Source organism: Papilio polytes, unplaced genomic scaffold (assembly GCF_000836215.1).
Source record: "Papilio polytes unplaced genomic scaffold, Ppol_1.0 DF824303.1, whole genome shotgun sequence".
Lineage (NCBI taxonomy): Eukaryota > Metazoa > Arthropoda > Insecta > Lepidoptera > Papilionidae > Papilio > Papilio polytes.
Window position 1 is genome coordinate 2239592 of NW_013524901.1, and position 72089 is coordinate 2311680.

The window sequence follows — 72089 nt, forward strand, 5'->3', positions numbered from 1 at the left end:
GGAAATGTTCTCTTTATGTGCGTCTCCTCCTCCATCAATTAAGGGTAGGCAACGCATCTGCAATTGCGGATGTATGGGCAGCGGTCGATTTCCATTTCGGTGGATTCAGGTGGCCGCTTGTTCGTTTGCCACCTTATATTATAAAAAAAAAAAACATTTTAGTGATTATAGTTTTGTATTTTGCCAGCACTAGAAGACATTAGTTTACAAAGCTTCAATATAGTTTATTACAAAAAACATGCTTCAAGCATGTAGTTTTTATTTTAAGCGGAACATATATCATCTACTTTGTTACATTCTAATACAATGCTATTCAAACTTTAGGGCGTCTTGTAATTTGGCACGAGACGACGACGTGCAACTAAAGAGTGGTTTTGCCAGAGAATGGAATGCATAGGTAGGGTAAAATTTCTCGTTCCGTGCATCCCCTCCTCTGTTAAAAATCATCTGTAAAAGCGGATGCTATAGCAGTCTCTTCGCTATTTTGGCGAATTCTGGTGGCCGCTTGTTCGTGTCACCTTATAATATACAGAAGGCCTTAAAGTTTGAATTTAATAATACCACTTTTGTTGTTTATATAAATTATTGCTATTTTTTTATATGAAAGCAACTACTAAGTCATCTTAAGTATATTTTAGGGAAATACATTTGGGAATGGACTTTGAATGAAATTTTGTATTTAAGATAGACTTGTAAATAGAATATCTCAAAAATGTTAATTCTAAAACTAGTTTTCTATTTCTTCAACAAGACATTCACTGAAGCATATAAAAATTGGAATTTTTAATTCTAGCAACATTAATAAAATTATTTTTACATCTAAAATAAGTCTTCATTTACTATTACAAGTCCATATTCTATGTCTCTATGATTTCTTTTTCTTTTGTACCAATCTCATACAAAATATTTGCATAAAATGATTTGCAATGCTAAGCCCATTCCCAAACTAACAATAATAAAAAAATTGAAAATCAACAGACAAAATGTACTTAAAATAAACAATAAAATAATTATATTTAATTCGAAACAATAACATTTAACTTAATTTAATTTAATTTTTATTTATTTATTTAACTCCGATTGTAATAAACTTCTGTACATTGAATCATCAAAAACTCATTAGTAATATGTAGATTTTGCATATGACTTAATATTTCACCACAGTATAAAATAGACATTATTAAAAAAGTAAAAAAAAAACACCACAGATATATGCCACATGATCTAATATGAATCCTTTATTATATGCACTTTTTTGTTAACAGTTTGTTCGTATGTATAGTTTTCAAACCACTGCACAGGTACACTTTTATGCACACACACCTCAGAACATTTCATTAAAAAAAATGTATACTACATTTAAAAAAATAGTTTAAAAAATTCGAATTCAATCGATATGTTTGTGTAAAAACATAGCTACACTATTATTATTCTTATTATTTATTAACCGTAGTTTAAATTCTCACTCTTAAATATTTACAGCCTTAATAAACGCGGTAAAGTTACACTTAGTAATAAACTGAGTATAAGCAAAATTTGTACTAATATTTGCTTATACTCAGTCTATTCCTAAGTTTATCTTTATAACGCGTTTATTTGTAAGGCTTTTAAAATTCAAACAACCTGGTAATTATTCTTAAACAACAATTAAATCACAATATCTACACTAAGGAAATCCTTTAGTGTTTTTAAAGGACTCTGAGTTTGTTTTGTAATGATATTGGTGTGATCTGAGGACATGATGGAATGTTAAACACATCCGACGAAAAGAGTTTAGTCTCCTATTCTTACATATTGTAATTATTTTAGGGTGAAATCTCTTGAAATATGTAACACTTTAGAGTCAAATCTCTAGAAATATGTCACTTCTTGGAGTTCCATCTCCTAAAATAGGTAAGTTTTAGAGCTACATACCTTGAAATATGTAACTTTAAGCGTTACATCTTTTAAAATATGTAACTCTGTAGTTACATCTCTTGATATATGTAACTTTCTGTGTTGCATATCTTGAAATATGTATGTTTAAGAGTAACATCTCCCGAAATATGTAACTCTTCAGAGTTCCATCTTTTAAAATATGTCACTTTAAGAGTTACATATCTTAAAATATGTAACTAAGAGTTACATCTCTTGAAATATGTAACTAAGAATTACATCTCTTAAAATATGTAACCCTGTAGTTACATCTCTAGATATATGTAACTTTTTCCGTCGGATGTTTGTGTGCGCATTAAAAACGGTGTAACCTTTGAGCGATGCGTTTCTTCCAATGCTAGGGGGGCAGCGCGTGCGGCCTGCGGTGCATCAACGGCTAATACCGGTGACGGTTGGGATATATATTGGGGTTCTGCACGTTAGGGTTGGCCTGCTGTACGGGGTAGCCTTGTGTTATGCTGCCAGGCTTCGCTGTCTGCAATATTAAATTAGTTTTTGTGTTTGTTCTATCAGATAGAAAGCTAATATGAGAAACTATTGTATTACATAGTAACAATCTCATTTCAGTAACAAGTATAAATTGTTTCGTCACACGAAATAACGAAGGAAAAACTATATCCTAAACATATATTTTGTAAGTTTTTTCAAGATGTGAAGTTGAATTCAATGTTTAGACTCCTATATATTTAAGAAAACAGCTGAAAAATTGTGCATGTATCAAATTGCATGAATAAAAATTACTATGTGACACTGTACAGAAATAAATAAAAAAATAGCTTATTTCAATGTACCTGCATGTTGTTGTGTTGCGGAGGCGGATGTATGGCGATGTGTCGGCTAACAGGCGGCGGCTGTGCGTACACCACGCCGCTGCTCACAGATGGATGGTGCGGCTCGCTCAGACCGATCAGCACCTGAGGCTACTCAACACAATCTCTTACAACTCATATCGTAGAATCATAGTAAAAACTGGTACAATATTGAAGAAATATAAAAAAAAAAAATTTTTTTGGTATATTGTGTAAATTGTCATCTTTTAATGTTTATGTAAAAATTAGCTTCAGCTCGCGATACTATCTGCGTGAATTAAAAAAACAATAGTAAGTAGCTTGTGTTCATCCAGGCTACTTTTTACATTTGTGCTAAATTTAATCGAGGTTCGTATAACCCTTCCGGCGATACCATCTTAAAACATCCATCCATCTAAACTTCCGCATTTATAAAATTAGTTCTCATATTTTTTTTTATAAATATACGTAAGATACGGTAATATCTCACACGATAAATTAAAGAATTACAAAGCAATTCTTACTAATCTAATAAATGTTAGTTTGGATGGATGTTTGTTAGAGTTTGTAGCCTAAACGGGTGAAGGTATCTCGCTGAAATTTGGCTTAGACGTAGAGGATAGCCTAGAACACATAGGTTACTTTTGTTTTTTAACTTCAAACAGACAGAGTAAAAAAAGCTAACTAGCTTTGTAAATTTATAAAATGTACAAACCTGTGGATCCTTTTTGGGTTCCTGATGTTGCTGTCCTTCTCTATTCTTCAATATATCTATGTACAGTTGCGGTTGCGGCGCGGGCGCGTACATCAAATTGGTGTGGTGGGGGGTGTGCGGGGTGTGTGGCGTGTGCGGGGTGTGGGGCGCGTGTCCGTGGTGCGGGTACAGCAGCGCGGGCGGCCGCTCGCCCACCACTACCCCGGATGTAGGCATCGCGTAATACCCGGATGATACCGACGAGTTGACATTCGACGCGTATTGTGATGGCTCTAGATATAACTGAATATTTTGAATACTATCATACTAATATTATAAATGCGAAATAGTGGATGGGTGTTTGTTAGTGTTTGTAGCCTAAACGGCTTAATGGATTTTGATGAAATTTGGTATAGTTGTAGAGGGTAGTCTGGAAGAACACATAGGCTACTCACTTTTTTATTTCACGTGGACGGGAGCGCAAGCTAGTTAGATAATAGTATTTTATTAGTGATTAATTTATTAGTATACGAAAAATGTATTAGCGTGATTTTTTTAGTTTGTTTTTAATTCACAAAAATAAAAAAACGAGAAAAATTATCTCCGACTTAAAGTCGTGATTCTTTCAGTAATTTTCATTTTATTTTTAACATATAATCTCTCGATATAAAAATAAAAAGATGTCAAACCAAACTACTTTCCACATTATTTTTTTATCAGAGTATTTTAAATTTTAACAGTCATCTAACAATTCAACACTACTATCTACTAAACTCCACTGGAAAGATACGAAAGCTAAAACATAAAGCTAATGGAAGAAAAAAATCATAAAAAATAATGAAGACAAGATGAAATGAAAGATGAAAAGACGACACAAGGGATATTAAATAGAAAATAAAAGAAATGGATGGGTTATACGAGAAAAATTAACCCTTAAATGCGTGATTTTTCCGAATTTTTCGGACAAATTACATTTAATGCAAGATCGGTATTATAAAAAAGAAAAAAAAAATTTCTAAAAAATGTGATTGTTTACATACTTTTTTTCTTTAAATATTTCTTTATGACCATTGATAAAAAAGTATATCGATATCGTTCAGAAACACAAATCATTATTAAAAAAAATTAAAAAATCATAAGATTTTTTAAAAAAATCTATGGTCTATGGAATGTTATATCTATACAAAAGTGCGCATTTAAGGGTTAAAGGTAGCGTGAGAGCAAGCGACAGTGACGATGTCTATAAACTCACTATTCCAAAGCACTGCGCGAGCCATCTGACGGCCCATGCGGCCATCTTCTACTTCTGCAAAAATTTCATGTTTATTTGTAATGCCTTACATAACTTGGTATATTACCTAAATCAATCAGAATTATTTCAGACTACATAACAACTAAAGAACATAAACAAAAGTTCAATTAGACAAATTCTCCCATATTGGATATTTTTTAATCATAAATCTCTTATATACTCCCTAATTCTTCCGACACTTCAATAATTCATTTTTTTATTACTTCAAAATAGTTTACAAGTACTCTTTGCTGGGACATCTTAAGTAACAAACTTGTGTCACTTTTCTAAGTACAGTCAGCCTTCTAAATTCTTTACAGATCTTTATTTCGATATTTTACATTCCATTTGTTTTGTAACATTAGATTTAACAAGAAAATTAACTCACTATGATCAGAATAAACCTGTTGATGCTTCATAGGCGGCGGGTGCATTCTTTGTGCATACAATGCGTATGTAGGAGACGGACTGCGTTGTCGTTTAACACCGGACTGCATCGGACCACGCACTATAGTCTGCTGTTGCGGGAACAGCATGTAGTTTGAATGTTTATTCTAAAATAAAAAAGATAAATGTACATTAGAGACATGTGCATAAGTAATAGCATACATTTTCTTATTAAATCTTGATTTAGCATAGTTTTTTTGTAGTCATACTTTTAGATATCTTATACTAATATTATAAAGAAGATAGATTTGTATTTTAGTATGAATTGAAATTACTAAAAAACTGTTGATTTCAAAATTCTTTCCCCATTAAAAAGCTACATTATCAAAGAGTCACATATTTTATTATTTTCAATTGCACGCGGGCGAAGTCGCAAGCAATAGCTAGTGAAATATGATTGTGATGATATGAATAAAATAGACTTTTAAAGTAGTTGTTTGTCACAGTGAACATTATCAAATTAAGTGTTAACAACAACAAAAAATTACAGACTATTAAATGAACAAATGGGTAAGTGGCCACCAGGGTTCGCCAACATTGTGTTACAATTGCTGCCCATAGACATTTGCATTTGCAGTCTACCTTTGATCATCACAGTAGTATATCCCTTCTTCTCATCCTTTCCACATAACAAAAATGTTAGAATGTAAAAGGGACCAAAACAATTCCTTTGGCATGCAACATTTTGGCACAATAAATGTGCTAAATGGCTAAAAATGTACTTTAATATTAGAAAAATATACCTTATTAAGTATATGTGATGACATGGCCTGCGGTCTGCCTTGTGGAAGGGGAGGTTCACCTTGGCCAGTAGACGATGACATTGGGAACATCGGTATTTGTATATTGCCCATTGGCATCTTCATAGGTTGCATTTCACTGTTAACAAATGACATTTACTTAGATATCGTTTTAAAAGGTACCTTAAGCTTAAGGTGAAGAAAAACTTATTAACATACTTATTAACAAACAATACTATGAAATATTGCAATTATATTACTAACTTTGATTCTTTCTGTTGTTGTCGTTTTCTAACCTCATCTTCGTTCAATACTTTTTTTAACTGCATGAACAATTGTTGCTTCTCTTTCTCTAATTGCTTTAATTTTTGTTCTAATTGTTCAATTTGTTCTTTTGTTTCTTCTGAAATATATAAAATTGCCAGGAGTTTGTTATTCATTCAGTATTATGTACTATTTACTTTATATATTAGTATTACGCACATCATATAAAGTTTGTTTACATAGATCTACATACCTAGCGTCATAACATCCTGCCTCTCTCTAGCCTCACGTTCCTTTCTTAGTCTCTCTTCTTCTACCTCTGCTTCATATTCTACAGGGAATATAGTTAATATAGGACTAAAAGATTGAGTAAAAAAAACTATGAGAGCAAATAAACCATTACAAGAATGTACCTTCTTTCTTTCTTTGCCTTTCACGTATAATATATCGTTTAAGAGCATTCCACATTTTCTGTTCACCGTCATTCTGTTCATCATCAGACGGTGATGTTACGGCAGGCATTTTCAATATGTCAAGGAGTTTATAAATTACAACACAGATTAACGACAAGAATAGAATTTTAAGTATTGCTTTACGTTTAAATTTAATTGATCATTATCACCGAGATCACTATATTTCCATAGGTTTATATTTAAAAAATGAAATATGTTTCGGTAAATAATTACAACACAATTTGACACATTCAAGATTTATGACAGAAAGCATAGATTTTGTTTTTACGAACAACAGACAACAGCGTTAAGTTCACCGGGCCCATTAATCTTTTTCTGATTACGTGAGACAATTAAGATAATATTGTAAGAAATCAAAAGAAATTACGGAACAATACAACGATTCGTTTATTTTTACTATTTTTGTAAACGAATCTGCAAACAAACTATCAATTTACATACCTAAATACCGTCGAAAGCAAGAAGGGGTCTGTGCAATCTGTGAGAATCATTCTTTTTGGTCAAAAGTCAAAATCTATCAATGTCAAATGTCATATGTCAAGCAAGTCATAATTTTGTCCAATTTTGTCAAAATTATATCAAGTGATAAGTGATAATAAATCGGAAGACTCTGAAACTGCTTATCTAAGTGAATACTAAGTTAGAGTTATCTATAATTATTTATGAATGAGATTTAAGTTTGAAATCATAAGATAATATATTTCCGTCAATCGTATAACTGCATTATTGTTTGCATTAAAAGGAAAACTAGGTCGATTAGTCCGTTGTCTGAATTTCTTTTTGAAATGGATGGCCCGTCAAGACCCAAGAAAAAACTTAAAGCAGTAAGTATGGTTCGCTGTTATAAAGTACCGAAAATATCATTGCTGAAGGTTAATTTCGAATAGTAATATCTATTAAGTAGAAATAATTGTAATTGTGGAGATAAGCTTGTATTATCTGAAGCAAAATAAAAAAAATATTGATATACATATTGATTGAACAACACGACTTGACTTGAAATTTTTTTATTACTACAGTATTTTTAATAACATTATTAGTCTATCGCCTGCTAAGACTGCACCTATACAGTATGCCAGTTCTGTTGAGCAATTCTGACAGTACTTGATAACAAACCATTATTCATCCAGATTATAATTATCAACATAATATAATATAAACCAATATAATTCTTTCATGATGTCATGCAAAAGATTTTTGATAGTATATTAAAATGTAAAGTGAAAGAACTATTTTAAAAAGAATAAAAGAGATGTTACCAATGTAATGGTAAAGTCCAGTATTTTTAAACTTTTAAATATATAAAACCTTATTCTTATTCTCATTTTCTATATTCACTTTTGATTTTATTGCATTTATGTTCTAACCAAAATTGATAATATACCCTTTAACATACATCTATCTTGTAATGTTCCATACAATATACCTCCACATTTGAGTCTACATGCAAATCCCAAATATTCTTTTGACCTATTTTGTTTTATTCTCTACCTCATTATGGTACCTATGCTAATATGATTAAGAGTAAACATTTGTGTTTTTGTATGTATTGAAATAACGTAAAAACTACTGGGCCAATTTCAAATATTCCGACACCATTAGCCTGTTACGGCTATTTTTTTTCCTATTTATTAATACCACATACACACAGTCGCAAGTAACAACTAGTATTTTATTGGTATGAAAAGAAAGTTTACTTACACACTTTTACCTTTTTTATAAATGTTTTGTTTGGATTTTTGATTGTGTAAAAAGGATTTCTCCACTTTAAGTTTCTGTTGAGAATCATAAATACCTAAAGTATGTCAAATTCCTTATACATCCGTTATTCAAATATTGATTTTATCTTCCAATGATTAATTCAATATTGTAACCATGTTATTTTGCAAATCATCTGATGTTGACATAAATTCAACTAATCAATACTAATAAAGTATTGAACACTAATAATTACATGTTGTTTCAATTTTTTTTTTAATTGTTTTAAGTCTGAACATAATAATGAGATTTCTATATTTTGTTTAGTTTGTAAAGATCTTTTATCTCCTATCTTTATTAAACTTACTTCTTACTAATATTATAAATGTGAAAGTTTACATGGATGGATGTTTTTTAGAGTTCGTTGCCTAAACCATTAAATGGATCTCAATGAAATTTGGCATTGATGTAGTGCAGTCTGGTAGAACACATAGGATACTTACTATTGTTTTTTTAAAATCTCACAGACATATTCATGGGCAAAAGCTAGTTGGTTACATTTAAGTTAACTTTGTAAGTAACGAAGACTCATGCTATGTGTCTTTAAATCTATATCTATACTAATATTTGCAAAGATTGAATTATTCTATGTATTGAAATAACTTAAAATTACTGGGTTGATTTAAAAAAATATTTCACCATTAAAAAGACTTCGTTTTTTATTATGTTTTAATTTCAAACGGACGATGTCGCGAGCAACAGCTAGTCTATTATTATGTTTAAATCTTAATTACTTAAGAGTAATTAAGATTAAGCCTAGTTAAGACTAGGCCTTTCAAAAACCATAAAAAGCGAATAAAATGTTTATTAGTAAATCGTTGCAAAAAGTCTAATCGTATTTTTTAAGGCAGTCATGCGCGATTGCAATTTAAGTACTTATTTTTTAGGTGTAGATATAATTGACAAAAAAATTAATCAATTTTATTGTAAACATTTCAATGTCATTGGCAATGGAAATGCGCTCGATGTAAATAAATGTAGTCGTGGTGAATATTGGTGTCAGTGGTTTGTAAGGCAGCGCGCGTGTCGCCGCTTCGCACAAACCGGTCGCGTATCCGAACGGTGCTGTTGGCGGGAAAGTATCCCTTTTGACTTTATCTTTTTTTTCGTTTTTAAACATGAGTTTAGAAGAAAGGAACAGGAAGGTTGCGGAAACCTTTGAGAAATTCAAAATTGATGAATGGGGCAAAGACAAAGATGTTAAGGTTTGTTTTTTTTAATTGTTTATTTTTGCACAGTGTATTTTTTTAATCAGTGATGTTAGAATATTTCGCGCGTTACAGAAGACTGCTTCACTTTTACTTGGTCGTATTTAATACCTACGATACGTTCTACTGGTTTCTTGATATGGACGATAACTTTCTTTTTTGCATTTTATATAAATAATTACATTTAAGAATTCGCTTTGATTATTGGAGAAAGTTAATAAAATAAAGTATAAATGTAATTATGTATCTATACTTCTATACTAATATTATAGAGAGGAAAGATTTGTTTTTTTGTATGTATTGAAATTACTCAAAAACTACTGGACCGATTTTAAAAATTCTTCCACCATCGGAAAGGTAATTTATCTGTGAGTAACATAGGCTATGTTTTATTGTTATTAAATACTAGCTGTTCCCATGAGGCTTCATCCGCATGAAATTATAAAATTTTATTTTGCAATTGACAATTTGACAATTGTCGAAATACAAATTATCGTACCATAACAATCTTACTTCCTTGATGTTGGTAGCAACTTATGGTCTCTTTCCCACATTAGGGTTTTTGTCCAAAATATTTTCTAAAATCTCGTACAAAACATTTTACAGTAGCTCTTGCTCGCGACTTCTTTTCGGTGACATTAAAAAAAAAAAAAAAGATAGCCTATGTTACTAACTGATGCCATAGCTTTTAATGTAATAGGCCCAGTAGTTTCTGAGTTATATCAATACTTACACAAATACAAATCTTTCCTGTTTGTAATGTTAGTATAGATTGTATATTATTTTTATTTGCGTTTTTCCTGTGAATATAAAATTCTGTTTGGTAAAGGTGATATTCGATAACAGTAGTGAGTGGAATAAAGAAAAAAATTACAACAAAGAAGTTCACATTTTTAACAAAACATACGAGCGAAAGAATACAAGTTTGCCCTAATTTCCAACAATAGACCGTATAAAGTGCATCTTGGAAGATGCATTTTGATTAGTAAGGCCTACTCTATATTTTACTATTTAAGTATAGTATATGTACTGCCGAAACGAGTACATAGATCTATGTATATCTTACTAATATTATAAATGCGAAAGTTTAGCTGGACGGATGGATAGATGTTTGTTAGAGTTTGTAGCCTAAACAACTGAACGGATCTCGATGAAATTTGGCATAGATGTAGAGGATAGTCTGGAAGGACACATAGCCTATTTACTTTTGTATTTCTAAACTCCACGCAGACGGTGTCGCGGGCAAAAGCTAGTTTTACTATATATCGTAACTTGCTAATGGTTTCTTTTTCTCTAAAATGTCGATTTAAAAAGCGTGGGAATATGTTAAGCGATTGTAGTTTTTTGTTAAGAACAAATTTTATACCGTAAGCCATGATACCATAAACCATGCAATGCAGTTACTAATATAATTATTGCAGATTAGAAAAGTAACTGTTGCGATAGTTTATGCGTGTAGTAAAATTGTGCAATAGAAAACATAACGATTACATAGCCTCTCGTTTCATACCAATCAACTTATTTCCGTTAAAGTGTTTTCTAATATCAAAATCAAACTCTCACTATTATAAGATGTAACTTCTCCGTTAGTAGAGATTTCTAATGGGGATTTTATAACACCTTTATTTTTGAGGTAAAGAGGGTTGTGTGAGAATATTATTACTCTTGGTGACCATCTTTAAACGACTGCGAGGGTTCCGTGATCTTCAATGGAAGGCACTAAGATACATCCTTTTGCCTTGACTGAAAGAACTAAAGTTCATAAAAAACAATCTTTTCCATTTCTTATGGCAATAAGAAAGGAAGGTTGGATCGGCGGCGGAGACAGGAAAAGGAAATATGCTTTTCTAATCTGTCCTCCTTGTCTATGTTAAACACGCATCTGTAGGAATGTTATTGCAAATCTGCTGAAGACAATGTAACTTATCATAAGTAAAATGGTTTGTTTTTGAAGTTTTCCTTGTTTTAAGTAAATAATCTTTATCATATTTATCAAATAGATTTAACTGAATTTATTTATTACTTTCCGACAATATTTCTTTATTGGTATCAGAGATATGAGTATCTTAAACGATATGATCCAACGTGTTTTGTTCTATTGCATCATTGAATGAGTTTTCACTTTTTTAAACTTAAGATATAAAGATTAATGTATCGGATGATATCGATATTTACTACTTTATGTGCACCGGATATCGAAAAATTGACAATATAAGCTTACTCAAGAAAATATCAGTTTATTTACAACGTCGGAGCGTTATTTACGACGTTTGGAGCGTCGGTGGCTCAGTGGTTAGAACACTTGACTTGTAATCTACAGGTCTTGGGTTCGAATTCCGCCATGTACCAATGTGATTTTTCGATTTCTCATATGTACATAATTTACCCGACGTTCTTACGGTGAAGGAAAACATCGTGACGCAACTTGCACCTATCGGCGAAGAAATTCAAAGATATGCGTGAAGTCAACCAACCCGCACTTGGCCAGCGTGGTTGACTATGGCCTAGTCACCCCGTATTAGGGTAGGCTCCGAGCCCCTCGGTGGGGACGTATAGTGAGCTGGTGATGATGATGATGATGATGATTTTTTAATTTATGTTACAAGTTAAACATTAGTGGTAAAACACAAGAAACTTTTTATGTTATTCCACAGAGATAACGAAATAATGCAAACCATAACGAAGACTGACACTAAACTTAGGTAACTAAGAAACTAATAATTTATCAGTGATTAGTAAAGCGTATTAGTAAATGCAATTACCCTGTTATATTCAAATTAATTGGACAACGTCCTTGAGTTAAATTGAACGCACCTTAGAAACATTGTAACTTGTTTATAAAGTTTATTAATGCAAACAAATCCTGCACAAATACTTTATGACTGGAATTTTTTTATTAGATGTTATAGAAATTATAACACAGATTTTTTTACTATCGTGAGGTGGAAAACGGTCATGCGGCCATCTGAATACGCCAAAATAGTGAAGAGACCGCTGCCCATAGACATTTGCAATAGCGGATGCGTTGCCTACCTTTAAACGACGGGGAAGAAGACGCACATAAAGAGGATAATTCCCGTTCCTTTGCGTCTCCTCCAGTGTCAAATCTACGTTCCCTTATCTTATTCTTATGAGAAAAAGGGTGGGAAGAAAAAGAGACTAAAGTTGGGCCTCCGGTACCACACTCATCAGACGAAACGCGGAATTGCTTCCACTTCACATCTGCTTTCTGTATGGTCGTGTCGTTAAAGCGGGCTCTACCACTTTTAAAGTCTGGTTTAAACTCTCTGTTTATTACTAATCTATGACCTATATCACAGACCGTATTGTCCATAGATTCAACTCTAGTTCTCTGCATGAGTCGTGGTTTCCTGACGCATTCCAAACGTCTTTGCGAAATAATATCGTGATGATAGTAAATATGGAAACATGAATATGGTATTAAATGTACAATTTAGAGTATCCCAAGGTCAAATGGGCAGTTTTAATTAATTACTGACTTAAATAACTCGTGAAAGGAACAGGAAGAATTTATTTTTATTGTATTTCGGTTTCATTTCATCTGACCTTAACTATTCTCATTCTAATCATTAACGGTATTACACGGCTACTAGTTTACGTTTTTTGTACTACTTTTTATCTGTGGAATAAGGACACTAGGTAAATTGCATGAGTCATTTTAGACCGAATATGGAATATTTACAGATAATCTACGTTCGATGGAAATAACATTCAATTCAACTGTAGTTAGACTTAATTTTCTAGTTTACTAACTTAAGAGAGCAACTTCTCTAGTACATAAATTGATAGACAATCCTTCATTATTTTTAAACTGGCTATTTTCCATATTATTTATCTCCTAAATTGAATAACGTATATAGCCTATTGCGTGCCGTTACTGTATAGCATTTAACTAAGAAAAGATTTTTCAAAAACATGCTGTGATTGCTGAGATCCTAAATAACTAAGAAGTGTGTGTTCGCGCTTTATTATAGTCTCCAAAAACAATGCGAATCTAAAGACGTCGTAACTCTCAATTTTTATAATCGCGTCATTATTACAACTTCAATGTAATTTTACAATTTATTACGGGAATGTTTTTCTTGCAGTGTGTCCAAGTGGCGACCAATGTTGTAGAGCAGAAGCATCAAGTGTCACGGGCGAAGCGCAGCAAGGCTCTCGGTAGCCGTGCCTTTCGCGGCAGCACTGTGTGGTTCACGGGTCTCAGCGGCGCCGGGAAGACCAGCATTGCGTTCGCGCTAGAAGCATACCTCGTCTCAAAAGGTAATACGCCGGTTTTATAAATGCCCACTTCGACCCAATTGCCGAAACAAGTTATTATTAAGAGATGTCGAGGTCCAGCTAAATCCAACTCCAAGTTTGATATCGCGAAAGATAGTTCTTCTTAGAGAACAACACCCACAAGCCACTAAGGGTCACGACACTATTATAGTTAAAATATTTGACGAATTAATTGCTTTAAAGATTTCTATAGGAAAGTATGGGAATTAAGAGAAAAAATGAAAGAATGGACAGAGGAAAATAATAAGTAGTGACACCTTTAATGTTTCTTATCATACTAACGCTTTTGTTTTATTTTTTAGTAGTTAATTTCTAGAAAGATAGAATTTCGTAATGATTATGTACTCTACTTACTGAGTACTTTGATCTTTCATTTTCTTATTAAACACTAGCTTTCTCCCACGACTCGGTCAGCGTGGAATTAAAAAAAAAAAACAAAAGCAAGTAGCCGATGTGTTCTTCCAGTCTATCCTCTACATCTGTGCCAAATTTCATCGAGAAACCGTTCAGCCGTTTAGGCTACAAACTCCATCTATACTTTCGTATTTATAATATTAGTGTTATATATGTTTTGTCTTTATCCTGTTATGAATTTTAATATAAAATATGCATAAATGTAACTTGATACCGCAACACGGTTACCTCGTACACACGTGTACGCCTAATTACTATTTGCTCTATTTATGATATTTACAATGTAACGAGAATCTATAGTTTTTTTATATTCTTATGCAATTCACCATCTCGTTAAGGATACCAAAATTTTAATTGTGATGTCTATTTTCATGGAAGGGGAAAATCTGACGTCAGGAAATGGTATTTCTATTTGTTACTTCCTATGTCTTAACGATTACTCGTAAAATTCATCTAAAATAAACATTTTAAATGGTTTGATATAAACCGATGGAAAATTGATGTATTTGTTTGTTACCTCGACCTTTACATGTTCATTACGCTGAAGGCCATTGTTAGAATCATAGTCAATAATCGATGTAATTTCCATTGATGCTAGCGTACAAAGGGATCCAATATTCTAAATGTTTTGTGTGCCTCTTTCCTATAAAGATGGTGATATGTCTGCAAATATTTAACGAAAGATGACTTTGGCAGAGGAAGGTATAAAGTGCAAGGGAAATATTATCTTTCTGTACGTCATTGTCTACGTAAGCATGTGCAATGCAGATGTCTATGGCATCGGTAACTTCGCTATTAAGCGAATAAGTATGCCGATTGCTAGGTGTTAACTTTTTTTTTTTAATGTAGTAGAGGTTAGTTAGTTGAGAAATATTAGATTTTCGTCATTTGTTTTGTGCAAATTATTCAATTAATAATACTTTAATTACCTTTTTTATCGACATACATGTTTATCTTAATCCCTATGCGGGTGTTACGACTACGCTAGGTAATATAATACAATCAGTAATAATTGATAAAACTAATTTATTATCGAAATAATAATTTGGTCACACCCACACATAGTGAACATAAGAAATATCTATATATGTAGTATGTCACTCCTAACTCGAAGTATTAAGGCACAGCAGACATAGATGTAAAAAATATATGAACTAGAAATCAAGCAATTAATTATTCATTTCACCTCTTATTTAAGGTGCTTTAGACTATATTTTCCTTCTAGTTTTTTCCAAATCTTTAATACAGTCAATGGCCTAAGCTCATATCATCTTCTTTCGTCTTCCAAATAACTCTATCATACGTCATCTCAGTCATCACTCTCTTTTTGGTAATATCATCTTTCACGCAATCCAGCCATCTCTTTCTAGGTTTAACTCTACCGGTGTACCCAGTCGGTAAAAGCTTATCTGTAGCTATGCGTTTGATTATCCAAATGTTTATGTTTTCTCTCAGGTATCCCAGCGTATGGTCTTGATGGAGATAACATCCGAACTGGTCTGAATAAGAACCTTGGCTTCAGTAAAGAAGATCGAGAAGAGAATATCCGACGTGTGGCAGAGGTCGCCAAACTCTTCGCGGATAGTGGAGTCGTCTGTCTGTGCAGTTTTGTATCACCTTTTGCTGAGGTATGTAATACTCGAGTCTGACTGTATAAATATGTAAAACTAGCTGTTCCCGTGTAACTTCATCCGCATTGAATTATAAAAATTTCATTTTATTGTTTACATGTGTCAAATTATCAATTGCAAATGTCAAAATGACATGACATGATGACAACCTTCCTTTCGTCTCTGTCCACATTAGGGTTTTTATCCAAAACATTTACCCCCTAAGTTTAATGGCGTTAAAATATTTAGGCTAAAGCGTGGCGCAATTGTAGGGCTTTTTATTTAAAAAAGAATTACTCAACAATATGTTGTGATTGCTGACATCTTAGGCAATAAAGAAGTGTGTGTTTACGCTTTATTATGATAGTATAGATAGATGCGAAATGCCTTAATTATTTTTTAAAAGGGAAGACAGGCTTTGTTTTAGAATTCACGATTCCTATTGGACTGTTTTCATTTGTTCCTTAAAGTTTTTTTTTTTGTTAAGGGTACTTGCATTCAGCCTTTAATTATTTCCTCTAATTTCACGGTCGATTTATTTCAGTCTAATTTAACCTTTAACGTCACATAGTTTTATTTGCGGTTTTTGTAATTTACTGTACTTTTAACTTCCGTATTTAGAGCTGTTATATTTAAATGAATGTTATTGTCCATTTATGAATAGAGTTTAAACTAGTAAAACGGAATATTGCATACTTTATATGCCTTACAATCGGGCCTTTAGTCCTTGCGTTATATACCTATTCAAAGAAGTAATTCAACATTAGAAAGACCATTTTCATAACTCTCTCCTTATTTGTATATCTATTAAATTAGACAATAATAAGGGTAGAATATCTAGTTTAAAATTTTAATATAAAAATAATATAATTTCATCTTTGCTATTGTTATCATTCCGTCTCTATCTAGACTACTACATAAGTAAGAGTCGACAAGAGTAATATTTACTACAAGTGTGTTTATGTAAGTGATTACTAACGTTATCGAGTTTTTTTTTACAGTACAATGAACTTGTAGCATAGTTTGCGCAGTGTAAAGATCACAACAGATGAATGACCTGATTGCAACCGGTTTTCGATTTAAAATAAGGGTATTTTAAAATGATTTACATCATACTGGAATTATACAAAGGGTTACGCTTAGTAGTCAATTAAAATATAGCAGAATTTTTACTACTAGTTTTCGTCCGCGACTCGGTCCGCGCGAAGTTAAAAAAAAACAAATGCAAGTAGCTTATGTGTTCTTCCAGACTATCCTCTACATCTATGCCAAATTTCATCAAAATCCGTTTAGGCTACAAACTCTAACAAACATCCATCCATCTAAACTTTCGCATTTATAACATTAGTATGAATTATGATAACCATGTATGCAACTTCAAAATAACTGTCGAGTCATTTGCGATATCGACTGCGGTAAATTGCAAATTAACTCTCATTAAAGGTATGTTTTAAAATCGCATTCTAATTTGAACTCTAGTGTTCTTTAAATAAGGTTCTTTATGTTTAGGACCGTGAGGTGGCTCGCCGCATCCACACAGATTCCCAGCTGCCATTCTTCGAGGTGTTTATAGACACGCCTCTCGATGTGTGCGAGCAGAGGGACACTAAGGGCCTGTACAAGAAAGCCAGGGAAGGACAAATCAAGGTAAAGACAAAATCAAGTAATTAATAATAATCCTTTAAACTATTTAATAAAGTCTTGAATTAGAATTTTTTTAACGAAAATTTCTTTGTAACGATTTTATTAAATAATAAATAACAAAGAAAACAGTCGATTAAGTTATCACATGTTAAAGTTTGCAATTTTATCATTCTCTATTTTAAATATGGCAACATCCGGTTATACCGGAAATTGTCTACTAATTACTAAATAGACATATATGATTATTGAAATCTGGAAAGAAAAACAGGAAGCACATATATAGAGTAGGCTAGAAGTCTTACATACATTTATATAGAGATTATTTAAACAAAGAGTCGTATCGCGGTATGTCCAACTAAGTTTAAATACTCTATGGAATAATTTATTTATGGTCTTTAAGTTTACGTAACATAGAATGTATACTTTCACATATTCACATTTTATATAACTTACTTTCTTTTGAAAGGTAAATTATTGTTGTTTATATCAAGGTTTTATTACAGGAAATGTACGATTTTATGCTTCCGTCATACTCGTTTATCCCTGTGTCCCTCTGGCAATACATATGTCAAAAAAATTAATTGAAAACTTCCAATAAAAAAATTGTAACTTTTAATAATTTTATAGAAATGCTTTTGCCCGTTATTCCGGCTGCATGGAATTAAAAAAAAAAAACAATAACTCAGTGACATCGATACCAAATTTCAATGCAATTCTATAAGCCATTTTGAAGATAGTAACAGTTATCCATCCAAACTTTCGCATTTATGTTAGTTAGCACATCGAAGTTAAGAGTATCAATCTGCTTGGCGTGCCAACTTGTCATGTACTTTTGTAAATAATTTATGTGGTTATTTCAGGGCTTTACAGGAATTACCCAGGAATATGAAAGACCGGACGCTCCTGAGTTGGTCATACAAACAGTTGGCAGGACTATCGAGGAGTCCACAATGGAAGTTATTTCCCTACTTGAATCACAGGTTGGTATTTTAAAGATGTATTTCGCTATTATTGAAAAAAAAGAAAATGATTATTCAGTAATTCAACACGAAACTGGAAATACATATCGAACTTGTTTTAATTTATGATAATTAGAAAACTAAAAATATGCTAGATAACTATAAAATTTCTTTTTGTGTTTTTAATTTTCCGGCTTATATTTTATACATAGGAATTGAGTGTGTTAAAACATTAATATTTAATAGATAACTAACTAAAAATCTAAAAATAGCCAGAGGGCGCTTCGATCGCCTTTATTACTGACAAATGTGATATTATTTCCATAATTAACGTTAAAAAACAAAGTTTTTTTGACCTTTTTTGATGTTTGTTATGTATTTTTGGTTAAGATATAATTTGAAACGTTTGTTTTAGGGTATAATACCTCGTTACGAGGCGAGGAATCAAGAAGTGGAGGAATTATTTATCTATGGCAACCGGCTCACTAGCGCCATCGAGGAGGCGGCAACACTGCCGCAGATACAACTCACTGACTTAGACCTGCAGTGGGTGCAAGTAAGTTATTGATAATTATTATTATTCTATATTAAAAAAAAATAATTTTAGGCCTACATCTATATTTTACACTGGCAACATTATGGCAATATTATTAATATTCATGTTTTATAAATATGGTAACACTTTTACCAAAGAATCGTTTTTTTTTTGTTTCTACTAATATGTATGAATCTTTGTAATTATTAATATTTCTTTCCAAGAAAATTCACGTAAAAAATACATTAAAAGGTATGTTATTTTTTAGTGTTATTTTGTTAGGTTTGTATTTAATGTTTTGTAAATTGTTCCTTATGTTACAGGTACTTTCTGAAGGCTGGTCGTACCCGCTCAAAGGATTCATGCGAGAGACAGAATATTTACAAGTTAGTCAATATTATTATATGTTAGTTGTTGCCCGCAACATTGTCTGTGCTGGAAAAAGTTGCATATACATTAGCTACCTTCTCGTCAAAGTCCCATCAAAATCGGTCCAAACGTTTAGGAGATTACCCAGAACAAACGCAAGTCCGGATTTGTTCCTTGTACAGACTAATTTAATAATTAATTTTTCGTTATAAAAACCCACTACTCCAAACTTCTTACTAATAAATGCGAAAGTATGGATGTATGGACAAATATTTGCATCTATCTCCAAATTCGCAGACATCTGTCACATCATATATTAGAACTAGCTGTTCCCGTGCTGGCTTCATCCCCGTGAAATTATGAAAATTTTATTTTATTGTTCACATTTGTCAAATTGTCAATAGCAAATGTCAAACTGACATGACATACGTTGTCAGTCTTGTTTCCTTGATGTTGGCAGTAACTTATGGTCTCTTTCCCACATTAGAGTTTTTATCCAAAATATTTACCCTCTAATGGCGTGAAAATATATAGCCTAAAGCGTGACGTAAATGTAGGGCTTTTTATTTAAAAAAAAATTGTGTAATTGCTGACATCTTAGGCAACAAAGAAGTGTGTGTTTACGATTTATTGTAATAGCATAGATACATACTTAATAAGTTTCGACAGACGAAGTCACTGGCAAAAGCTATTGATAGTATTTTTTTTTTACGAGATATTGAATTAAACTACTTTGTCCCATTCCAGTCGCTCCACTCGAACTGTCTAACGCTCGCGGACGGCAGTCTAGTGAACCAGTCGGTGCCGGTGGTGCTGCCGGTGTCCGCTGGGCTGAAGGAGCAGCTGCTGGGCGCTGCGGCAGTGGCGCTGAGCCACGGCGGGCGCAGTGTGGCCATACTGCGCGCGCCGGAGTTCTACCCGCACAGGAAGCAGGAGCGCTGCAGCCGACAGTACGGGATATATCATACTGGACATCCTTATATTAAGGTGAGTGTTGCCATGTGTCGTCGATTAAAAAGAAAAAGAACTTTTTTTTAAGTTGTAAAATAAAATTATTACCAAATAGAAGCTTCGGATAACAATAGTTTTAGATCAAATAATTTTAACTATATCTATATAAATCTATAATAAAATTGTAGTGTCGGATTGTAATGTCAAAAGAAAAATTCCAGGTTGCTGATAACGAAAATTGGATTTAAATGTTTTTTTTTGTCTGTCTGTCTGTTCGCAAGCTGCGTTTGTTCCGGGGAATATCCGAAACGGCTGGGCAGATTTCGACGGGACTTTCACTAAAAGGTGGCTGACGCAGACGGGCATATTATAAGCTACTTTTTTTAAAAGTCCGCGCTGACAAAATGACGTAACGGGTAGTCCAAATTTGCGCTAACGAAGTTAACGGACGACCTCTAGGCCGTATATATTGTTTTCGTTCGTTCGTAACCTTTGTTTTCGACTTTACCCAACTTTAAAATAATTTGAAAATAACCACCGTGCTAGATGTCTCTAGTCATAGATTATATTTAACTTGCATATCAAAGAGTAGTTGTAGCACAAACAATAGTTTAATACCTAATATAAAATCCTACATCTTTATTCTTTTATTAATTGTAATAAAATACAATAATTATAGATGATCGAGGAGTCAGGCGATTGGTTGGTGGGAGGCAAGTTGGAGGTGTTTGAGCGCATCCGCTGGCATGACGGACTGGACAACTTCCGCCTCACGCCCAATGAACTCCGCCGCAAGTTCAAACAACTCGGCGCCGACGCTGTCTTCGCATTCCAGGTAAAAATGTATTTATTATCGACTAACTGTTGCCTGTGGCTTCTTCCACATAATGAATCAGTTTTTTTTTTACATTCCCTGAAAATTTAATTTGCAAATATTAAAATTCAAATCTACAATAAAGGTAAAAATCTTTGTTGCTTTTAGTTTTTGTCTCTTTCTCGCATGATATTTTTTTTCAATTTATTCACTCTAAATTGAATATTGAGAAATGATATAGTCTATAGCATTTCGTAAATGTAAGGCTTTTTTAATATGCTGTGTTTGGTGATGTACACAACAAAATTTGTATGTTTTATTATATTAGTAAGGATTGTTTAATATTTTTCTTCAGCTCCGCAACCCCATCCACAACGGACACGCGCTGCTGATGCAGGACACGCAGCGGCAGCTCCTCGCCAGGGGATACAAGAAACCTGTCCTCTTACTGCATCCACTGGGTAAGTTAATACTAATATTAAGAGGAAAAATTTTTATTTTTTGTACGTATTGAAATAACTCAAAAACTAAAAAAAAATCTTTCATTAAAAAGCTACGTTATCAGTGTAACATAAGCTATATTTTTCTTTTTTTATTTTGTGCGGAAGAAGTCGGAAGTCGAAAAAATAAGCAACTATCTGTTGCTAGTTTATTTTTAACACGATCTTTCGCCCGCAAATGTTAGTGCAGAATTTAAAAAATGGTCGTCTGTAGCCGTGCCGTCAAAATAGCTCCACCCATTCCAAAGATAATGGTCCCGTCGCTATTATGACAGCGCGGAATTAAAAAATAAGTAACCTATAATATGTGGGTTCATACAATCGGTACATTTGGACTATAGTTTAGTCGGAACAAACGCTGCTTGCGACCATACAGGCAAACATTTACTAATTGAGAAAAATCTCATCAGTATGAAAACACATCAGTATGGTTTTTTTCAATATTACATAAAACAGTCAAATTATTTGTGTATATGTGCAGGCGGGTGGACGAAGGAGGACGACGTGCCGCTGGCGGTGCGCATGGCGCAGCACGAGGCGGTGCTGGCGGAGCGCGTGCTGGACCCCGCCGCCACCGTGCTCGCCGTCTTCCCCTCGCCCATGATGTACGCCGGGCCCACTGAGGTATACTACGTCTGCAACGCTTATAACGCTTACAACGCCTACATCGCTAGCAATGACTACAACGCATACAACGTCTACATCGCTTACAATGACTATGTCGCTTACATCGCCTCCAAGGCTCACAACGCTTATAACGCTTATAACGTTTACAACGCTTATAACGCATATAACGCCTACAAGGCTCACAACGCTTATAACGCTTATAACGTTTACAACGCTTATAACGCATATAACGCCTACAAGGCTCACAATGCTTATAACGCCAACGCATGCAACACTTACAACGCTTACAACGCCTATAGCGTTCAGTAGAACGTTAGGCGCATCCTACTACTAACAAAAGCAAATAGCCTATGTGTTTATAGGGTTGTAGTTAATTTAAGTTACATTTACATATGTATATTTATACGTTAATAAAAAATACGTGTTTTTAGGTACAATGGCACGCTAAATGTCGTATGAACGCGGGCGCTAACCACTACATAGTGGGGCGCGACCCCGCCGGCCTGCCGCACCCCGCCGGCACGGGGGACCTCTACGACCCCCGCCACGGCGCCATGCTGCTCAAGGTGGCGCCCGGCCTCAACGACCTCGAGGTCGGTGGTAACATCACACTCACTCACACTATAACAGATTTACACTTGTAATTATAATATAAATAAAAATAACCTTAAATATTGATCATATAGCAATTTTAAATAATTATAATAGTCACATTTAGTTTTATATATGTTGCAAATTAGCTGAATTCGCCATAATGGCGAAAGTTTTTTTTTTGATTGACGGAGAAGACGTATAAACAGACTTCCGAAACATGTTAAAGCGACCTCTATTACTGTTAAAAAGAACTAAGGTAATCCCTAAGTGAATGTTTAGTACCGAAACCGATGAATTAAATGAATTGGAAAGAAATATCACTAAACAATTCTGAGTGTAGTACTTTTAATTTTGTTTTATTATTTTGATTATCGGTTAGTTGATAGGATACGTCAATAGATGGCGTTATTTCAAATTTCTTTTTTCTAGATAATTCCATTCCGCGTGGCGGCGTACGACACGTCAGTGGGCAAGATGGCTTTCTTCGACCCCAACAGGAAGGATGACTTCGACTTTATATCGGGAACTAGGATGAGAGGTAAATATGCATTTTAATCTTATAACTATAATTTCAGATATCTAATCAACTGACAGAAAAATATTGACTACAGTTCAGTTTTAACTGAACAGTTGGATTGTTCATTGAAAAATTCGAACTTTTTAGTCTGCTTTTTTCATTTATTTTTTAAAGTTTTTGTTCAAATTGCAAATTTCTATTGATTTTAACTATAATGTAATTATTCCCCAGGGCTGGCTAAAGCCGGTAAGGAACCACCCCAAGGGTTCATGGCGCCCTCCGCATGGAAAGTACTGTCAGAGTATTACCAATCACTTAAATCCAAAATGGACACAAATTAATATTATTTCCTATTGGAATACAAAAGTACGGTGATACTTTAGTATTATTTTGTCTTTAACAATTTGGACATAGAGTAAAAAACATTGTAATTATTATTTACGTAAAAAGTAATAATTATTAAATAATTCACTGGCCCTAGTAAAGGTTATTTTAAAGGCCAGATAAATGTATGTGTTTCTATTTCATATAATAGTATTAGTTACTTAAATTGTAATAAAATACATTATTTAATAAGTTGACAAAATATCATAATAAATATTTTAATAATAAACGTCATAATGCTATTTAAGGTGGATTTACACTGTTCTTAGTTATTTTGTTTTTATGAACAAATAAACTTACCAATTTGACTTGTATAGTCTGTTATGTTTAGAATAGAAAAAAGTTGCAATAAAAAAAAATATATTTACACATGTACATTCCTCGTTTTATTATCTAAAAATGTGTAAAACCACACATTCCGTTTTTTTTTTTACATATTATTTACACTGACATTTTTAATTGTATTTCTGTTAGATTTATTGTTCGGGTGTTGATGTATTTATAGGTTTAATAAATCGTTACATTTTAATTAATCAAAATGGTGCTTGTAAAGCTATTATTTAATTATTAAATAAATAATATTCAGTTGGAACTTTTTTTTTACTCACAATGACTTATTACCATTCCTTACATACTCTTTGACAAGTCAAAGACAAAAATAGTTGTCGAGTCCCTACCAAGTATCGAGTACCTCCCCCTAGCCGGGTCGTGGATAAACTAACGTAAATGCCACGACCCGGTTGGGTGCAGGAGAACACCGCGGGGTTTAGTGGATAGTCCGGCCAAAAAGGCCGGGAGTCCCACACGAAACTGTCCCTGCTGCCTCCGGACGGTGCAACGCGTAAATGTATTCCCCGCGGCAACAAAAAAAGACAAAAATATCAGCAAAGGCGAAGCGGGGATTTTGCTATTCATTGCAGTCAAATATGGAGGAAATTTGTACCCAATCAAGTAATCCCAACATAGAGCTCCATATAAAACCACTTCAGAATACTAAAAAAATAGTATTAAGGCAGTGAGTTAATTATACAAGTCTATGATATTAATGTTTATCGCCTACGACAATATAGCCATAAACCATAAACCATAAAGTGTTAAGATTGAATCTGGATGGCTACAAAGGTAAGGTAGGCATAAGGGCAGGTTGAATGTTTAGATGAATGGATGGATGGATACTTTTTCAGAAGGTAGCTTTAGAACGGATCACGATAAAAGGCATAGATATATGAAGAACATAATCTGGAACAACATTAAGTTAAGTTTTTGATTCCGTAAGTGGACTTGGGGGGGAAAGGATATACATTTTATAATAATTTAGAATTCATAATAAATGTTTATTCATTAAATTTAATTGAATTTTTTCGCATCAAATATATACTTATTAATATAAGTATTTCCGCAGTTGATTTTAACGACCACTTTGTTTTTTCTGGTAGAGGTTAATAAATGTCAATTGCGCATGAAATAAAAAAAAATCCATAATTTAGAGTTTATCGCATTAAATTAAAATTATATTTGATGTTTCTTGAGACATTTAAATATACTTATTAAAATCACGGTAATTATAATTCGTCGCCTAAAGTATGTCAATACACTGTGGTAGAAGGTTCATACGTCGTGTGACTCTATGAACATACACTGTGGTAGAAGGTTCATACGTCATGTGACTCTATGAACATACACTGTGGTAGAAGGTTCATACGTCATGTGACTCTATGAACATACACTGTGGTAGAAGGTATAGGTAGTGTGAGTCTGAACAATCTTACTAACGAAGTTTACATGGATGTTTGTTTGTTATGGTTTGTAGCTTAAGAGAATGAACGGATCTCAATGAAATTGAGCATAGATGTAGAAAATAGTCTACAAGAACACATAGGCTACTCACTTTTGTTTTTTTTTCTACACGGACGGAGTCGCGGGCGAAAGCTAGTATTTTAATAAATCTTAAGTAGAGATGTCCGAAACAAAAAACGGCATTGGGATTAACTCGGCACGTTTATTTATAAAATATTTATTTTCCGTCATTAAGCATTCCTTCACGCGGATTGTTTTAATTGTTTACACCATATTGGGCAATTACATAGTTCAGTAGAGCCTAGTGGTTTTAATAAAACCAATTTATATTGAAATACGAAAGGACCACTATCTTTTTGGCCACTGCTTCGCAAGCAGTGGTCCACAGAAGGCAAAATGTATATTTCGCGAATGAATTTAAAATGAGTGGGAAGCACTGGTGATAAGGATGCAGGGCCAGCTCTGCGAAGACAGTGTGTAGCGTAGGTAGCGTTTAGGCGAAAAGTAAATGCAACTCTTTTTTTATTACTTTCACTTTTTACATAGGAGTCCTAGTAAAAAAGAATAATATGAAAGTGGTCCTTAACCAAGGTATGGTTGGGAACCTCTCTTTTGGGCGAACCTGACAAAACGTGTCTAATGTCGTGAACTGTTACGACATCATCGACATACATAAATAATTTGATAAAGCGGATAAAGTGTTATTTGCATTCTTTATCAATGTCTACGTAATTATCATAACTGAAATAAATTAAAATTAGCTATTCCATTTTAGTCGCTAAGTCGATAGCAATAAGATTCACGTATTGTATCGTTTTATCTTGCGTTTTAGTTGGTAATGTGACAGTCAGTTTTGAGTGGGCTACCGATGGGAGTGGACGTTTACGATGGCTGTTAGAGTTTTGTGTGGCAAAATCTTACGTCGTTGTGTTTATGCATCAACAAATCATGGAAGATGCATGTCCCACTATCCCATAGACGAGCATATATTTGGACTATCAAGTGAACAACAACAGGTTTCTAAAATTCTTTATTTTCAAATGTAGAATGACGAAACATGTTTGCCTTGTTTTTAAGACCGGATAGCCTGTGGTGTTTTATTTTAAAGTTTTAATCAATCGTTAAATTCAATTAGATATCAAATAGTTTATGTTAACTATTTTTCTAGTATATTAAATGAAAAATATTTATTTTCTAAAAACACATAAACGGTATTTTAAACTTAGTTATATTTATTAATGCGTTTTTTTTAGTAATATAAAACCAATTTAAATACTGGATGGATAACTATTAACAATACTGTTATCCACCTATTTTCAAGTTGAATATTTCCACGACAGAATACCTTTACCTTTATTTTTTAATTTACATTTCTAATTGTCTACTAAAAGTCGATTAGAAGTCATTATAGTGCTTTGTATACTCGTTTTTTTCTGTCTGCCAAATATTAGCAATCTCAAAAAATGATGATAACAATTTTGTATTTTTACATTGTTCAGTTGCATGAAATATCAAATTTGATTAAAATACACTGCCATATTATCTACTTTTCTGAATGTGAACTGCTTGTAGCCTGGCCCTCATGGAGATTCCAAGATAATGTCGAAAATTAAGATGGTTGACCCCGTCCATTATTTCTCATTTTTTGCAGCTTCGACAATTGATTTTCGATTTCGCACAAAAAGAACTAGCACCAAAAGCAGCAGAAATCGATAGGACGAATAACTTTACTGAATTAAGAGACTTTTGGAAGAAGCTGGGAAACCTTGGAGTTTTAGGTAAGTTTTCCCATACTTAAATACTAAACTTAACATATCTTCTCTACCTTGCAGTTAGAGCACTTCGTAGGTTTTAGTGTACCCTAAAAGGCTTTTAGTTTTAATAAAATATATTTATTTTAACTTTATCCTATTTCAGGTATAACAGCTAGTCCTGAATATGGCGGAACAGGCGGGAAATATTCAGATCATTGCGTTATAATGGAAGAATTGTCAAGGTATTGTTCTAGATATTTTTACATGTCTACCAACTCCAGAACAAAACGAAAAGTATTTCCAGTTAAATTATAATCTTAATATTATTCGTATGATCATACACCGTGACAAAATAAAAAAAAATTAGCGTCTAGAATGTGCTAAGGTTATTAAAGTTAATTGCTAAGGCGAAAATGACGAGTTGATTTTTTTGTATTATGAGAGTGCTACATTTTTTGCTTTTGGATTTACTATTTAGAGCATCAGGAGCAATTGCGCTGTCGTACGGCGCACATTCAAACTTATGCATCAATCAGATCAATAGAAACGGATCCCACGAACAGAAGGCTAAATATTTACCTAAAGTAAGTAACAACTACCAGAAGATCATCATCCTTCTTACCCTACTCCTGTAGGATTGATGCAACAGGTTTTTGTCCGCCACATAACTCTATTTTACGTCATCTGTCATCACTCCCTTTTTGATCATGTCACCTTTCACACAATCCATTCAACTCTTTCTGTCTACCTTTACCGGTGTAGCACACCCATAACTAACCATCTCCTTGTAACATGCGATTCATACCATGCGATATGAGGACATAACATGCCCATGCCATCCTAACCTTATACTCTTTTCCTTCTCTACCACTAGAGCTACTCTCAAGAAGATACCAGAAGATAACAATTTTTCGTACTAATCGAAGATGACATTTCGATTACCAATTTATCTCAAGTCTAAACTATTACTTGGCAATAGAAATAATGTTATGAACAGAAAAGATTTGTATTATTACAAAAAATACTGGGCCGATTTTATAATTTCTTTCACCGTTAGAAAGGTAATTTACTTGTGAGTAGCATAGGCTATATATTTTTTTTTATTTCGATAGTAGTTAATGTATTTTTCAATACTCTAGCTATGTTCGGGTGAGCATATGGGAGCGCTGGCGATGTCGGAACCCGGTGCGGGCAGTGACGTGGTCTCCATGAAGTTACGTGCCGAAAAGAAGGGGGACTATTACGTGCTCAATGGCAACAAATTCTGGATTACCAACGGTCCAGATGCTGATGTTTTAGTGGTGAGTGTATTAACTGAAGATTGTGTGTGAAACACTACGAATGTTTCAAGTTAATCAAAGTATATTAAATGAAAGTTTTAGACCAAAATAATGTAATAGACAATAATCAACATTTTTCGAAGGTTACATAATTTTAAACATTCATCGATATTTTTATAAGCATGCCATTTATATATGTACATAGATATGTCGGAGTTGGGTCTTTCTCCCCGACATCATTGCTACCGAGTCTTGGTTTCGTGGGCGTCATTTGGGTGAAGTGCGAGCATTAAAACACTAGAGACACGGATTAACACAATATAATTCGGAATCTACACTTATCACATAGCAAATCAACAACACCGACCGAGCAGCGGGTTCGTGGCACCGTTCGTACTTCTACTACACTACTCTCCTCAATCGACTCGCCACTGTGCCAACACGCACCACAACATGTCACTACAAACGTCGCCCTCTAAGCACTGAACTGCGCCTCGACACCGCTCGAGCTAAAAAGGGCCACTCGAGCGGCTTGCTCTGCTCTTATTGGTCGTATGCAAGTTGACGTACTTTTAATTTTAAAAAGAACTAAATACAAATGACATCGAGTTTCTACTTTCGAGAAAAAGGAATTAAATTAATAAATTCATCTTAAACAATATTAAAACGCAAGACAATAACGTTTGTTACACATAAAGCAACAGCCAATTTATAGCTTCCTGCGACAGATATATTATGTATAGCGCAGAGTTAAGTTCGTAAGCATTATTAAAAACGATTTATGATGGGTATTTACTGAAGTAAAAAACTTCGTGTTTATAAATTTGATGTTTGACTTTTGAAATAGTGAGTAATGAACGCGACGGAGCTATTTATAAAAATAAAGCTAATTAATTGTCGAGAATAACTAAGATAAGGATTTTAAGCTTTTTATCTTTTTAAAAGTAACTATTTAAAATGAAACGGCGCGCCTAGCCCAAGGCTAGATCGAGGAATGAAGACATTGTTGGACCTAGACTCAGATCGGTCGTTCTATCACCTTAGTTAATTAAAATGACAAGAATATAAACACAATAATAACGTATTTCCTTTACTTTAATTATTAAAATAACCTTTTTTATCAATTTTATAATACCTAGTTTAATATTAATTGCAGGTTTACGCTAAAACTGATTTAACAAGCAAACCGCAGCACGGAATATCAGCGTTTTTGGTCGAGAAAGATTTCCCCGGTTTCTCTACCGCACAGAAATTGGACAAACTCGGAATGAGAGGCTCCAATACTGGCGAACTGGTTTTTGAAGATTGTAAGGTATGTATGATTCTACATTATTATTTAGATATTTTGAAGTAACTGTATCCTTTTCTAAACATTGCCACATTATACAAGCCACACCATACTTCTTATTTTTTAGGCTTCCCATTACATGTTCGATTTCTATATTCGTTTGCAATACTTTAGACTTCCGTGTTAATATTATCCCATTTCATTTCTTTCTTCAACTACTCCACGGTTTAAAACAACACTAAATATATATTATCGTTAAGATTTTTATATTGATGTTTATACAATTATTTCCAGGTGCCGGCTGCTAATCTTTTGGGCGAGGAGAATAAAGGTGTGTACGTGTTGATGTCGGGGTTGGACCTTGAACGACTGGTTCTAGCCGCGGGTCCCGTTGGACTTATGCAAGCGGCCATCGACACCTCCTTCGAATACGCTCACACTAGGAAACAATTCGGAAAGAATATTGGGGAATTCCAGTTATTACAGGTAACATTGGTTCGTAATGTAGGTCGAATATAGAAATGGAATCCACCTTCCTAAAATAAAGTTGAAAGATTTGATGGATGGATATTTGTTAGAAGGTATCTTCGAAACGACTCAACGAATCCCGATTAAATTTGGCACAGATAAGAAGCATAGTCTGGTAGAACCTTAAGTTTAACTTTTTTTTAAATTCCACTCGCCAGACAGTATCACATAAATATACGTGTAAGAGTACAATACAAAACAATCGATGCTACTAAGTTAGTTTTCATCAAATAATGTTACATCGAATTTGACACTAAGTATCTACTTATATGTGCTGTATACTTTGACCACATCTATTGCATCGCATAGGGTAAAATGGCGGACATGTACACTACTTTGAGCGCCAGCCGCAGCTATCTGTACAGCGTGGCGCGCGCCTGCGACGACGGACACGTCAACAGCAAGGACTGCGCCGGAGTCATCTTGTACTGCGCAGAGCGAGCCACGCAACTCGCATTAGATGCCATACAAATTTTAGGTAATCTTAACCTATACAATGCTATCAAGAAAACGACCAGTAAGTTTAGGTTATGGTTACGTGAGCTACAAATTGTAGATTAATTTTGTAGTTTCAAGATGCACGTGGTACCTTAATCAACTCATTATTTAGGCCAATTTTGAGAGCACTATGTGACATAACCTACAATTAAAATGAGTATACTAGATGAAGTAATGACGGAAAGGGCGCTGATTGTATTTAATGTCAGAAAATAACAAGTTAAGATAAATATTCTAGAAGTTTAGGAATAATCTGCTTATTGATTTTTCTTAGAATCTACTTGGTCACTTGGTGAAATTTAAAATTTTCAGGAGGAAACGGTTTTATCAACGATTATCCAACAGGAAGAATACTTAGGGACGCTAAATTGTACGAAATAGGTGCGGGTACATCTGAAGTGAGAAGAATGCTTATAGGAAGATCATTGAACAGCGAATATAAATAAATGAAAATAAAATACAGAATAGTTTATTTTTTAACGTTAAAGAACAACTACTTTATTTAGTTAGCCGTAAAGTTCAATTTTGCAATATATTTTATAGTTACACGTTAGCACCTACTAGACTTTTTTAGTATTAAGTGTAGCCCATTTCACGTTCTAAATATTTTATTTAACATTCCATAAGTCGATTGATGGCTTGAAGTCTTAGCAGGTATATCTCTTTGTTGTATCATTCTTTCATAACAATGAATATTGCTTGTTATGATAACTAATTTCTAAATTCTGTCTCAATTCTATAACTACGTTTGGTAGTTTGAGCAACCAATAGTAGGCCTGTATGTATGTTGTTTTTCATCTTGAATAGGAACCTTGTTGATGATAAATGAGGCGTGGCCTAAAATTTAAGCCGGCAACGTATCTGTAGTTCCGCTGGTGTTACGGATGTCCATGGGCGTCGTTGACGACTTGTTCGAAAATGTGACTCGTAACGGACATTTCTTGAGCAAATAGACCACTTTGTTGGATGAAGTCAATGTTTACGTAATATTACATGTTTTCTAGGAGGAAACGGCTACATCAATGATTATCCAATAGGCAGAATACTCAGGGATGCTAAATTATGCGAAATTGGAGGGGGCACCTCTGAAGTGAGACGACTGATTATAGGAAGAACTTTGAACAGTGAATATAGAAAGTATTTATAATTATTGCACCTCCACACTGTTCTGGTAAAAATATCTTTCTGAATCACTCTAATATGTAGTTTGCATATGATTTTTGAACAGATCTGGCACATTTATGCACTTCACTTTTCTTTTTGCTCACTCATTTTTGCCCTCACACATTCAATAGGCAACTTACTTCTGAAGCACGGGAAATGTTGATGACATTCACTATTGCATCTTCAAATATGTTTGTCTTGATTATTTGAATTACCAAGACTTGGGATTCATAGAAGTTTCTTACTTGAAATCTATTTTCGTATTCTATAGTTTCCTATATAGGTGGTTGCTGAAGGCGATTGGTATTGCATTGTCTTTGTTTTAACACATGTTGGATACAGAAGTTGATTTTTAGATGTTTTGGTGGTGATTCCAGCTCGATACATGAAATATTTTCTGATTCAATACTTTTGCACTGATATTTTCTATAAAATGGAATAATTGAGGTCTTACTTTTACAATTTTTGCACATGTTAAAAGATTTTAGTTTCAGAAATTGCAAGTTAAAACAAACTATGGATATAAAATTAAAGATATCACTTACTTTATATATGACGGACCGATTGCCAAGCAAACAAGTATAATAATATCTTTGTTATGTGATCTGATGATTTTCCTATCACTTGTGTAAACTGACTTTTTTTGACATTGCTGTTTTTATCAACAATTGTGACTAGCTGTTATTCTAGATTGTTAAAATAAATTTTCCAGTGCTTTTCATTTTTAATCCATTTAAAATCGCCTAAATGTTTCTTAGTTCAGTGAGGAAATTTTACCTCTATTAATACTATTCCCACCAGAAACTCACAGAGAAACTTATGGATAAAGATTCGACACAATGCCACCACTTTGGTGGTATAAATAACATTTGACCAGGACTTAAAGTGCAATAATAAGGCTTAGCTTCTTTGTATTTAGGATACTTTTCCAAATCAGGTTTTCTCGGATCAACCTGTGCTGTATTGTGTAATAATTGACTATCATGAGGATATAAAAAGTCTGTATCTTTTGGTGAGAAGAGAAATATTTGTTTCTTGCCAATGACTTGAGCTAACAAGTTTCTTTTAGCATCAAAGTGCAGTGGTGATAATGTTCCCTTTGGGCCGTACCATGCCATAATGTCCACAGGTTCATTAGTATCAGAAAAGCAGCAATACTCCGGTTCTGTTATATCCAGTTTCAATTCAGGTATGTGGTCAAAAAGTTGGTATTGTGCTAAGTATCCTATGGGTCCATTTGTGTTAAACATGTAATTCTTTATAAAGTCTTCCATAGTCATCAATTTTTGCGTCCATTCAGATTTAGTGTAATCACTACCTAATTCAATTGCCACAGTTCTCAGTCCAGCAAGTTTGATGAAATAATTTTGATCTTTCCATTTTTCTAGCGCAGGCCAGTGATTGATGCAATTCTCTAAAACAGCAGGCTTTTCTTGTAAAATGTAGTCTCTAAAAAATGATTCCATACTGGGACAATTTAAAACATCAATTTTACATAAACTATCATAGTCACTTTGTATATCTAAAATGTTTACTTCATTATTCACATTTTCAATTTTATATACACACGGCCGAGAATAATTAATAATTTCAGCACACTTTTGTAATAGCTTTGGTTCTTTCTTAAGTGGACATCCAAAAAGAATACCATGGTCAATTATCTTGAATAATTCTTTAAATACCTCGTCATTTAATACTTTATATGATTTAAAAATGATTAATAGTTTTACATAAGTTGCGATTGTTATTGTTTTTCTCCAGGACAATTTAACATCTTTCCAGTTTCCAGCATTTACTAGTTCATACATGTAATCTAGTATGGCTTCAATCTTTAATAAGGATGCTGAATCTAAGGAGTTAATATCTCTCACATATTTCGTTAGCAGCGATCTACTTGTAAAACCGAGATCAGATGATTCTTTAAGTTCAATTAAAATTTGATTTCGAAACTGGACTAGTCTATTAAGCACTTCGCCCATTATAACACACTATAAAGAATTCTATTGTAGTGAATTAAAAAGTTGAGAAGTATAACACTATTACCCTGAAGATTTTCTAGCTGTACATTCCAACATCCCAGCTCAAATAATACACGAGTTCTAAAGAATATGAAGTTATGGTTAAAACAAAATTTGAACCAGGAAGCAAAAGTTAAAATTGTCGATAACTAATAAATTAATGTAAATAAAAATATTAGATTTCGCTCATTTTGCAATGACAGTGATGTTTAGATTGACATTGACAATTGATTAATAAACAACACATTAACAAGTATAAACTGTATACAGGTTTTGCGAAAATAAAGTTTTATAAGTGCAGTATTTAATCATCTCGCAAAGTAAACTTTAGTAATATACATAGAATAGATCTACAAAAAGTTTATTTTTAAGCTTAGAATTACGAATTTAAAAGATATGACTTCGATCACGAAACTTTTTCTGCGTGAATAGGAGTATGAAGCTTTAGCCTATGGTATGCAACAGATAACCTAAAAATTGGTCCATGATTTAAACTCTATCTATATATCTTATTACGGTATTATAGCGCAGAATTCATGTAGTATTCTATAAATATTCTGTATTTGGGGTCCTAAACACAAGATTACCTAAAATCTTCAAATGACCTTGACCTCGCATTAGAAAACACACTCTTAGTCTGTGGTTAATCATATGACTTTCGCACGTGATCTGTCAGATTATTTACATCCGATGTGTTTTAGAAATACATAAATGAATATTTTTGATAGCCTTGTGATAATTGGTTACGAATAAAGATGCATGGCAAATCTGACCATGAAAATGTCGTGAAATGTTTAATGTGAGGAAATGGCATTGTTCGATAAGATCTTTTCAACAAAGAGAAAACTCGATTACGTTGATCGGGGCTCAAGAAACTGGGCCAGGTATGTGTCGAGGATGCTTTTTAATCATTTGGGTGTCTTAGTGCGACCGTGGCATGTATTGAAGTAGTTGACGCACATATCGTCGTCATTTCGTTTATTCAAAATCGTTCGTTGTACTTTCGTATCGTATTGATTCTGACGCAAACATCGGTGGCAGTTCGGCGAGCGTCACCGACGGCCAACAAATACTACGGGAGGCACGAGCATGTGATAAGGGCGGGGTGCGGGCGGCGGGCGTGGGCGCAATGATCGCGTCACTCAGGAAGAGGGGAGGCATACTTCTATGTTTACTTACTATGTAGTCAGAGGCTAGTACACTTGCACATTCCACTCAGGTCGGGCGATTGCCATTCGATTCTTTGCAGTCTTTGTGCATTTAATATCGAAACTTACTGAATTGCATTTTGTTAGGCGTTAATATTGAGTGACAAGGATTTCTTTTTTACATGTCAGTGAACAGCTGTGAGGTCCATCCATATATGACTATGAAATAAAATGAAATTTAGGTAATTAACTAGTAGTGTTTTAATTAACCTGACATCTCACAAGTCTTAATATGTCTAGAATATTAATAGTAAATTAAAACCAAAGTGAAGTAGTTCTTAGCAGTGTAAACTTGATTGTATTCTAGTTTGTTGAGGTGATTTGTTATGTGTTGGCATTATTTTAAATTATATACAATTTATTGATTTATTACTACCAGTGAGTATTGATATGTGTAAACAATACCATATGAGAGAACAGGTTACCGTTGTATAGCAAGAAGCATGTGACTGCAATGTGTAAAAGAGAAAGTTTGCACATACTGTATTTAGTATGTAACCAATTCACTTGTTTAAGGATTGTGAAACACTGTGGTGTTTTTATTTACTTTTAATAAGTTAAATTTTAATAAGATTTATTCACTATCATACTCTACCTAATAATATAATGCAGAAATTTAGAAGGAGAGATTTTTGTTACCATGTAACTCTCATAGATTTTGATAAAATTTGATCACAGATCTAATATAGTCTGGAACAACATAAAGACTTTTTACTATTGCTTTTCTTATAAATACTCAAAATATTGAATTTCATTAGCTTATATAGTTGGACTTATTTTGATGATTGAGGTGTTTGATTTTATTTTATTTGATTTATTAAGATTGTTATGATATTACAAATAGTAATGAATTGTTCAAAATTAACTAATTCAATCAATAAAACAGCTATAAATTGACAATAATTATCTTAAAAATAATGAACTAAACATATCTTTGCTAATTAAATTACTTTTTTAAGGCCCTGTGAGATAACTCCCGAGCAAGTGAGGTTGCTTCTATTCAAAGAGTGTGACTGGAGAGGGAGAAAAGTCCTCTTTGATTCTTCTACTATAGAAAGAGTTCCAGCTAATAAGAATGACAAGCCAAATCTACAGTCAGATGCCCCATGTATTGTGGAGGTGGCAAATGGTTACAGCTATGTGGTAAGTTATTTACTAAGTTATTATATACTGTGGTAGATATTGTAGGTCTCTATATAGGATTCATCCTAGTATATTACATTGTTAGTAACAGATACCTGTGTATTGCTATTAATAATTTCTTTCCTACAAAAACTGGCTTGATATACTGCCTGGTTTTTCAAAGACAAATGAAACAAGAGCTAGAGTACATCTGTGATACAAAAGGTTTTTGCGCTTGCAAAGGAAAATGGTGTCTATTTATATATAGTTTTAGTAATGAATTTGCATACACTTGCACACTGTTCTATACAAACTATTCAATGATTTATCTTTGTTGTCTGGGTATATATTAATCATATGACTTTTATTATTATCAAATAAAAGGACAGTTATGACATAGATAAAGTGTTTTTTAATAATTTAAATGCAACTTAAATTTTAAGTTTATTACATAAACCTTACCCATTAAAGTTGTCATAGTATAGTAAGAATATGATTCCTATAATAATTTTGCAATGACAAAAACATTATGGGATACATTTTTAATATTAAGTATTGCTCCATAAAGCCTTAACCCTGTCAGGGGTTTAAGATTCAAATAATAGTATTTTTTTAACCTTTGTTAAGCAAAATTTGTACTAATATTTGCTTATACTCAGTTTAGTCCTAAATTTTAATTTATACTGCGTTTATTTGTAAGGCTGTAAAACTAAATTTAGCAAAGACGAAGGTTAAGAAAATATTTTCGGCATATACGGAAGTTATACTGATTGCAAATCAACTCTAACATTATATTCGTATAGCAACATGAATGGAATAACGATAAGAATACTAAAATTAAACTATAGTTAAATGTTTGCATTATGTCTTGATTATGTCCTGTTTTTCGCTATGTTTGTTAACGTCCGCGATTAACGAAGCCTTATCAAACTGAATAAAAATAACTCTACAATTGAGACATCGTTGTCACGAGACTGTCTGATTCAACGTTTATTCGCATCACTTGTGATCTATATTTAGATCCATTTTATGTTAGCCATTTTTATTATAACAGACGCTATAAGTGGGACTAATGAACGTTCCCGTATAAGTTTTTTGTGTAGTGATAATTAATGGTAACCATTTATAGTATTGTTATATTCTCGTGTAACTAGAAATAATAGATTCCTCTACACTGTGGAGTTTATTTGTGACTCTTTCCTTATTGGTAATTTTAATAAACTCGTTTTTGATCATTTTATTGCTCTAAAGTATGTTTATAAATTTTGTATACAGTCTGCAACATTGATAGTACAACAAATGCCATTAAAAATTCTGTCCCAAAACTTACTACAAATCTTGTTTTTTAAAATTTATATAAATAATTTAAGTAATAAAATAAACAATATATGTTAGGCATAAGCGTCTACAAGGTAAGGTTTCTACCCTATGGCAGATTCCCCTTAGAGAGTCGAATAATTTAAAATAACACAAAATAAGTACTCGATTTACCCTAGATCTTCAGCAGCCTATGATGTTAGGCAGGATCTTACCTTGGACAGGAATAGATTGTCTTCCGAAACCCCTAAAATTCTTATTAAATTAGTCATCATGTCCAATATTTCATTACACGTATTTATAAATGTTTTTCAAACACAGCATAGGGTCGTTGATCTGTAGAAAGCTATAGCACTAAGGCGCATGAAGGACATACAGTAGCAATTGTTCGCAGTACAAGGGGCCGGCGGCGGACGCGAGCTTGCTGGGTGATATGATATTCGGTGCGGTCGCTATGAACTTTAAAAACGTCTCCTTGAAGATTCACATCATGAATGACCCTAAAAGGTAAGTTTAGTAAACTAGCTGCTGCTCGCGACTTCACCTGCGTGACATTAAAAAAAATAGCCTATGGTACAGATAAATTACCTTTCTAATGGTAAAAGAATTTTTAAAATCGGCCCAGTAGTTTTAACGTGAATCGAATACATACAAAATACAAATCTTTCCTGTTTATAATATTAGTATAGATAATACATGAAAACAACAATAAAAAGGCAAGACATTGATCCAGCCAAAAATAAGAATGCAATAATCTAGGAAATTAAAAAGTCATTTCGTGATAAGACAGTGGCAAAAGGCAATTTGAATTAGACTTAATAAGTGAGATTTAGGTATAAAAAGTTTCTATACACAGTACTTTAAAAGTAGAAAATGTATTAAAGAAGGGATTGGAATTGAATTTCCGGTTACCTAACTGTTAATCCAATGCTACGTTTGTTAAAATACGAAAACAATATTAAAGCCAAGTAAGCATTGTTAAAAATATAGAAGTACATATTTATTTTTAGCGCTTGTTTTTTTTAAGTATTACGTCATCTCATACGAAAGTGTTTTGTTTGTTCCATTTTTTACCTTCCGGACTTGTCGTGATCTTGAACCTTACGAGAATCCGGAGGATGTTGGCAAGTCGCCAGAAGTGGACTCGAACGATTTAAAACAAGTGGTGTAGATAATACGTGTTAAACAATCTCATTCATATGCTCTTAACTCTTAGTGTGATAAAGTACACCAGGGGTGTCAAACCACTGGCTCGCGTACCATAAATGGCACACATATTCTTTTGGGCACGTTGATAATCCTAAAAATACAAGGAAAAATTGTGAAATAGGTGCACCATGGAATTGAAGTAATAATCGCAGTCAAAATTATTTGATGGCACGTCTAAGACCGCATTAAACATTTCTTAAATCTCATCTTCATGCTGACAAAAATGGTACTTTGATGCATAAATGTTCGCCAACCCTGGAGTAGATGTTTAGTTTACCTCTCGCTCTAAATCGTATTATCTCTATTAGGTTTATGTGCACCAAGGTGTTCTGCGTCCCCATGTCCCGAAGGATAAGTCGTGTTGAGAAAAAGACCAGCGAAACCAACAATAACGTGGTGCGCAATACTTCGACGCCGTTGAACGTGCCGGAGTGGCGCGGGGAGGAGGTGTCTCTCAGTTTCTCCATCGATAGGGGAGATTCGGGTATGTTGTTATACGTTAGTTGAAAATCCTAGAGACTTTTATTACGAAAAGACTCTTGTTTGTCTGTGCAATGGAATTTCGTAAATGAAAAAGGAGGGAAGTAAAGTGTTAACTAGCAAATTATATTTAGGTTTGATTTGAAAAATGTTTGCAATTATATTAAGAAATTGTAAACATTTCTTTTTTGTATCTAAGAAAGCAATAGTATTGACAGATGCATATAAATTGTGAATAACGATATAAAAAATTAAAGTTTTTGATAAAGTAAGCGATTAATACGCGATGCTATCGGTAGGAATGCGGAATGTACCAGTTCTGGTGAGGTTAAATGATGTAATGCAAATGTAAAGAAACTAGTATTATGCAAATGTATTTGCTTTATTTTTCAACATTTGCCAAATTATAATTCTTCTGTATTTAAGGTCGAAATGCGATGAAACTTTAGTCATTTATTTTTTATCGATTGCGTGAAAATAGTATTTGAACATTTAAAACAAAAGAAAGTTAATATTGTTTTTACACTAATTTACTAACAAATTGTCTGTTAATTAAGGAGTGCAAAATATACAGAGCCACGAGCTATTGAAATGTATACTTTTATGTGTGAAGACCACAATTAAATTTTATAAAGTCTTGCAGGTTTCTACAGTGAACAATCACCTTACAGCAGCGTGGGGTCTAACTTCGACCATTCAATGTACGACGGGGACAGGAAAATACAGGACGAGTTGAGTTTCCATTGTAAGTAATTCCAATATAGTATTCATACTAGTCATACTATCATACTAATATTATAAATGCGACAGTTTAGATGGGTGGATGTTAGAGTTTGTAGCCTAAACGGCTGAACGGATTTTGATGAAATTTGGTATAGATGTAGAGCACAGTCTGGAAGAACACATGGGCTACTCACTTAAATTCCACGCGGACGGAGTCGCGGGCGAAAGTTAAATAATAGTCTAAAAAACTTATTACATATAAAATACTGTTATATATATATTCTTTCCGAAAAGGTTTTTGTGACATTTTATATTGACAGGATTCGTAAGAGCCCACACCTCTGACTAAACAATCGCAGAACTGTTGTGCGATTGTCGATTGTTTCGCAGCCAATTCAAATGTTTAGTTGCACAACTAATCGAGGAGTGTGCGCATCTCCATAAGCTCATATGAATCAAAGCGGCGACTAAACAGTTTTGCGATAGTTTAGTCAAAGAAGTGCGCGTGTTCTTATCTTATTGTATATTCGTTACATCACTGGGTCAAATATGTTTGGTGATCTATATCAAAACTCTAAAAATGTCATCATCATGTAATTAAATTTCGCATTAGAAGTCCCAAAACCATGTGGTATGATATTTCAAACAATCTACACGTAATGCTGTCAAAAGGGATTACGTTATCTCTACTCTGATTTAGTTAAAATATGATATTTCCTGAAGTATGTAAAATGATACATATCGATTAGATAAAATAAATATAATTTATATATTTCACGTGACTAATATGATTAAATTGTTTTTAATATTGAAGATATAAAAAAATACCTTAGGAGTATTTTAAAGTTACGTGTACATAATCTAAGAATGTTTTACAAGAATGTGTATTTTAAGCATGTAATGGTTTATAGTCCAACCTAAAAAAACAAATCTAATTTAATACCATTCATAGCAAACTTTGTAGCGTCAGTTACATTGAAATCTAATAGGATTTCATTGTCAATTTGAATGGGCTGATGCGACGCATCCTCTCGTATACGATACTGGCTGTTGCTTACGACTTTTTCCGCGTAAAAATATTGCCTATGTTTCTCATAGATAAATTACCTTTCAAACGGTGAAAGAATTTTTAAATTCGGCCCAGTCGTTATTAAGTTATATACATAACAAAATATGAATATAAATCTTTGCTAATGCAAGTTTCACACGAGGACAGAGCAGTAAAGCAGTACTACTATTGTTTAAATGTTTCTTTACTGTTTAAACAATGACAGTACTGTGTTATTCAACTGCTCTATAAACTAGCATTATAAAGATTTGGATTAGTATCAAGTTGTATAAGAAATTTCATTCATACATTTATGACGTCACTGTTACGCTAATTGCATACGCCAGTGTAATATTTAGGGCATTCACGTCAGTATCGACCGGAAACTGATGACAATTGTTGATCTTTCGTATTTGAAAGTTATTTAAGATCGTTATTATATTGTGGTAATAAACTTACCGTTTATTATAAGTTACGGTTGAAAGAGTTTTTAAAACTGTTTTAAAATTAGTCATCTGTTAAGCTGGGATTAATTGAGTAACAAAACTCTCGCTTGCGGATGATATCATAAAGTTCGTGACATTAGTTTCTGAGACTTTTATAAAGCCGCAATATCAAAGGTCAAGGATATTCCACTACAATCAGTTTATTATATGTCTATAGAATAATGCTATATTGCTGAAATCTGTTGCCTCTTGGCACATTATCATAACGGTAATTTAGACTTTCATGTCTCCCATTTTGATTCAATTTGCAACGACACTTAAGGATTTTGTTTGGATGTATAAATAGATTTTATTGTCTACCAGTAAACTCTTACTATTGTCCACTATAAAGTAGCTGAAGTTTCCATTTATTTTATTATTACCTAGAGATTCATTAATGTTAGGTTGAATTAAATTTTAAAGGAATATAACTCTAGTTATGTATGTTCGGAAACGCATTTATTGAAACAATAACACTAACGAATGGTTAAAAGTATCTAATAAACCGGTCATAAGCTAAACAAGTTTGGGTCATTTCAATACTTTTATGCGGCATCTGTCATTTCCCCTTGTATCCTTTTACTCCACGCCACACTTATTTTCAACGATTAGTATGATTACCTTATGTTTTAAAACCTCAATACTATAAGGGATTACTTTGGCTAGGTCCGCCTGGTCGCAAGCTAAGCGTGTCGAGTACAGGCAGTTGGCAGCGTAGAACCTTCCAGAGTATGGCGACACGCTTCGACCTCGGCGGCTCCGGACTGCTTAGTGTGCCCACTAACACGTCGGATTCACAGGTAAATTACTATTTACACCTTTTGAAATGTTACTATAATGTAATTTCTTTGATATTTGTAATAGAGTACTGGTTACTGTCTTAGTTTGTACTTGAGAATATTTTTTATATGGAAGCATTGTCGAAGATCGCAAGATGTAAAAGAAATTGAATTTTTTATCTTAATACACATGTAATGTAATATTTATTTTCTAACAACACACTCCAGTTATAGCTATAGCTTGGGTAAAAACTATTTATGTACAAGTTTTAGCCCGCGATTCCGACCGCGTGGAATTAAAAATGTAGGAGCCTATGTATTCTTCCGGACAAAGCTCTACATCTGTACTAAATATCATCAAGATCCGTTCAATTTGAAAATACGCAGTAACAAACATCCATCCATTCAAACTTTTACATTTATCTTAGACTAGCTTTCGCCCGCGACTCGGTTCGCATGGAATTAAAAAAAGAACAAAACTGATTAGCCTATGTGTTCTTCCTGACTATCCTCTACGTCTATGCCAAATTTCATCGAAATCCGTTCAGCCGATTAGGCTACAAACTCTAACAAACATCCATCCATCCATCCAAACTTTCGCATTTATCATATTAGTAAGAAAGGTTTATTTTCTAAACAGCAGTCAAGTTTGTTTACAATGTCTTTATCGGCGTCAAAGCGCGTGATTCGTGTCGTAAGTGACCGCACCGGCCGGTCATGTGAGCTGATATCTCTAATTGAACACCGATAATTAACACACACTTATTTACACTCCTGTATATGCAATTAATTCTGTTATGTAACTAATATTGATTTCCAGAACATTGGTTATGGTCAGTTACAATTAAATTACTATGCTCTTGCTCACGACCTTTGCAAAATCACCTCCTTATCTTAGTCCCGTAGGGTCCGCGCACAGGGTTTTCATCCTCCAAATAACTCATCCGTAATTTCAGTCATCACTCCCTTCTTGATCATGTCACCTTTCACACAATCCATTCATCTCTTTCTATGTCTACCTCTACCGAGGTACTTCCACACTCATAACGTTCTCCTTGTTACATACGATTCATCCCTCTTCATAACATGCCCTTGGCATGCTAACCTTTTACTCCTTGTTCAATCACTGGGGCTAAATCAAGAATAGAAAAAAAATCTAATAATACATTTATGTCCTCTGACTGTAGCTACCCCAAAAGTAAAAGATTTTTTCCTAGAGCCTATTCAAATCACACACTGACAATCAAATCTTTCTTCTATATATTTTTGTACAGATTGCTTTTACAAATATTACTTTTAAGAAGTAATCTAACGTAAATTGCTTCTCCATTTTCTCCAAACGAAGGGTAGGAAATAAGCACTCGTTTTAAAATATGTATAAATCTGCTTGACAAAGAAATTTAAATTTACATGACGTTCTGTTCTTTCTATTTCTGGTTCATTCTAATGTCTCTCTGAAAATCCTAACTACGTCTGGCTTAAACTGTCTTACTGTGACTGAGGTCATGTAGAACTCGTTTATACTAACGGTATTCTAACACAGATGTTGCAACTAATGGAATATGTTTATTATTTCTTTGAGGTACTGATCGATTTTAATTATAGAAATACTAGCTTCCTTCGCGACTCCCTTCGCGTGGTATTAAAAAAAACAAAAGTGATCAGCCTATGTGTTCTTCCAGAGTATTCTCTACATTTATACCAAATTTCATCGAAATTAGTTCAGCCGTTTAGGCTATAAACTCTAACAATCATCCATCCATCTATCGATCCATCTAAACTTTCACATTTATAATATTACTATAGTATTTGAATTAGTATGATAGTTTGTCGCCGATGAATAAAAGACAGTAGTAATAAAAAAAGCACACACACACCAAAAATGTCTACGTCGAAAATGAAAACTTATTTCTTTAACTGACAGAAGCACGCGTCTCACGTCTGCCAACGTTAAAAACATGTCAACAATGACAGCACGATCCGCTTCGTATGTTAAAACGAATATAATTGTCTTTGTTTTTGTATTTACAAGTTTTTTTTTTAAATTCATTTCTGTATTCGTCACAGATAATAGACAAATAATGTTATTTTTTTAGGCATTTTATGCCAGTTTCTTATAATGAGCTGCTAAAGCTACCGTTTATTATATCATTACATACTGATTAATTAGTGTTAGGCTAAATTAAGAAGTAAAAGTCAAGTTCGGAAAAGTATTACATGAAGTTATGGAACCAATAACACTAACGAATATTTAAAATTGTCTGGGAAACCGGCCATTAGTCTTGTTGGATGTTAAATCTTATCTTACTTCTTAATAATATTATAAATGCGAAAGTTTAGATGCTATGGATGTTTGTTAGTGTTTGTAGCCTAAACGCTGAATCTCGATGAAGTTTGGCATAGTTGTAGAGTATAGTCTGGAAGAACACGTAGGCTATTTACTTTTCTTTTTTTTTATTCCACGCGAACGCAGTTAAAGCTAGTAACGTATAAAATTAATTGTTGTGATTAGAATTATTGATTATTTTAAAAATGCAAATAAAACTGTTATTTTTCGGTATCGTTATATTAAAATAAGTGTCGTTGACCTATAGTCTTACGATCAATCAATGCTTATCCAAACTGACAGCTGGATTATTGTGATTTATTCCGTAAACTTTAGACAGTGTAAAAGTGAGTTTCCACTACCACTACACGTATACAGATACATGTTATATCCGTTAATTTTATAGAGAATGAATGAGAAAACAATATGTTTGTAAATTCGGTACCTCAATAGAAACCCTCGTTAAACTTTTTTACGTAAATGATGAGAAATAAATGTTAAAGAGCTGCCGATATTGTGCTAATATATTACCAATAATGTATTAATATTTACAAAATGTATTGACGGGATACGCTAATCTATAATATTATAAATAGAAAGGATTTGTATATTTGTTTGTAATGCAAACTCAAAAACTACTGGGCCGATTTTATTATTTTTTCACCGTTAGAAAGGTAATTTATCTGTGAATGATGTTTTTATTATTTTTTAATTTCACGAGGACGAAGTCGCGAGCAATAGCTAGTATCTTGTAAACATTGCCGAGGTGCGCCTTGTCTTGTGATGTGTCAATATAAACTCAATATCCGATTGTATTAATAGAAATATCAATCAACATGGAAGCATTAAGCACAGAGACATAATTTATGTGAAATCTGACTGCATAACATTAGTGAGAAATCATAAATGCAAAAGTATAGATGGCTGATGTTAGAGTTTGTAGCCTATACTGCTCCATGGATCTCTATGAAATTTGTCACTGAAGTGGAGCATAGTCTGGAAGAACACATACCAAGTTTTTTTAATCCGCGTGGCAGTCATGTGCTTGTAAAGAATCTATGCTATCGAATAACACTACGTACTAAAACTTGAGATACTAATGCTTGAATATTCGCTCTCCTGTGAAATTTGCTTTTCGCACTTACTTAAGTTTACTTAGGGACCGTTGATATGTAAACTTTTCAGGTGTTTATTGTTCATAGATGTACAGTAATAGTACAACTAGCGGCACAAGCGACAGCCTTCTTAGTACCTCATCGGGCGTAGCGCAGCGCAGAAACAAGCTGGGGTTAGCTTTGTTGATCACTGTACCTGATACTGACATGTAAGTATGCATCTACTTAAATAACTTACATTATAATTAATATAGTGCGATAAAATTCTCTGCCCCGGTACGGGACTAACTTAAAATTATGACGTCTGTAGCGAATTTTAGATTTGTTTTAGTATTTGGCTGACAATATGTGATACCTAAACAAGTATCTTACTTATGTTATAAATGCGAAAGTTTAGATGAATGGATGTTTGTTAGAGCTTGTAGCAAAAACTGCTAAACAGATCTCGATGAAATTTGGCATAGATGTAAAGGATAGTCTGCAAGATCATATAGGCTACTTATTTAAAAAAAAAATCCACGCAAACGGTGTCGATGGCGAAATATAGTAGAAAATAAAAATTACTACGTTTTTTATGTTCATTGACATGAGGATCTGTTTCACTTGCCCACCGGGTCAAATAATTTGTAAGGTCTATACTTTTACATGTTCTTTGCCGGCTAAGATGACACAATGGTTGAATGTTTGTGAAGTAATAAAATTGTTTTACAACCTTTATCAGGTAGTTTGTTATCACTCTCACTCATCCTAAACTCGTGACAGCCGTCGGTTTATGACGGTAATAGTAATAACAAACATTATGCCCACGAAATAATTATACATGTACCGCTAATTTGAACCTTATACGCACGTGTTATGGTTGAAATCTGATAATTGAATGTAAATCGCTTCATCACTCTAATTTTGACATCTACTAGAATATAAATTAGGTCAATTAGTGTAAAAATCTAAGTATAGTCACATGTTTTAAGCCGTTTATTATGCAGCTCTTTTGAAACCTAATGGATTCTTTAATTATTAATTACCCTAGATCTTAGTTTTGAATCTTTTGAAGTTAGGATAAGATTCTTAATTTTCTTTCAATAGTACCAATTGTACTATTTCTATAAGTAGTATCTTTTTTATTACGAAAATATTGAATGAAAGAATGAAAGGAATCAGTTTATTCAAAAAAATGAAAAGGAATGCATTCGGCATGTGCTCGGTGTACACCGAAGCGCCAGTTTTCAAAAGAAAAAGAAAATAAAACGTGTTACACATGTTACATTCGGTCACAACTATTGCTGCTCCTCTTCTACGATTCTAAATATTTCTATTCCATACAAATCAGATTGACGTTATAAGAAATTTCGAGTTTAAGCTTATCATTTAACACGTTCCTTGCGTTAACGTTAAACTCGAAGCATGGGTGTCAGAAATATAGTTATCTCTTTTGTTCGTGAGTTGGAGTGTAGTTTGTCTTCCACTCACCAGGGGTAAGGTAATAATAATTAGCTACCCAAGCCGGAGCTCAAATACAAGAAAATACTTCGTGTAACGTACGGAAAATGTAAAAATATTACAGTATTTCGTCACTACTAAAAACATATTAATAGTCAAGAGCTAACTATTGTCTTAAACCGTATTAAAGCTCAAGCCTAGCGTTTATTTCGAATGGTAAAAAAAATAGTTGATGAACATTAAGGATGGGAAGGAAAAATGGATTTGACGGTGGAGAAGACGCATAGGAATGGGAAATGGCCAATTTACGTGCGTTTCATCCTCTGTCAATGAAGGGTAGGCAACGCATCTATAATTGCGGATGTCTATGGGCAGCGGTCGCTTTCCATTTCGATGGATTCTGGTGGCCGCTTGCTCGTTTGCTAATTTATATTATAAAAAAGCGCTGCTAATAATTTATTTAAAAAAAATGTGTTCATGATTATAAATTAATGATAAGAATTTCTTTGTTAGGGATTTGATCCGTCGTTGTGTTGAACACTCGCCGCAGCTGCAGGCGTTGGTGTGTCGACTACGCGCGGCCACTATGGCAGCCGGCGCGGGGGGGAACTTTGTATCCACGTTACATACAGCTGCAGGAGATGCTGCGAGATGGTAAATAAACAATTCTTTAATTTCCCACAAAATTGTTAGTTATCTGATATCTAACGTGTTAAATTTATGATGGAGAAATCGGTTTATTTACCTTACCTGACAGTGACGTCATTTTTAAGCTAACTGAGCCTCTGTCAGCTAGTGGTAGGACAGGCCTTTAGACTTAACTTTCGTAGAGTTTAGGTGGCTCAGGGTTTTGTAAACATCGTGATGCATATCTGCGGAGAAATTCAAAGATATGTGTGAAGTCAACCCGCAGTGCAGCGTGATTGACTAAAGCCTAGTTACTTTAAGGGTAGTCTCCGAGCCCCTCAGTGGGGACGTATAGTGAGCTGGTGATGATCTTTCTCCTAAACAGCGATGATTATTCTGTTTGTAAATTATATGGTGATATTAGCCTATAAAGTTTATTCATGCACTTCTATGTATTGCAAATATGCAAATATGTCCTCTTATTACTTGAGTTTTTGCTTCAATACTAGATACATTTAAGATGGAATAAGCATAATAAATAATAAGTATCTCTAAAATTAATGGAAATTTTTACTATGTAACGTATGTATTATGATAAAAAAAAACGTCGGATTCATACGTGCAACACATATTGTCCGAGCACCATGGTGCCGGGGTTGCAATATTTTGCAATAATGAAATATTAGTAATAATGTCAACAGATTATTGATAATTATTATTTTTTAGGTTATCAGATTTAATGTTCGGTCCGCGGCTGCAGTCGCGCTGGCTGAGCCTGCAGGGCAGCGCGCCGCGGCGCTGCGCCGGGCAGGCGGAGCTCTTGTTGTCTGACATCTGCGCACTGCTGACAGCGGCCGACACCAAGGATACTAATTTGTAAGCATCTATACTCATACTAGCTTTCGCCCGAGACTCTGTCTAGAATTAAAAAAAAAACAACAAAAAAAGTAGCCTATATGTTCTTCCAGACTATCCTCTACATATATGCCATGAATCTTTCTAACAAAAACCCATCCATGTATCTAAACTTTCGCATTTATAATATTAATAAGATAGTAAGATAAGGAGAAAAATTTTGTATTTTTGTATATATTGAAATAACTTAAAAACTTCTGTACCGTTTTCATAAATTCATTCACCATTCAAAAGCTACGTTATCGCTGAGTAACATTTTTAATTTTACGCGGAAAAAGTCGCGAGCAACAGTTAGTGCATTTCACACAAGCTAATTGAAAATGTTATCATATACTCATAATATTGACTTGTAAGTTTGTATTCAAGAATGTTAATTTTTTTGGTATATTATTCAGAATTAAAGCAAATAACTATATTGATTTTATAAATCGTAATCTCTTACATAATCTGTTTTGTACCATGAAATAGCAAATGTATAAATATTTTTCCGGCGCCTGAGAGATTGCCAATGAATTAAAATGACATAAGAGAGTATCAAATACATAGTTGCTAAAGTATTTCTGGATGTCGGCCAAATTTTTACGATTTTAATAATTTATCCCTCGTAATGATATTCAAATGAATGAAACATTATTTCTATTTGATAAAACCTTTATTGTAGACAGATTGTTTGCCAACTTTGTTGAATAACAGAAAACTATTATTTTACGATAAATGATTATGTGTTTGTATGTCGAATTTAACGTTTACAAACTGTTGTTTATAAAACAAAAGTCAGTTTATAAAATTTTCATTTTCTTATAATAGTTTGTATTTGTGTAGCCAATTATTTGTTCTATCTTACTTCTTCATGATATTATAAACTAGCTTTCGCCCGCGACTCCGTCCGCGTGGTATTAAAAAAAAAGCAAATAGCCTATGTGTTATTTCAGACTATGGCAAATTTTATCACAAACTCATTTCAAACTATTTACAAACTCTGAAAAACATCCATCTATCCATCTTAACTTTCGCATTTATAATATTAGTAAGATTATTAAGATGGAAAGTTTTGGTGTTTGGATGTTTGTTAGAATTTGTAGCCTAAACGGCTGAACGGTTCTCGAAATTTAGCATAGATGTAGAGGATAGTCTCGAAGTATGCATGGGTAGTCTATGTTTCATTTGTTTTTTTTTTGTAATTCTAGTTAGAAAGCTAGTTTTTTAAAACATTATTTACATACTAGTTAGTATAATAATATTAGCATTTTCATCCTTGGCGTGACCTTCCAAAGTGCACATTATATAGCGACAGTCCGTCTGTCAGTTATTTCGCGCGTCATTTCTTTTGGGCGGTTTCCATTTCGCAAAAGTGTAGGTGAAAGACTGCGTCGGAGCATTTACTTTGAACATATCTGGTAAATGTGTACAAAAACATATTGTATTCCAAACAATATGGTTAGAGATTGTTCAGTTGAATACTCGTTTTAACTCACAGCTGAATATTGACGTCAGTTTGGTTTCTTTCTAAATGTCAATTTGGTTGCGATTGCTAAATGTTTTAGAAAACATTGTTGCAAGAAGTCATTCGTAATTATATCTGAAGCGGAAATTTCCTTTACTTCATTTGCCATTTGCTCTTTTAAATTGTACTGTTTTGGTTTTTAAAAGCTTCAAAACTAAATTAAAATCAGTTTCACAGACTACAAAACAGATTCTACATTAATTCGAGTGTCTATTTATATTGAGTTTTTTTTTTAAAGTATTTCAGTTAAATGTAAAGGCCAGTATCAATCTTCATAAATATCTAGAATCGTTAGTAACAGTCACGAGTGTTCGATATTTAAATTCTATATCGAGATCCGATAGTGAAAGAATCCAAATATTTGATATCGCGGCCACGTGACTCAGTCAGGTGGTAAAAATATTTTCATTCTATACGTAAAACGGTAATTTTTAACATCGTACACTGACGTAGATTAATTTTATTACCTGTTTGATAACTTCGGTAATCACATGACTTTAAGGGTGAGCGCACACTAAACAACAATCAATAATTTTTTACTTATACTTTAGATTACGTATTATAAAATTCGATACATAAGTGCTTTGGAATATTCTATCATACTGCTGTAGTCAAGTAATTGCGTGACTTTTTTAGGTTGTGTATATCACGCTGTGACGTCACTAAAATTATTATTATTCCTTTCTTGGGAGAGATATTTACGCTATTTATGGTCACAGATTAGTGCGAAAACCTTTAAATTGCGCACAACTTTGACTAAACTATTGCACAACTGTTTAGTCTCACTTTGATTCCTATGAGCTTATATGAAGGTGCGCACACTACTCGATTTTCAGTTGTGCAACTAAACAATTGAATGGGCTGCGAAACAATCGACAATCGCACAACTGTTGTGCGATAGTTTGTCAAAGATGTGCGTCCACTTGTAGTTTATTTAATAAATATATAAACTGACTTTTGATGACTTTAAATACAATTAATTACCAAAAAATATATTATCTCTGGCTTTTGTCCAGCGCAGTCGTGCGTTTAATGACTCGGCGAAAAGAAAAGCAAAGTGTTTGTCTCTGGCTCATTCCGAACGTCAATTACGAAACGTGTGAATGAGGAGAGCGTCATATTGTAACTTATGTTTTATTTTTAGCTCCGACATGTTTTCTTTGGTTATTTCTATATGGAGTGTTTACGTATGTTCACGTGATAACCCCACATTCGGTACTTCAATGCGGTGTAAATTGCTTGAGAACCTAATTAGGATATCGTAGAAGTGTGTGAATTAGTTTTGTTTTACATGAGAATTTGTTCTAAAAATAAATTGATGTATTGTTAGCATGTATACATTACATATGGCAACACAATAGTAATGTTAAATACTTTGAATTATTTACACTTATATTATAAAGAGAAAAGATTTATATTTTTGTAGGTATTGAAAATACTCAGAAACGACTTGGCCGATTTTAATAAATCTTACACCATTAAAAAGCTACGTTATCAGGGAGTAACATAGGCTGTATTAATTTCACGCAGGCGAAGTTGCTAGCAACAGCTAGTAATTTATAATTGTTTTCTTTTTCCCACGGACATTGCCTGAAGGATTAGGGGACAAGTTGTATCCCAGTTAAACAAATAATGTATAGTAGACATTAAATTACTTCTTATTAGGGTTAGTTAACAAAGTTTAATGTTTTTAATGCATATAAATGTTACTGCTAATGTTTGAACAAGGACAAGCGTTGATATTATTCAAATGTTTTTTTTTAGAAATAAATTGAGGTGAACGTCCTGCCCTTCCCGTTATCTTAACAAAATAATCTTCCTATACATGTTTATAGTCTAGAATGACGTACAAATGTAAATATATCTTCCACATAGTGGGCGAAATATAACATAATTGAAATATTTCTTGTTAATGGTGGCGTAAATCAACAAAAATATGAGAAGACTCGACTTTGATCGAAAATATGACTTGTTGAAATATCTCCATAAATATGAATAAATGCTTTATGTATTATATTTTTTAAACATTTCTTAGAAATGAAAAAATGTAACTCGTTGAAGTTAAAGACAAAGAGAACATTTTAATGTCGTTGTATTGTATTTCATCATCACCATCAGCCATACTACACGTCCCTACTGAGAGGCTCGGAGCCTAACCTAAGCAAGGGGTGACGAGGCCATAGTCAAGGCCTTTATTTAGGTCTCAATTATTACAATAATAAAAGTTTATATTTTTTGTTCCAGTTTCATCAGCACTCTGCTCACCAATGTGCTCACTCACCACTTAGGTTGGGTGAGCACCGTCAGTCCATACGAGGTGCAGCAGGGCTCCGCCCCGCGCCGCCCCTACAACGCGCTGTGGGCGCAGCTCGCCGACCTCTGCGGCACCATCGGACATCCGCCCCGCGCCGCCAGGACTCTCATCACCGGCAACAACGCACACTTCATCAACAAACTCCTCTCCGTACTCACCTACTTCCTCCGCTGCGGTGACGTCACCAGAACAGACTTCGCGTACCAACAGTGTGAATATCAAGAAAGCAAAGTTAAATGTGTTAATGTTGTGAATTCAAGCAGCAAGAGCGAGTCTTGTAAAACCGCGGAACCGAAATTACCAGACAGTTTAAAAGTGCCGATCAATACTCAGAGTAGTGGTAGTAGTGTTAGTACGTTAGTTTCGAGCGAGGTCAGCCTCAAACGGTCGGCGACGCTCTCTAATTTTAATGATAAGCTCTCTATACCGGAGCCGGCGGTCTGCGGCGAGAAGTCCGTCGGCGGGATGAGGAGGAACCCCACGGTGCTGATCTCATTGAAAGGTTCCGACTCGAGTCTGGACACGTCAGGGTCGGACTTGGAGTCGGAGAACAAGGTGGTGTTCGTTCTGGGCGACGATGAGAAGCTGGTCGGTTTAAAGAATAAGTCTAACGGCGGGAGGAGCGTCAAGAAGTCCTCGAAGGTGAAAGAGGAGTGCGGCCGCCGGCCCTGCGCGCGGGACATCGCGTGTGGCGCACAGGGCTCCGACGGCCCCGCCAAGTGCTGCCGACAGACACTTCAACATTCCAAACCAATAAAACATTCCGGTTTTAAGTTTGAATTCGATAAGTACCCACAGATAGTCACTAATTATATGAAGAGCAAAAACTTAGAGATACTAGATAGACATTACATAGGGAAGCCGGGGAACTTAAAGCTGGACAACTTCCAGTTCGACCCGACGATAGTTCCGCCCATTCAGGAGGAGAGGTGCGATGCTTGCTACAAATGTCAGCTGATGGAGTCATTGCTGCAGACGCCCACCAACGCCTCCGAAATGGAGTACATGAACGACATTCCGCGACAATCTGAGCCGCAAGTCGCTAAAGAGGTCATCGAGGGTGAAGAGAAGCGAGAGATGTCGCCGAAGACTTTTGTTAGGAAACGAAAGGAGAATACTATTGTAGTAAACTGCAGAAGGGCCGGTGACAACTCGAGGTCGGCACAGGAACGCAGTCAGAAGGAGCGCGTGGAAAAGCCTAAAGATACAATAGATGTGAAGCAAGTTCTAGAATTTCCATTGCCGAGTGTTTGTTGTCGATCTCAACAGTGCCACACGCGGTCCGGATTCGACGCCTCTTTGTTGGGCGGAGTCACAGAGCACTATATACCTGATTTAATTTTACAAGGTGAGTATGTTTATCTTTTTGTGTCTTACGTTTTAAACTCTTCTTTAAAATTGTAATGAGGTTCTATCTGTATCCTGGCTCGAAGGACCAATATGTGATCTTTGAATAAATAACGATTTCTAAATAATATCGTAAAACGTTAAGATTTTAATTATTGTCTTATATTTTTGTTTCTATTTCAGGAACAATTTCAAACTATAAAAGTTGGGAGACTGAGTTACGGCGGGACCTAGACCTCACATCGTACTTGAACAAAACTCTAGACACGCCAATGCAAGCTATCGCCATAGTTGGTGATACTAACACTTGGTAAGTGATAATTAAAACTTAAGTAATAACTTATTATATCAGTTATGTTATTTGCTGTCTGTGCGATTATATCCGCATTAAATTATAAAATATGTTATTGTTTACATTGTCTAAAACTTTCAATTGAATATATCGAAATTTAAATGCAAGAATGACTATCACAACCTTTGATAATAATTACCGTTACTATGGTAATATTATTTCTTTTCTGCTTGTAGTTTTTGTTTTGCCCTTTCCCGTGTGATAATTAGATTCCCGAAAAATATACTCTCTAAAGCTTGTCGTAGGTGTAAGGCTTTTTAATTAATAAATAATTGTTCAAAAATATACAGTGATTGCTGGCATCCTACATAACAAAGGAATGTGTGTCTACGCTTTATTATATTACTATAGATTAAGTAAAAAAAAAATGTAAACTGGGTAGTTTACATTTTGTTACGGAGAATGTGCACTCACAAACCAAAAGGTTTAAATACCTAAAGTAATAGATGAAGAGAATGTATTTAATATATTTGAAATAAATAAATAAAAAAGTATAGATTGAATGGTTATTTTGTACTAGGGAGGTGTCGGTGGCGGGGCGGCGCGGCGGCTGGGGCGGGCTGTCGCCGCTGGTGGCCGCCATGCTGGACGCGCTGCCGCTCATGCGGCGCCTCAACCTGCCCTCCTATCAGGTATATTCACTAATATTGTATTCAAATAACTCAAAAACTACTCGGTCGATTTAAAAAAATTCTTACACCATTAAACACCAACAGCCAATAAACACTTAACTGTTCAAATGACAAAATACACTCACGATTCTGTCATAAATTGTTTGTAATAGATATTTTGTCAATTTAAAAATGCATAGTACGGAGCGTATTATTAATTTAATTATAGATTGCAAATTTACAGTATAGTATGGATAGAGAATAACAATAGAGTTGTCAATTTTTATTCTATTTATTGTTTACACTAGCTTTTACTCGCGACTTAAACACACGGAATTTAAAAAAAAATAGTAAATAGCCTATGTCTTTTTTCAGACTTTATTGTATCTGTGGTAAATTTAATCTGTGTCGTTTTAGAGATATGCAGTAACAAATCCATTTTTGATAATTTGTTACAGTGCATACAATACTTAGAAGGTAAATTAAGGGAGTTGTGCGTGCTATCAAAGACTCTAGCTGATCTGCTGATGACGACAGACTTCTGCGATATCGCCTCCCTGACGAAGACCCTCAATATTGACGTGAACGACGTCCCTCTATTGTTGGCTGTCGCCACCACACATACTCCGCAGTTAGCTTCCCGATACGGAATATCTTATAGTTAGCCCAAACTTGCTTTCAACACGCCCCATATAAGACTGACCTTTTATACTATTGAAATTTACCCATATTATCCTACGGGTAGGTTTGCCTGTTTTACTCCAGTTTCATTTACCGTCTACTCCTTAAATGTCACTTTTACGTAAATATTCCTTTCAAGACCTCTATCAGTGTACCTCTCGTAAGTAAAGTTTTTATATGTAATTCTCTCCTCATAATTGCACATCCCAATTTTTTTTACTACTATATGAAATTTAAAAACACCTTCTTAAATGTATCTGCCATTGTCAATGTCACTGTGTCAAATTTGTTACTAAATGTCAGTGACAAAATTGTGACTTAATGTCATTGACAAAACTGTGACTTAATGTCACTGTCAAATTGTAATTTAAAATCACTGTCAAAATTTGAGGTTGCGCGTTGGAAACAAGTTTGATGTGCTTTGAAATATAAATTGTATTCAAATCTGCCTTTTCACTTTCTGCTTTTCCATTTGGAAGTTCTTTTAATATCTGAATGTTAAAAATAAGATTTTCCAAATATGGATGAAGTTATATCACATTTAAATATTTAGGGAAGTAGGGGCTTCATACATTTCAGAACGTACATATCATATTGACTTTTGTTCTATTAGTGCTATAGATGGAAAAATAAACGTTTATCATGTACTTTGCAATTTTGGCTTTAATATGTTACAAACGTTATTTACGCGCGAATTGAGTTGGCACTTGGAAAAGAGTGAGATTTCGGTTTTGTAGAGCGTTGTCTTTGTCTATCGCAGTTGTGTTGTGACGTCACACAATAGCTCTTTTAAGAGCAGTGTGCGACAGAGAGAGCGCTCTACAAAACCGAACTTAGTCGATCTTTGTAATATCTCTCTTTTGCCCGATGTGCCAACTTAAATACCGTGTATTTGCTTATTAAGCTTTTTGGTGGGAGTCTATCTGTGATTTAATAAACTTGGTATATTTTTTTGTATATATACATATATAATTGTATTATGATTCAATTTGATTGGAAATGTGTTGAGATGTTTTTGCTGTGATTGTGTTAGAAATGAAAATATGTATATTTTAATTATATTTATAAATTTTATTTTTTTATCATAATAATAGTGTTTTAAACACTGGCAACTATCGAGTGATATCTAATCAAATTAAAATGCTGCCCTTCATTTGTATTTATTGTTATCTATGATTTTTTTTTGTTATTTTGTTACAAAGACTTTGTTATTCCTTAAAGTATAATAACTTCATTATAGATTTAAAATTAATGTATCTTTGAAGCGTAATTTTTATCTTATGTATTATATCTTTAATCCGTTATATGTTTTCAGGGTTAATTGTACAATTTACATATTTAGTTGTAATCTGACCAGAAAAATAGAAATTATGAAGAGGGCGGTTCAATCGCCTTAAATCATTTATAAATACGCTGAAACGTTAGTACTGTATTTTTTCGTAATATAGTGAGGGTTTATATTTCTGGTCCAGCTGTAATTTTTAATCTGTACGTAAGAAAGTTACACATTAACTATAATACTCCGCATATTATACGTACCTTTATTTATGAAGTCGATTTGTGTGAAGATTATTTTTTATTTGTAATTTTGCAAGTATTTTTTTATACTGTAATGAAAATAAATTATTTTTTTCTTACAGAGATTTTGTTTTTCTTGACAACTATAAATACCTCATAGTAATATTGAACTGATAGTATGGGTGTATGTACGTATGGATGTTACACAAGGAGAATATAGTCTGGAAGAACACAGTTATTCTTACACATTGTAGGCTTCAGGATTTCCGACCTTAGGTTTCGCATGTGATACCATAACCTCTCATAATCTGACTTAGGTTACCTAAACTGTGAAAAACAATTCATTTAAGTGCTTTCTAAAGACATTAAAAATATATTTTCAAATAGCACACCATGAGCTTACTATACCACTGAGGGGCTCATAGTCTACCCTAATTTGTGACTAGGCTATAGTCAATCACGCTAGCTCACTGCGGGTTTGTTTACTTCACACATATCTTTGATTTCTTCGCCGATATTTGCAGACACCCTTTAACGTAAGAATGTCGGGTAAATTATGTACCTTTAAATTTGAAAATCGAAATTCATTTGTACATGGCGGGTTTCGAACTCAAGACTTGTAGATTACAAGTCGAGTGCCTTAACCCTGAGTCACGGACGCTCTTTAGCATACATTTACTTTAAATTTGGTGCCGGAGGTCTAATTTAAGTCCCTTTCTCTTTACCACCCTTTTCTTAAGGAGAGGTTGGAAAGGGGAAGTGGATTTGACGGTGGATGAGACGCATAGGAAGGGGAAATGTCCTCTTTATGTGCGTCTCCTCCTCCGTCGTATAATGGTAGGCAACGCATCTGCAATTGCGGATGTCTATGGGCAGCGGTCGCTTCGCCGTTTTGGCGGTTTCAGGTGGCCGCTTGCTCGTTTGCCGCCTTATGTTATAAAAAAAATACTTTAAATGTATGCTACATTAAGATATTAAACATCGATCATTGATAAAACGTGACCATAAATCCCATTCTCGTGGGAAATCAACAAATGGAAAAAAGTTGAAACAATGTGCGGTGCAACGACACGCGTCATTTGCATTTAGTATTCGTTGCACGAAATGAAATTACGACGATTGCTGCACTGGATTACTTTATAATCTGTTTACCGTTTGAACAAAGGATTTTCAATTTGTAATAGATTTTATTACGTAGATATCTTTTACAGGTAATATATAATTTGCATGATATTTTTGTAACTCTTTTTTTAACGTTACGTCTACAAATTTTCATGTCATTTATTGGGTACTGAGTAGTCTTCTAGTATTATTTTCTTAAATCTACACTTAGTGTGGTCCTTTAGTGGCTATTAAACTAGTAAAGGACTCTAACTATGGCAAATAGTTTTTTTATTTTATTAGACTTATTTTATTTTAAAAGACTAATACAGCGTTTCTTATGTTTGAACAAGTTCAAAGACAAAACGTAGATAAACTTAGACCCGCACTCGGCTTGTGTTAGCTTAAACAAAAGAAAAACAATATGTTCAAAGGGCAACCCTTGCTATGGGCGCTTAGCTACAGATTTACTTTTCTACGTTGTTTAACAAGTTGATTTAATACAGTCCTTGTGAACACAAAGATGGTTAGGAAAGAAAAAATGATTGAATAAAGAAAGCATTTTTCATACAGTAAGTATTATTATAACCGTATGTTCGATAAAAAAAATGTACCAAGTACATATTAACAGGTAACATACAACAATATTAATATAAGCCTGGTTGTTAGTTCGTGCCGCGGGGCCCAAACCCGTCTCGTAGTAAATGAGAGGTTATATTTTATACTAGCTTTCGCCGGCGATTCCGTCCGCATGGAATAAAACAACAAAAGCAAATGTGAGTGTGCTTATGTGTCCTTCCAGACTATCATCTATTCAAAATTTCATCAATCCATTCAGCCGTTTAGGCAACAAACTCTAATAAACATCCATCGAAATTTTCTCATTTATATCAGTATGATTATTGTCTAATTTAGTCACGTCTTTTAGAATTCGAATTATTAAACATCGATTTATTACTCCTTTTATTTTTGTGTAAAAAGGAAAGTTAGTTGGTTATTGTGAGTTTTGGCAAGTTGTAATAAAACGCAATGTCTCGGTATTATAAAAGTTTGATTGATGGTACAACTTTTCCAGCGAACATTCGCTTTCGAGCTATATTTTACGACAAATTGTAAACGAAAACTTCGATATAGTATAGTTTTACCTTATATGGATTAGAACAAAGTTAATTAATATGTAGTAATAGAATACATAGTCAATGTTACTCTTCTAACCGTAAAATTTATAACGATTCGAATTTCCAATTATGATGGAGTAGCTTTCGCCCGCGACTCCGTCCACGTGGAATTTAAAATAAAACAACACTGAGTAGCCTATGCGTTCTTCCAGACTATCCTCTACGTCTATGCCTAATTTCATCAAAATCCGTTCAGCCGTCTAGGCTACAAACTCTAACAAACATCCATCTATCTAAACTTTCACATTTATTGTATTAAAGTATGAAGTATGATGGTTTATACTTTGTAGTGACAATTTACAATCAGTTAAAAATACCTCTTAGTAAAGTACATTATCTAATAGTTTGTTAATCTATACATATAATAAAATTGGAGTGTCTGTTTGTAATATTAAAAGCAATATCTAGATTTCGGGAAGATGATGTATTTGCGTTACTGATACCGAAAATCGCATTAAGTACGTGAAAGAAAAAACTTACTAAATAATTAATAAAATTCTGTTTCTATTTATTTTGCTACGATGTAGGCGCTTTGAATCGACGCGTTTCAGTTTATTATTCATATATCAATCAATATCGTATAACAAAGAACAGCTAAATTACTCTCCATGACGTATGTTTTCTATTCTGTACAGATTATATTATAGTTGAAACAACCTTTGTTCACTGAAATTTTCATCAGCTGAATAATGTTTCAAAAACCTCATTGTTATTTTTTGTATTATTTCAAAAATTATTTATTATAAACTGTAATTTAAAATCATTTTAGATTTATAGTTACTACGTGTACTTTACATTAATCTACGTATCTATACTATTACGAGTATACTAGATAATATACTCGTACTAATATTCTAAAGAGGAAAGATTTTTATTTTTGTTTGTAGGTATTGAAAAAATTTAAAAACAACTGGGCATATTTTAAAAATTCTTTCATCGTTAGAAAGGTAATTTATCTATGAGTTACATAGGCTACAATTTTCGTTACTTCTAATTTAATGCGGGCACAGTCGCGAGCAACAGCTAGTCTAAAATAATTTTACATATAGTATATATTTGTATTTTAGTTTTCAACAAATAAATACAAAACTACTAGACCAATTATAAACATTTTTATAACATTACTAAAACTACATTATTACTGCTGTATTTTTAATTCCGTGCTGATAAAATTGAAGGCAAAAGATAGTATTACATTAATTGATTTTTTTTAATATTTGCTGGGTTAGCGCATAACCACGACCCCATCTGAAGAAAGTGATAATGCAGTCCAAAGATACGCGCTAGCTTAATAAGTAGCTGTTTACTCTTCTTTTGAAGGCCCCCACGTCATATTTGGACGGAAAAACTGACGTCGGCAACATGTTCCAATCCTTTGCAGTACACACAAGGATAAAGTTACAAATGAAACATTAAAATGTATACGTACGAGTACTACATCATACCGTAAACGTATAAATTACGTGTAAATTTAGACATTATTCAAAGTGTACAGGACAGAAATTAACATGTAGCTGGGGACTGCTATTTTTTCAACGCCAAAAACATTACAGACTCTACTGTATAAATCTTTTATCACAGTAATGGTCGGTTTCCCAACTACTTTAATTCATTCGCTAGAGCTTTTTGTATAACTTCATTAATGCATTTCCTACCTACTTATCTTGAGTTTTGCTTAGTTGGAATTTAATTTAACATTAATGAATCACTGGGTAATGATAAAATAAATGGAAACTTCGGCAACCGAGTATAAATGACATGCGAGTGGAATAATATCTTTTTCCTTATTTTGTTTGTTTCTGATAACAGTTCAAGATAGTGGTATTAAGAAATAAATAACACGAAGTTCCTGTTTACTTAAATTATCTCCATATATTTCTATTTTCGTTTCCATATAAGTTTATCTTGCGTTTACATTTTAATCTTAAATCGACAATAAGAACATGAAAATGTCATTTTCGTATAAAAAATTATATACGAGAAGACTTTTATTATCAGTGTAACATAAGATCACACACTTGTAAGAAATCTTTTGAAGTAAATTCCGTTGTCGTCCCGTTCCTAGTACCCTCATCAATATCAACAAAGCTCTGTGTGCTGTTTCCATATTTATTATTATTTCTCAAATATTTTCCCCCTTTGAAGTTAGTTTCAGACTTTTTGTACTCTTAGATCTATGTCTAAATCTATATCTATATTAAAACCTTATTGCATATCTTTGCTTTGGGTTTGGTTACATTTTTTTTTATAATACGAGGTAGCAAACGAGCAAGCGGCCACCTGAATCCACCGAAATGGAAAGCGACCTCTGCCCATAAATATCCCCTATTGTAGATGCGTTGCCTACCCTAATTGACGGAGGAGGAGACGCACATAGAGAGGACATTTCCCTTTCCTATGCATCTCCTTCAACGTCCAATCCACTTTTTCCTCCCATCCTTTCCTCTTAAGAAAAGGGTGGAAAGGAAAAGGGACTAAAATTACATTTTATATAAGTTGTTGTATTACGCTATTTTGGATATAGATTTCACTAAAAATTGTCAACTTCTTTAAAAAAATGTTTTTATTCTTACACTTTTTGCATGGCATCGGAATTATCTTTTATGAAATTGGTTTTAAAACATATAGAAATTACATTAAGTAATAAGTATTAGATAAGATTTGATACTTAAGTATTTATAAAAGCTTTTATAAATGATACGAAAGCATGTGAGCGATAAAAGAAACCCTTTTGTAGTAGCAGTGATGTTCATAATTCAATGAGGGAAGTGAGAAGAATGTAGAGGGAAGATACAAAGGTGTGACCTCGCTTCATAAATCTTACATGCTCATTGAGCCTCAGCGTACATGGGGTGTTTTATTATAACAGCACTAAAAGTTAACTAAATTTAATCTATGTTCTATTAGAGATGATTTTAATTGTATCAATGTAATTTATTTCAACAATTAGAATACTGATCCCGCCAAAATGGCGCGCTATTTCAATACGTCTGAATGACATTGACAGCTGTCAGATAGGGATGGGACGTGTATGCCGATAATCTACTGTTGCGCCACTCAACAAGTGCAACACTGGTTTTCTTCTTAACAGTAAGTAGTTTCTTAACAACATACAAAAACATAAAGTTAATTTTTAAGCGTTTAGTTCAGTCATTAAATTAAAGTTATTTAAAAAGTCTTACTTTAAGGAATTGATAAAAATGACTATGATGGTTCATCATTCTCTTGTACATTTAAATATTTTACCATTGTAAACACAGTTTAAAAAACAAATAGAGTCTACAGAAATAAGTTTTATTAATTGAGATGTGCGGAATTTATATTGTAGAATAGCTAATAATATGGCAACATACTCGTACATATGGATCAATTGTAGAGATGACACCGAACACAAACACATTGTGTTTATTTTAGGTTATTATTTGTGGCGTCGACATAAGAAAGGGATTTTCGTCAACATTGTTTCATTGGAGTTTGCTTTTATCAATGAGTTTGTTTTTTCAGCATAATAGAGAGACAATTCAAAATATGTTTATTTCGAAATTGCATTTTTTAAATGTTATTAATACTGAAATAAACCAGTTAAAAATATCTTACTTCTACATTTGTTAAAAGACAAAGGCCCCAAAAGCAAAATTAATTTTTTTAATAATGCAATTTTGTTTAAATGTAATAAATACCTTCCGTAAAGCGTATAATTGGTTAAATAATTACACGAGCAGTTCCTAAACTGGCAAACTGACAGAAACTATGGCGATATCACGAGATATATATTCCCCTAACAAAGGCAATTACGTTTGGGTAAACTTAATAAAGCCTATTAACGCAACCCTTGTAGTATTATCGTAAATCTCGACGTTTGTTCTAGTCATATTAAATTTCAAGGTTCAAAATTGTATGCACTAAAACGATTAAAATTCAACATTATTTTAATTTAGTCATATAATTTTAACCATTAATTACACTACCTTAAATAGTTAAATACTCTTTAGTTATATACGTGTTTTAACTTTAACCGCCGATAATAGATGTTAAAGACTCAAATGTATTTTAAAACACTGTCTTTGTTATTTATGGTATAGCCGTAATATTATATTAATAACAATATCGTCGATATCTTAGGAAACACAATGGATCGATTCTGACGAGGAGAGTAATCGATAGAATGTCTATTTTTTTGCATTTTTATGGGTATATTTTTGCTCTTTAAATCGACATGCTAGAAAATTAAAATTTATTTCAAAGCACCATAGGTAAGCACGCAATGCAATCAATATGTACACAATCTTATATACTGTCCACATCACTACTGAAACTGTATGAATATTTACGAGGTACGGAACGTGTAAATTATGTTTAGTGTGACGTCTGTGTACGCCAGAACCTTGAACCTTGGCATAACAGAAGGTAATAAATATTATTATGGGTAAAAATAGATACTAAAAGTAGATTTATTGAATTTAATCAAAGATCGATTTACTAGAAATATATCTGCATTTTGACATGAAATAACTCGAAAAATGTTATATTACCATACTAGTCTATAGATTGCAACGAAACAAAGGCGTCAATCTATACCTATACTATTATAATAAAGCGTAAACACACACTTCTTTGTTGCCTAAGATGTCAGCAATTACAGCATATTTTTCAATAATTCTTTTATTAATAAAAATCCCTACACTTGCGTCACGCTTTAGGCTATATATTTCACTTCATTAAACTTGGGGGTTAATATTTTGGATGAAAACCCTAATGTGGGAAGGAGACCATAGGTTGCTGCCAACATCAAGGAAGCAAGGTTGTCATCATGTCTTGTCATTTTGACATTTGTAATTGATAATTTGACAAATATAAACAATGAAATAAAATTTTCATTATTTCATGCGGATAAAGTCGCATGGAAACAGTTAGTAGATAATAAAGAAGTAAAAAGAATAATAATTAGCAGTTTTTGTCTTTATATTTATGTACATAATGTAACATTATTACATAAGCTTGTAACACAAAATAACACAACAAAGAGTAATAGTTGAATGTTGAGTAAAACTATTTAAACAAGCTCGCAGCTTGATAAATTCGAAGTAACTTTCTAACTAAACTAACGCTATGAACTGGAAATTGGAGGATAAAGTTAGATCAAATTAAACCTTTAAACATTCGCTTATACTACCAATATACCTAGACGCAAAGATGCTTTCCTTTTTATTTAAAACTAACTGTATCCCGCGACTCTGTAAGATTTAAAAAACGTTATACCCTGTGTTATTCCAGTTTATATTCTACAAGTGTACCTAACTACATCGAGATTCAAGTAATAAAAACATCCATACATCCACTAAAAGATTGATCTTAATTCTTTTTATTATATATTATATTGAATTTCTCCGAGTAATTCTGTTGGAGATAACAATTATAACACTGTGTTTTTTAAAAAGATTACTGACCGTTTTTCAAACGATAATAAAAAAAGTAAAAGTGCGAAGTTTTTGCATTTATTTACATAGCGAACAAAATAAATTTTGGTGCGGATTTACGGCGGCGCGGCGCGGCGGTCGGATGGATGGGAAATTTTAAACTTGAATTGGGATTAGTCCCTTCTGGCGTAAATGGATGAAAACATTGCGGATTCAGATTTACTCATCATTTTCAAATACTTCCAATGATGGATTAAAATTCAATTTTATTACGCAGAGGAATAAATAACATAGACCATTTTATAAGGATCATTTTGGTGTTTCCTAAAATTTTTGATTTTTTGCAAAAAATCTTACATGAATAGGAAATTAGTTAACATTAATTTGTTTGGATATTGTATCATAATTTTAACAATGCTCTTAAGTGAGATGTAGTTAGGTATATGGTTGATTATGTCCTATTTAAATTAAGATGTAGTATTTTAAAGTACTCGCAAGTATAAAAGTGTTGTTAATCATTTATATCCGAAAGAAGAATAATTCGCTGGTTCGTATTTTGCTCTTTACGTTATCTATTGGATAAACTTTTTTAGCCTGGGTAAACATTTATAAAACTAAATTCTGTGATCCGTGAACCGTTTGCCACAACAGGGATCGACTTAACCTTTGCGTCCTTTTTGCGTACAATTGAGTTTGCAAACTTTTCCTATCTCACCTTCGTGTACGTGTTCGATAACAAACTTGGCATAAAACGTTATTGAATTAAATAATTAGATTCCTATTGAGACGAGAGATTTACAAAATATCTGAAAAATATACTTTTTAATTGCAACATATCCAAAGTTGAAACACTTTTCAAACGTTGAAAAATATTCTCATCCGTTTAGTTTCTTTAAAGAGGATTTTTTTTTCAGATTTGTTTATACGTTTTTCTAACATCAGTAATGTAAAAATCTAAATAACTCGCTGTATCCGTGCGGCTTCACCCGCATGAAATTATGAAAATTTCATTTTATTGTTCATATTTGTCAAATTATCAATAGCAAAATGACAAATCATGTCATGTCATTTTGACATTTGCTTTGAAGATTTGTCTTAGCAATCTGGCTTTCTTGATGTTAGCAGCAACTTAGGGTCTTTTTCCCACATTAGGGTTTTAATCCAAAAGATTTACCCCCTAAGTTTAATGTCGTGAAAATATATAGCCTAAAGCGTGACGTAAGTGCAGGACTTTCTATTACAAAAAGTATTATTCAAAAAAATGCTGTAATTGCTGACATCTTAGACAACAAAGAAGTGTGTGTTTACGTTTTATGATAATAAGTATAGAAGTATAGATTTGGTGGCTCTTTCGTCTATTCGTGCTTTAAAGAGAGTGAAGTCGGGTAGAATAATCGAAGTTTAATAATACTGACTTCAGATATCAAGGAAAAACTTTCCTCTTTGAAGTTCTCTTTCGAAGTTGTCATCTTTTAATTAATAGCATCCGCTCCTTTATTGCTGGGGTTTTAATTTAAATTAAATCGAAGGTAAAGGGTTAGGTGTTCCAGTTCCGAAACGTCAATTCCATCTAACAAATTATCCAGTGACTTCAGTTAACGGAAATATTTAATAGTAGCTTTCGTCCACGACTGCTTCCGCATGGAACTGAAAAAAACAAAAGTGAATAGCCTATGTGTTCTTCAAGACTATTCCCTACACCTATGCCAAATCTCATCGAAATCCGTTCAGCCGTTTAGTCTACAAACTCTAACATCCATCCATCCATCTAAACTTTCACATTTACAATATTAGTATTTTATAACATTATCAAAAACTAGGAAGAAATTCACTTGTTATATGATAGTTATGAGAAATAAGGTATTGTATAGAACTGTCTTTTAAATTTTCCTCTTCATTTTATTGGTCGGCGATGAATCGCACTTCCCACAGAAAGCCACCACAAAAGCTGTCTGAAAGCTCGCAAGTGACAAAGGAAACTGGGTCAGAGGTTAAACGGACAGGTTTTAGTATAGCAATAATTTACCACAGATAAATTGAGGAAGATAAAAATATAACTTACAATACGTTTGACTTTTATAAAAAGAAACTAATAAATATTCTGCAAGTCGTGTTTCTGTTGTCGAGTTTATAAACTTTCCAATGTTTTTACCCGACTGATAAAGAGGATAAACCCACCTACATCCGCCAATCTAACCAACAATTCCAACTGTTCAGTTATAACTACGTGTTAACGCAAAACATTAACTATTCAGTTAAAATTTTGTCGAATATGTTTTTACCAGGTGTAGTACATGAACAGCGTATTTTATAATCATTGTATAAAAATCCTACAGTTTACTGCTTTTTTATCTAAAAAGTGGGTCACTATACTCTACACGCCTATTGTTCAATAGAAAAAGCCTACGTAAGCCTATAAGTGCGTTATCCTCCCGAATAACTACGTCATCTAACTACGTAACTGGGTAATATTGTCAAACCTAACTTTATTAATACGACTACGGCCATAGAGATATATAAACAAGATATTCGGTATAATTAATTTAGTTAAAAAGATTTTACAATCGCTTTTGTGCTTCTAGTGATTGAAAAAAAAACATACAGACGAATTGAGTACCTCCTTCTTTTGGGAAGTCGGTTAAAAATAAAATATAAACACAGACAACCCGTTATCCCAGAGTTTTTAAAACAGTTTTATATTATTAAATAGAATTTGTTTTACAGACATACAGAGAAAGCACGTTAATTAGCACATTTTATTTGTAATTTTAGCATAAAATACTAAAACAATTACCGCTAAAAAGCTCTTAAAACTTCTTTGAACATACCTCTTTACCAAATTAAGTACACGTTAAGTATTTTCAGACAAAAGTGTTATAATTTCAATTGCCACTTATATTATACCAAGACTAACTTGTCACTTTTGACTTGGTAATTAACGCCGACATTTTTAATAAGTTCTTGTAACCCAATTTAATAAAAGCTTCTATGTTGACTAACGGCCGAATACTGAAACGTTATTTAAATATGTAACAGCATCTTAAAAAGGTCACTATTAAGAGCGCACTAAACTATCGTACAACAGTTGAGCGATTGTCGATTGTTTCGCAGCCAATTTAACTCTTTAGTTGTGCGGCAAAAATCGAGTAATGTGCGCACCTTCATATAAGCTGATAGGAATCAAGGCCAGACTAATCAGTTTTGTGATAGTTTAGTTTCAGTTGTGAGCACGCTTTGAATTCCAAATTCCTTTCAAATTTGACGTCTATCAGAGTGTTAACAACAAATTTGTATCAACCGATTATGTGAAGAGTTAGCTAATTTAGTTTCTTGAAAGTATCCTATAAAGGTTGTAACGATTTTATTGTAAAATATTGTATTAAAAGATATAAAAAATCTTGTTAACAATCTAACTGATAAACAGATAAAGTCAACGCCGTCTCAGTCACGATATAAATCTGAGAGATCCGAGCGAAACGGAAATATCATGTCGGAAAAACACTGATTAACCATTTTTTTTAACATTTGGCGTTACATTTTTAACTTATTGCAAAAATACCAGTTGTTTTTTAGTTTGTGTTGAAGTTATGAGGACAAAATACGAGTAGAAGGAATCTGCTTTAGTATTTAAATCTATGCTTAAGTAACGATTGATCATCTCTGAAAGGTACAAGAAGTGTTACTATTTAAATAATATATTTAACTAAATAGTAGGTATATAATATTCTCATACAATAAATATTTCTCATTGAATTCAGGACATCGCTCACGGAGTTGCCTAACTTTCCAACTTCCCTACGAAACTCGAGATATCGGGTTACGAAACTGGATGGAATTACAGGAGGGAATTTGTATTCTATCTTACACTGGTGTATTTATATTAAACTATTTTTGCTTCTGGTTTTACTGGAAACGTGAATTTCTATTTTTATTAAATAACATTGCATTATGTTAAAAATATGATCATATAAAATCTACAAGTACATAATTCGGTGAAGAAAACATCATGACTCAACCTCCCCCATATCTGTAAAGAAAGTCAAAAATATATGTTAAGTCAACTCGCAGTGGTATAGTCGGCTATGGCTTAGTCACCAGTACTTAGGGATCCGAGCCCCGAGAATGGGGACATATATGACTACTTACATATTAAAATAATGCTTAAAAAACACTTTTATATTGCTGCTTCGTCCGGGTTTATCTTTAAAATAACGTGAATCCAAAGTTAAAAATACTTTCATAAAATATTTTCCATGGAATTTGGGTCTGAGGAATTTATCAACATAAAATACTTTTGTGCTTTATGTACTTTTTTTCTGCTTCCTTTAAAATTTTTGGGATGACATATTTAAATAAGATTTTCATTGTTAAATGACAATGAAACTAGCTATCGCCCGCGACTCCGTCCGCGTGGAGTTCAAAAAAACAAAAGTTAGTAGCCTATGAGTGCTTCCGGACTATCCTCTACGTGTATGCCAAGTTTCATCGAGAACCGTTCAGCCATTTAGGCTACAAACTCTAACAAACATCCATCCATCTATCTATCAATCTAAACTTTCGCATTTATAATATTAGTAAGATTAGAACCATTAAAAAAGATCTTTAAAACTTTATCGTATATCAGAATTCTGTCGTAAAGTTAACAAGAACGTTTAAAGTTATTTATTAATCCCATCACAAAGGGAATATCACTTGTCTGGCCTTTGTGCGAACGATTGAGTTTTTGGAAGTTTTACGACGCGTCTCTACCCCTATATACAAATTACCAACATTTGGCAGTCTTAACAAAGCACGTGAACATGAATTTTACTTCGTTACATATTTATTTTAATTTATTTATATTAATTTTGCAAGGTTCGAAGTCTATTTCCAGAACTAATTAAAACGTTTACAAACGAAAAATAAACTTTCATTTTAAATGCATTCTATTTCTGTATCTTGATTATTTAGTTCTTTATTACACAGTCCGTAATAAAAAAGAAGAAATGAACCGGTTTTTGCAATGTTAATTTCAAGCTTAGGTCGGTGCATAATTACGCGCTTATCGGCTCAACCTCGCTAACGTTCTTAACTTTTCAGGTGCAATAACCTTTGCAGTAAAGAAAAACTTTCATTGTTTGATGTATTTAGCTTTTTATCGCTTATTTGTTTAATGAATTCTTAAAATACAGACTAAAAAATAATTATAACTTTTACGACATTGATACTTATGGTTGTGTGGGTTCGATTCAATATTATTAATAGACTTAAGGGGGAAAAATCCTATTAGGCGGATTGATTGGGAGCCGATCGTCCCAACGGGAATCATATTTTGTAAGTTATTTTAATTTACTGTTTAATATTACCTGATAAACATAAAAACTGCTGACCGAAATATTAATTCTCCGATTTATAGCCCTTTATCAGATCGACATAGTTTACTCAACTATTCTTTTAATTTGTCTAACCGAGTGAATCTTTGCGGTTTGCTAGGGCTATTATAAAGTAAATAGAGCATTAAGTCTATATCAGCTTAGTATATAAGGCTGCAGATAAACGAGAGCTCCGCGTCAAATCACAAAGGCGTGGTATGTGTTCACTCCAGTGTTAGTAATACGATTATGCACATCAAATGTAACGCAACGTCAGTAGAGGATATGTAATATTCTATGTTAATAATTTATATTAAACAAAAACAGTAACGGGTATAAATGCAATTGTTATAATTTTTACCATATTATGCAAAACTAGCTGTTGCTCGCGACTTCGATTCGATAATGTAGCTATTTAATGATGGGAGAATTTTTAAAATCGGTCCAGTAGTTATTACAATACATACAAAAATACAAATCGTTCCTTTCCATCATATTAGTATAGCTATAGATAATTAATCGCATAGTACTTAAATAAGTAAAAATCAAGTAAATTCAAAAACATTTAAATATGTAACATGGCAAATATTCTTGCAGTTAGCCGTGTCACGGGAAAACCAACGAGCGCCGTGCTGCTCGATGGATGTTACACCTTGTAACATTTAAACATATGTATGTGTATATCCAACAATGCCTCTTATAATTACTATTAATCTATACATATAATAAAATTGAAGTGTCTGTTTGTTATATCAAAAGAAAAATTCCCGATTTCGGGAAGATGATGTATTTGCGTTGCTGAGAACGAAAATCGCATTTAAAATTTTTTTGTCTGTCTGTTTGCCTGCAAGCCGCGCTTGTTCCAGGTATAGGCATATTATAAACTACTTTTTTAAATACCGCGCTTTCAAAATGGCGTAACGGGTGGTCCAAATTCGCGTTAACGTTTTAACAAAGTTTGCGGGAAGATCGTGATTTTATACAAAAGTCTTATTTTCAGTTGTTATCTTTTACCAACTTTATACAAATTATATACTCGTTCGTGTCAAGGTTAATTTTCTTAGAATGTAATTAAGATAATTAAATAGGAACGTTACTCCACGTTCATTAACGTTTGTATAACACGTCTCACAAAATTTGCTTACGAATTTCGTGATGAGGCTTCGTTATCAAGAATACATGCGGCGATGTAACTTATAAAGAATTACTTACACAATTAATAAGGATTAAATATATTTAGGATACGAAGGGATATATTTTTGTGATATGTGATGAGAGGTTTTCAAGAGATTCCCTTCTTTTTGTTAGGAAACAAGGTTACGTGATACTCGACATACTGGAACTTGTTTCTGAGTTATTCTAATACATACAAAAAATACAAATCTTTTCTCTTTATAATACTATTATAGTACAGATTGATAGCTAAATGGAGTCTTTATTTTAAATTAAATCGCAAAATGACGGATCTCGATTAAGTTTGGCAATGATGTAAAAATTTGCCTGGAAAAACATAGGATACTATTTTTAATTCCATGCGGACGGAGTCGCGGAGGCAAGCTAGTTTATAATTCTTCATTTAATATTTAGATGTTCTACTTAAAGTTCCGTTGTACAAAGGACAGAAAAAATAAACATCGCCTTTGTAGAGTTAACTTTTAGTCGAGCTTTCTGCATAATTACCTCTTTTATCAAAGCGGCTTCACCGAGCGAGCTTAATATTCTAACATTGTTAATACGTTTAAACTGGAACAAATAAATGAAATAACTTAGCCTTGT

At 33.4% G+C, this 72089-nt stretch overlaps 5 protein-coding genes across 7 annotated transcripts; 3 read left to right on the forward strand and 2 right to left on the reverse strand.

Annotated features, from left to right (window-relative positions):
• Positions 1–1594: 1594 nt before the first annotated feature.
• On the reverse strand, positions 1595–6867 carry LOC106101999 (putative uncharacterized protein DDB_G0291608). Its single transcript, XM_013281393.1, has 9 exons — positions 6573–6867; positions 6413–6490; positions 6160–6298; positions 5899–6034; positions 5097–5262; positions 4670–4723; positions 3439–3710; positions 2727–2855; positions 1595–2410 (listed from the first exon to the last, which is right to left on the reverse strand). The coding sequence occupies exons 1-9, from the start codon at positions 6679–6681 to the stop codon at positions 2312–2314; spliced, it is 1182 nt and encodes a 393-aa protein (XP_013136847.1). The 5' UTR covers positions 6682–6867; the 3' UTR covers positions 1595–2311.
• Positions 6868–7173: 306 nt separating this feature from the next.
• On the forward strand, positions 7174–23839 carry LOC106101957 (bifunctional 3'-phosphoadenosine 5'-phosphosulfate synthase). Of its 2 annotated transcripts, none has more exons than XM_013281359.1 (14): positions 7174–7456; positions 13708–13882; positions 15770–15942; positions 17434–17571; positions 18429–18548; positions 18943–19083; positions 19386–19448; positions 20179–20418; positions 21062–21217; positions 21552–21657; positions 22178–22320; positions 22755–22916; positions 23347–23455; positions 23666–23839. In XM_013281359.1, exons 1-14 carry the CDS (start codon positions 7418–7420, stop codon positions 23773–23775), a joined length of 1875 nt encoding a protein of 624 aa, XP_013136813.1. In that variant the 5' UTR covers positions 7174–7417; the 3' UTR covers positions 23776–23839. The 2 variants fall into 2 exon arrangements, with proteins under 2 accessions (XP_013136813.1, XP_013136805.1); XM_013281351.1 differs by lacking the exon at positions 7174–7456 and adding an exon at positions 9385–9595.
• A 2617-nt stretch (positions 23840–26456) lies between these two features.
• On the forward strand, positions 26457–31428 carry LOC106101591 (isovaleryl-CoA dehydrogenase, mitochondrial). Its single transcript, XM_013280879.1, has 9 exons — positions 26457–26631; positions 27267–27393; positions 27533–27611; positions 27848–27953; positions 28509–28670; positions 29806–29961; positions 30232–30423; positions 30775–30943; positions 31276–31428. Exons 1-9 carry the CDS (start codon positions 26503–26505, stop codon positions 31407–31409), a joined length of 1254 nt encoding a protein of 417 aa, XP_013136333.1. The 5' UTR covers positions 26457–26502; the 3' UTR covers positions 31410–31428.
• LOC106101601 (lysine-specific demethylase 8) lies at positions 31417–34343 on the reverse strand. Its single transcript, XM_013280890.1, has 2 exons — positions 32673–34343; positions 31417–32553 (listed from the first exon to the last, which is right to left on the reverse strand). The coding sequence occupies exon 1, from the start codon at positions 34104–34106 to the stop codon at positions 32916–32918; it is 1191 nt and encodes a 396-aa protein (XP_013136344.1). The 5' UTR covers positions 34107–34343; the 3' UTR covers positions 31417–32553; positions 32673–32915.
• A 437-nt stretch (positions 34344–34780) lies between these two features.
• LOC106101565 (folliculin-interacting protein 2) lies at positions 34781–57337 on the forward strand. Of its 2 annotated transcripts, none has more exons than XM_013280832.1 (13): positions 34781–35029; positions 36313–36496; positions 38187–38299; positions 39310–39485; positions 40125–40226; positions 42404–42537; positions 46045–46166; positions 47911–48051; positions 48751–48900; positions 52688–54105; positions 54288–54414; positions 54977–55088; positions 55526–57337. In XM_013280832.1, exons 1-13 carry the CDS (start codon positions 34953–34955, stop codon positions 55730–55732), a joined length of 3063 nt encoding a protein of 1020 aa, XP_013136286.1. In that variant the 5' UTR covers positions 34781–34952; the 3' UTR covers positions 55733–57337. The 2 variants fall into 2 exon arrangements, with proteins under 2 accessions (XP_013136286.1, XP_013136295.1); XM_013280841.1 differs by lacking the exon at positions 34781–35029 and adding an exon at positions 35062–35535.
• Positions 57338–72089: the final 14752 nt, after the last annotated feature.

Coding starts and splice junctions, on each gene's coding strand:
- LOC106101565 (XM_013280832.1), top strand. CDS start 34,953: ATGGCATTGTTCGATAAGATCTTTTCAACAAAGAGAAAACTCGATTAC. Junction 40,227..42,403: donor GGACGAGTTGAGTTTCCATT/GTAAGTAATTCC, acceptor TACTTTGGCTAG/GTCCGCCTGGTCGCAAGCTA. Junction 54,415..54,976: donor GTTGGTGATACTAACACTTG/GTAAGTGATAAT, acceptor ATTTTGTACTAG/GGAGGTGTCGGTGGCGGGGC.
- LOC106101957 (XM_013281351.1), top strand. CDS start 9,509: ATGAGTTTAGAAGAAAGGAACAGGAAGGTTGCGGAAACCTTTGAGAAA. Junction 9,596..13,707: donor GCAAAGACAAAGATGTTAAG/GTTTGTTTTTTT, acceptor TTTTTCTTGCAG/TGTGTCCAAGTGGCGACCAA. Junction 19,084..19,385: donor TAGACCTGCAGTGGGTGCAA/GTAAGTTATTGA, acceptor CTTATGTTACAG/GTACTTTCTGAAGGCTGGTC.
- LOC106101999 (XM_013281393.1), bottom strand. CDS start 6,681: ATGCCTGCCGTAACATCACCGTCTGATGATGAACAGAATGACGGTGAA. Junction 6,491..6,572: donor AAGGCAAAGAAAGAAAGAAG/GTACATTCTTGT, acceptor TATTCCCTGTAG/AATATGAAGCAGAGGTAGAA. Junction 4,724..5,096: donor ACAGGTTTATTCTGATCATA/GTGAGTTAATTT, acceptor AAATTTTTGCAG/AAGTAGAAGATGGCCGCATG.
- LOC106101601 (XM_013280890.1), bottom strand. CDS start 34,106: ATGGGCGAAGTGCTTAATAGACTAGTCCAGTTTCGAAATCAAATTTTA.
- LOC106101591 (XM_013280879.1), top strand. CDS start 26,503: ATGGCTGTTAGAGTTTTGTGTGGCAAAATCTTACGTCGTTGTGTTTAT. Junction 29,962..30,231: donor TGGTTTTTGAAGATTGTAAG/GTATGTATGATT, acceptor AATTATTTCCAG/GTGCCGGCTGCTAATCTTTT. Junction 30,944..31,275: donor AGATGCCATACAAATTTTAG/GTAATCTTAACC, acceptor TAAAATTTTCAG/GAGGAAACGGTTTTATCAAC.